At 42.2% G+C, this 72,089-nt stretch overlaps 1 protein-coding gene across 3 annotated transcripts; it reads right to left on the bottom strand.

The window, feature by feature from the left end:
- Window positions 1–31,896: 31,896 nt before the first annotated feature.
- On the bottom strand, window positions 31,897–71,847 carry LOC124241271 (solute carrier family 28 member 3-like). Of its 3 annotated transcripts, XM_046664917.1 has the most exons (18): window positions 71,517–71,847; window positions 69,834–69,936; window positions 66,529–66,710; window positions 65,433–65,524; window positions 63,835–64,024; window positions 62,595–62,739; window positions 53,732–53,845; window positions 53,043–53,120; window positions 50,888–50,968; window positions 49,443–49,523; window positions 47,386–47,511; window positions 45,621–45,751; window positions 42,747–42,915; window positions 41,874–42,071; window positions 36,865–36,946; window positions 36,041–36,139; window positions 35,693–35,813; window positions 31,897–34,812 (listed from the first exon to the last, which is right to left on the bottom strand). In XM_046664917.1, the coding sequence occupies exons 3-18, from the start codon at window positions 66,651–66,653 to the stop codon at window positions 34,686–34,688; spliced, it is 1,959 nt and encodes a 652-aa protein (XP_046520873.1). In that variant the 5' UTR covers window positions 66,654–66,710; window positions 69,834–69,936; window positions 71,517–71,847; the 3' UTR covers window positions 31,897–34,685. The 3 variants fall into 3 exon arrangements, with proteins under 3 accessions (XP_046520873.1, XP_046520872.1, XP_046520874.1); XM_046664916.1 differs by lacking the exon at window positions 69,834–69,936; XM_046664918.1 differs by lacking the exons at window positions 69,834–69,936; window positions 71,517–71,847 and adding an exon at window positions 68,773–69,538.
- Between the last annotated feature and the right edge of the window lie 242 nt (window positions 71,848–72,089).

Raw genomic sequence — 72,089 nt, 5'->3', positions numbered from 1 at the left:
ATATTTCTTTTGAGAAGAAATGGCCACCCTCATTAAATAGTTAAATTGAAAGTACTTTATGTTGAAGTCTTTCTGCCCAGATCAATATATGTGATGAAAAGCTGTGTGGGTCTGGAGCTCCACCTGTATCTTCAGACACCAAGACAGTGGCAGCCAGTACTTAAAGGAAGACTGGCTTTTCTTCTACGGGAGCCTCAAATCCATTAATATTTGGTGCATTTGAGCACACTTTGAGTGTGAATTGCATTCTTTCCCTTTGAAGTCCCTGACTCTCCCCACCCCTAACACTACTTGTCTCTTTAGTTGAGGATTTTATTTAAGGAGAAGGCTTCAGCGATTTTAGCCAGTTATGTGGTTTGCTGGGTTTCTCCCATGTATATGTGTTATTAAACTTTTGTTTATTTTTCTCCTGTTAATTAGTCTTATGTCAACTTAATACTTCGGCCAGCTAGAAGAACCTTGAAGGGTAGAGGAAAACTTCTTCCTCCCCTAAAGAATTTACATAAATTTAGATAGTGAAGCCTACTAGGTAACTGACTGTATCATATCTCAGTAAAACAAGAAGAAAAGAAATCTAACCTCATAATAATAAAAATACCCGTGTTTCATCCTAGAATATCAGATTCAATATTTTCCTCACAATACAACAGTCACTTTTTGGTCATGTGTTTCCTTTCTGTCCCCTTTCTGATAATCTTTCTTTGGAATAACAAATAGCTGGAGCCAGGAAATAGATGAGGTCAGAGTCAATCTGGAATTTGAGTTCTTCCTTGTGGGCTGTGAAAGATCTTAATCTTCGTCTATATTAAATTTCTGAAGAAGACTTAGAAAACTCACTATTTCCAACAACGACTTATTACATTGTGTAGAGATCCCGATCCATGCATCTCTGCTCTGCATTTGGGCAACTTTCAAATTCAATTCAGCAAACATTCTTAGATTTATTGTGCCTTTATTATGTCCTCAGCATGCTGCTAGTTCTTGTGGGAGCAGAGTGTAAAAGTCATAGAGCTTGTTCTCAAGTAGTTTAGTGTCCAGGCAGAAAGATGAGTAGGTGCCAAATATTACACAAATCAGCTGTAAAAAGTATTATTATTGGCCTACAAACAAGGGGAAAGAAGAAAAGAGAATTAATTCTACTGGAGAGATCAACAAAGGCTTCGGAAATAAGGTGATAATTGAGTTCAGCCAAGACAGTCCAAAACTACTGAAAGCCCACCATACAGAGAGTTTGTAAATTAAGAGAAATTTTAGAATTCAAAATTAGAAATGAGCAGCATTTGGAATGTTCTAGTCACCTCTCCTATGATCCAGCTGAACTTTGTACCTCTCTCTACCTCGGTCTCATCTTTAGCCGGGTCAGCTAAGGGAAGGGTGGGCCTAATGCAGATCCTGGTGAGCATGGTTATCACTGTTCCCACCTCCACGCCAGGATCCTCACTGATCCTGAATGAGTCCACACACATTCATACAGCCCATTAAACCTGAGAGCCAAAATTTCAGGTTTAAGATATTACAGACACACACGCATATTTCTATGATGCACAAAGATGGACACACAATTCCCAATAGCAAAGGTGCAAAAGGAGACCAGAAAAATTAGCTGAGTTGAGAAACCTAATGGGCAAATATGATCTAAATGTCCAAAAAGGGAAATCAAGAGAGTGAAAACATTGATCCTTGCTCCCTGCAAGACCAACCACCCTCTATCACTTAAAAAGAGACTGGAATTGCTTATCTTTTAAATTTTAGTTTTTTTATTACTTCTGTTTAGGTCTATTTTTGCTTCCCAGAAAATTAGCATTTTATCCTTAAGTCTCTGACACTAAATGTTGCTCTCTTAAGTACAACTTCATTATTTTATTTTCCAGTAATATCTGCCCCAATTCATAGTGGAAGGTACAAGGTAATGGTATTCAATTCCTAAAAACTCTATTTTGTCATTACAGATATCGTAGAAAATACTTCTTTTCTGTTTAAGGCAGAGAGACACAGTGACAACCCTCAGATAAATTATAATTCATGTATCATATTTAAGAATTAAGGAAATCCATGAGGTAAGGTCAATGAAAAGTATGCTTAATCCTGGCACGATCTAACCCCTTGCAACTTCATGAGTGCTTCATGAAGCATTGTCTTCACAGCAGCTGGTTAGAAATGAAAATTCTGGGGCCCTGCCCTGGACTCCTGAATCAGAATCTGCATTTTAACAAGTCCCCCACGTGATTTGTGTGCACTTTAAAGTTTTAGAAGCATGAGTTAACCAATCACAGGGCTTCAAGGAGACTCAATGAAGAGAAATCATTGCATCCATCTTTAATTTAGGTTAGCTTTCCTCCCAAAAATCCATAGAGCCAAATGCTAATTATTTTAATGTCTTACCTAAATTTACATTAAGATACATTCTTAGAACTTGGTGGCCTCTCTATTGTTTATTTTACATCCAATCCAATGGTGCTGTGTGGTACAGACTATCCCCACCACCCCCGCCACAGCCACAGGAGAGCCACATGTGCAAGGTGGGGAGAAAGGAGGAGCCAATGATTTGAGTTAGAGAATCACATGGAAGACTGACAAGAGCTTTTCCTTCTACAATGGGATTTCAAACTCTACTGTCACCACATTGCTTTATTCTCAAAGGATTGTCTTAGGCACAAAGCAATAGCGTCACTTTGAAAAGAAGATCCCCAAGCTCCGGACAAGCTTTCGTGTTTCACATATGGCGTGAGTTACAATCATTACGCGTTTCTTTCCTTCAATTCTTTCTATCCCACCATTGATCATCTTCAAATTTGTCACCTCAAAAACGAGAGGCTGAGTCCCAGGCACCCTGAAACATGGTTGCTGTAGGTTTCTGCTGCCAACTAGCTAACAGCCAGAGGAGAAGATGCCACTGTCCCTTCCTAAACTTGAGTTTCACAAAAACAAGTGACCTATCCATTGCCCAAACGGGAGCGTCTCTCACTGTGACCCTGTTTGCATGGGAGTGAGCCCACTTAATGGATGTTGATGGTGACACGGATGGTGACAGCAATAACAAGAGTCCCTGCTGAAGCCATGACAGCATGAGGACATGTGGAAAAGGACAAGCTATTTCTGTTCTAAGTGATAGAGGATGATGGCATACCCAAGCTGCATCCCAGACATCCTTCTTCACTAGGCACCTGATCTTCAGAGTCTGGGTCTTGTACTCTGCCTACACAGTGAGAGGAGTGAAAAACACAATCCACTTTAACTAAGTTGAGACACATTAACTGCTATGAAAATATGTGGGTGTGTCACTTATTTTCAAGCAAATCACAGAGCAATTATGAAATCCAAATCATGCTTGAAGACATATGTGTCACGCACATTTTTACCTCCTTCTATTAATTTAATAGATTGGGTCAGCTTGATTGGGTACAAATAGAACAAAGTGAACTATAAGCCATGCAACTAGTTTTGAAAACAACCTAGTGGATTTTATTCATTAAATAAATCAGTTCTGCTTCTGGGAATATAGACTTGAGTACAAATGATGAGGCTCTGTCTCTTTTCACCAGTATTCCTAAACACTTTTTGTTTTTAAAGTTTTAGATCCTATGCTACATTCGTAAACATTAAGAAGAAAAAGAATGACTGTCTTAATTATTCTAGAAACCTCTTGGTGCTCTCTTCAGCGTCAGACCAGGCATAATTCTTACACGGAGCAGAAAAGGTCTGCTGCATTGTTACAAGGAACAGAACAAAATCTGTAGGTCTTTCAATCTCCCTCTTCCCATATTAGATAAAGAATTGGAGAATAACAATAACATATACGATTCACAGAACATTTTAATATTTCCAAGTAGTTTAGATAGGCTGTTTCTCATTGACTTCTCACAACAACCGTCTTGGTGCTATGCTCTTCCTTTCAAAAATGAAGAAACCAAGGCATGGAGAAATTAGGTTAATTTTGCCCAGAGTCTCATAAGTAGTAATTGGGAAGGAGTAAATTGTTGACCAGGACTTTTGGATTCTAATCTAAAATTTCCTCCCACTATACCCTACCCACAAACCCTGCACTCAAGATCACTTCCTATGTGATTAGCTGCATTCCTGTGTCCCTGGATTGTGTCTGGGGAAATGCAGAGAAAAGTTGTGTAGGGGAAGGGAGTTGTATGTATTACTGTCCCCACTTGACATATAGAGTCACACAAAGTCATCCCAGATGCTGACATTAAAGCAACGAAGGCAATGCCTATCTCCGGGGCATCAGGGGTACAGCTCCTTGTGACAGTTCCTAGTACAAGGCAGTGGCCCCAGAGCAGCCTTACTTTGTCCACACTCTAACTTCTGGCAGGTGTGGTTCATGGGCACTATGTAGTGGCCACCTATGCATTGCCTGCAGATATGTGACAAGGCTCACAGTTGTCTGGGCAGGGCAGGCATGAGTGCCCCTCATAGGGTGCTGGCCCACTGGACAGCTCTCCCAACTCTTGCCCTGGTACAGGTAGTGCTCCCAGCCATACTTTTCGGAACAGATGGGGGCCAACCAAAAGATGGAAAATGTACCCAATTAACCATGAAGCTAGTATAACCCAGCTTATTTAATTTAAAAAACATGCAATTAAGTGCTTTGTGTCCTAGGGGACCAGGAATATAAGACTGGATTTAATGAAAAGTACAATATCTATATACTTGTAGTTGAATAGGGAATCATTTTCCAATATTTAATATATTGGAGTGAACAGTGACTACGCTCTGGGCTGTCACCGCAAAAGCATGAACCACACCCTGAGAATAACTTAAGTCAGAATGTGGGTGACTTTCCCAAGGGCTCCTTTCCATGTCTGTGGAAGGTCTCAGACTTGGGGGCTGCAGAGATCCCATTTGCATAAACAAATGCTCACTGATAGACATGTTTTGATGAGAGAGAGATCTTTTAGACTGATTCTGATTTCTGTTGTCAAAATCGCCCGCTTGTGTTAACTGTCTAAGGCCTGAATTTTGGCACAGCTGCCAATTCTGATGATGACAGCCTACTGAAGCACCAGACCAAGCACACCCCTCTGACTCCTTGACATGCATTCTGGAAAGTTCTTGAGTTTCTGTCAACATTGGACTCTACAAGGAAGGAATCAGCAGTACTCCCAGAGTGAGACTATGGGAATTTGCTCCTGGAGGGAATGGAAAATTCTAATCAATTACAAACTACCACAATTAGTGGAAAACGATTATAATCAGTTACATATATAGATCAATAAGATAAACATAGACACACCTAGAGGTCTCCTACCCCGCCCCCTCCTAGGGTGTTTTTTTAGTGCTGAGTGTGTTTTGGGTACACGTCTTCTCTGAATCTGGTCTCTCATGTGCCCCTGCCTCTGAAGAGCAGCCAATCTGTGTTACACCAAATAACTAGGGTCCAGTGTTCACTCATCACATGATCTACCACATGAACATCCATAGACACTGAATTTCAAGATGCAAGGCTGCTGAGTCTGTGGGTAATGATAGCACTAACCCCGTGTTGCAAGTGCAGAAACTGAAGTCAGTACACTATTAAACTGAACCGCAGAAATTGCCAACAGTCGACTGTCTCTTCCCCACAAACTCAGCACTCTCCAATGGTCTAACCTAATGTTTCCTATTGAATTAAAGCCCTAGTTCAGATGTGAGTTGAAGAGCACACCCTTGGATTAGGGCTCTGGAGCTCCCTCTTTTCTGTTGGTGATTTCACGCCAGAAGTCTGCTGGTTCCCGTGGGACAGAGAAAATAAAGAGGGCTTCCACAGAGGTGGGGGAACAGTGTCTGCCGTCTCCAAGTTTGACTTAGAACGTCATCGTCTAAGGGAAGGAGAGTGTTCGGGAGGATGTAATCACCACATTGTCTGGTGACTCTGCAGCTAAAGGTCAGTGCTGTGGAGCACAAACTCCCGATCTGGTGGAACCTGGAATCTAGGGGACCACAGAGGATCGACCTTCCAACTTGTACTCTCCTCAGGCACTTTATAAAACCCTAGACAGCCCCATTTTCACCAAGACTAATCAGAAAAGATCCTTCCTTCAGAGGGTAAACTTCTCAGACGTCAGTAGGAAGATCTGAGGGACAGCAGGGGGAGTCCTCCCCTCTCCTCCATCCAGCAGTTGCTGTGCCTCCCTCACCCCCTCACATGACCTCAACTCAGGCTCCAGAGGCCAGGGGCAGCCTGGCCTAGAGCGAGCTCTGAATACACATCTGATGAATGATTGAGTGAATGAGTGAGTGAGTGAATTACTATTTGGCAATATTCGTATTTTTCCACCATATGCAACTGGATCAACAATCTTAAAATAGAAATTAATGATGATGGGTTCAGATATCAGAGGAAATGTTCTGCAATCACGGTTTTATTGTGCAGCTGTGGCTTTATTATTTGACTCCTTCAGGCATTGTAATTTGAATTTGAAGGACTGAGATTGGAAGGGTCTTGGTATCTAAAATACAAGGACCCTGCCAAAGGAGGTCCCTTAGATGCCTTGACAATGCCAGCTCTTCCCATGGGTTTGGTCCAGGATTACACCAAGACTTGCTCATTTTTCCAACAGCCTGAGTAGTACGGCAGCTCACTTAGTTTTGGCTGATAATTTGGGTACTCCATCAGTTTAAATACCATGGATAAGTTTCTGGCTATTTGCCCAGAATCTCAGAATTTAAATGATTGTAACGACCTGCAGGAGAAGCTGGTTCTAGTTGTAGAAGGGCTGATATTTTTGTTAGGTGCCAACCCTTCCATGTGATAATATGAGATGAGAGTTAAAATGTAAGGAACTCCCAAAGAGGTTCAGATTGGCTTCATTTATCCTGAAGAGTAATTAACTGTTTCCAGAGCATTTCTTGGCAGCTGGTTTTGTTAGCAGAGAAGGTGGACTGATATGAAGGCATTGGATGTCTGCAGGAGGAAAGGAGGGATGAAAGTGGAAGGCAGGAGGGGAAAAGGATTGCTGGAAGGGATGAAAGAAAGAAAGGCCGAGGGACCCTGAACAGAAACTTGAAGAATTTACTTCACCATTCTGCTTACTGTAGCTGGTGTGCAATTGGTAGAATTTAGTTTTGGGTTCAGGTTGGTAGAGAATAAATCAGGAAGAGAATTTAGGGTGAATCTTCACCAGCATAGCTGGAGATCAGCATTTCTAAAAGGACTCAGACCTGAATCTTAACAAAATGACAATTAAGCAGGAGGGGAAATTCCTACTGATGGGAGAGGCGTATGTGTGTAGATGGGACTCCCTCGCCAGAGGATCCAGCCTTCGATTAAAGCCTGTTGATGTGGAACTGCATCAGTCAGTCATCTTCTTTAGCGCTGTCTGCTGTATGATAGCTGTGCTAACACCTGACCTAGGGACATCGTGCTCTTAGGAGGAGAGAACCCTGCTAATCGGAGCTTCTCAGCGACACCCTCTCCAGGAAGCCTCCTCTGCTCACTACAGCTGAAAGCCATGTTTCCTCTCTGACCTGCGGTAGGATTCCCACCATCCATTCGGTCTTTAATATTTTCTTGTTTTATAACATGAGGACACACCCCTCTGTGAGACTGTAAACTCCTTGAAGCAAGTTTCATGTTTTCATTTATTGCATTTTGCATGGCAACTGTTTATAAAACTTGTACATGGGAGCAGCACAATAAATTTTTTGAAGAGAGTGGATTAGACACATACTTGCAAACAGAAAGTACAGAAGTGTCAAAGCATTTATGTGTGGATTGTCCAAGTAGCTGTAGGAGGTCTAGAACATTTTAGACATTTGTTTACCATTCACCCCACCCCTTAATTTTGTCCCATGCATGAAGATTGAGTGTGTTTTGAGTGAGAAAGGGATTTCACATGGTGTCTTGTCTATGCTCCCCTTTCTAAGACAAGGAGAGACGTAACGAGGCAAAGTGACTGGTTTGACATAGATATACTTTGCTTACATGAGAAACACAAAAAAATTATTTTAATTTATACTAAGAAATGTGTTATCTCCCACTTTTCTGCAAATACCTGATACTCTCAATTTCTTCTTGGTTTTTCTGGGTTTTATTACAAGAAAAATAAAGACAAATAGTTCTCTTCCACCAGAAAAACCATGATGACGGTAGTACCTGAGAGCCTCAAGATCAGGGCTTGGGGTGGTGGGGACTGTGGAGAAATGGAGAGCAGCTGCCTCTTGTCTCCAGTCAAACATTTGAAGAATGTAGGCCCCGTGTTGCCAGATATTCCAAGTTTTCAACAGAAACAAAAAACCCAGGTTTTTACATGAAATTTCCCAATTTGTAAATTTGGTTTAAATTTTAGAATTATTGTGTAGTTCAAATAAGATATGAATCTGTCCCACATAAAGTCAAAGCGGGGGACACGCGTATGAAGGGACGCTGGAGAGTAGTCAAGGGTCAAACCACAGAGAACATTTGACATCATGGAATATAATCCAATGACAGCAGAAACATTTAGAGTTGTTAAAACTGGGACAGAAAAGGTCATATGTGTGTTTTGAGATGATTCCTTTGTTCCCACAGGGCTCTGATAATTTCTAAATGGCGTAGCTCAGGGCGGAGGAGACACTGACACAGCCTCTATTACGATATTACTCTTAAAGACTGAATGTGTCTGCCTCAATTCCCTAGCTTTTCACTTTCACCTCAACCAGTCTTAGCTTTACTGTCCACCTCATGTCTGCATCACGTTTGCCTGCCCTTTCTTTCTCCTTCTCTGGAAAGACAGCTCTTAGCTCCTCTCTCATCTCCTCAGGGGCCGCGAGTCTGTGTCCACAATAATGTGAACTTGTGTCCTGACAACAGGCAGAAACGTCAAGGTTGTACACACTCTCTAATGAACAGCTGTCTAATCTCAACCCCTTGTCCCCAGAGGTGAAGCTCTGAGTCAAACCAAATAAGCTTCAGCGGGAGAACAGGTTTGAACAAGGAAGGACGAGAAGCACCAGACTCCCTCACCTGCTCCATGGGAGGTGCGGTTGGAAGGCTCGTTTCCTTGGCATCCTTGGCAGGTGTAATGGCGTGGATGGCATGGGCTCTTAAATTCAAATTTTCCTGAGGGACAGTTCAAAATGCACTGGGCATCATCAAAACTGCTAGGGGACTTTTTGAGTTTATAAGGGTGACTTTCTGGAATGGCCTTAAGTATAAACACGTGGTGCTCATGTTTTGCTGCGCAGACTTGGTTTCATTATTCCAGGATCAAGGTGAGTGCCTGGGACTGACCATCCTAGAACACGTGGAATATTAGTCACCTACCCATCCTTGGCCCAAGGCTTGGACCCACCAGCAGGCCTGCCAGAAGCGGCTGGGGATGCAGTCCTGACTCTGGTTCCAGATGAGCTAACCGGTAACTGTGGGGACTGAGCCCATACTGTAGGCCGCAGCCACACCCAGCGACAGGCAGATGGAGGCCTTGACCTTCCAAGACACTGAGTGGGCTTTTGAATCCAGGGGCTTTGTAGAAAATATTCTCCCTTTAGTTATCAGCAAGCCTGCACTTTGGAAGGGCAATGTCAACTCCAAGTGCTCTCAAAGGATAGAATGCAGCAGTATCCTACAGCTTAGGCACTACTTATAAACCTGGCCTGTGCATTGCCAAGTAATCAATGAACTTGGGTTTTGAGGGTCATTTTTGCAAGTATTTCCTGATGTGTGGGATACCATGGTCTCTATTTTATGGCCATGTTTGCAATCACCTACAAGGGCACCACAGATGCGTCAGCATGTGGGCTCCTAAAACCTTTGGTTTTATACACATACAATACATATCCTAAGGTCATTGTCAATATTGTCATACTTTGGCTTCTCTTTTTCCCTTTCAAAGTAATCCCAAGAGCAATGTGATTAAATAAATTGTATCCAAGATTTTTGCTCAGAAAAATACCAACTGTTTACCAAGTGCAAGAGTCAGATAGGCAGTGTGAATAGATGGATGAGCTGGGGGGCTGCACCCCCAGAATTCCTAATTCAGTAGGTCCTTGGGGTGAGAGAGCTGGGAATTTGTAGTTTTGACAAGTTCCTGGGTGATGCTCATGCTGCTGGTCCAGGGAACTCACGTTGAGAACCGCTGCTCCATCTTCTGTGCACTGAGAGTCTGGATTACTGTGGAATTGCCGAAATGATTCCTGAGTGATGCAGCTGGTGCCAAATTGGTGTATTCCTTGGAGTAGTAGTTACTCTATCATTAGCAAGGTTAACTGAGCACTTCGCACCCATGTGCCCCTGAGGGCATATGCTGCTGTCCAGGCCAGGGAGAGCTGAGGCCTGCAGACAAAGGCAGGGCTTCCTTCTCTCTCTCTCTCCTCTCTCCACTCAGGCTGGACATCACATGGAAGGCCGGGTGTGGGCTTTGAGCAGCTTGGTCCTGGGGTGCCTCTGGCCTGTCCTAACCTTACTGTTTCCATAGCTAGAGCCAGCCCGAACCTGGGGAGAGGCATCTCAGTCCCAGGTCTGGAGGATTTGGGGTGGGAGCAAGGCATCCTGAAGTGTATTTCTTGCAGTCTTCCATCTCCTTCCCACCTGAAAGTCTGTGTCATTTACATCTGCTGGAGACAGAACGGGGTTAAAGCCAACAACATAAAATAGAAGGGCATCTTGTTCTTGGAATCTCAGGCCCTCAGGTTCTGGTCACCACACACAGCACCACTGGAGGGCACAATCCTTTTGGACCCTGCAAAGCGTGGAGTCCCTGCCCTGACAGACACGCCCGCCCATCTGGCTGTCCTTCAAAAGAGATCCCTGCCCCACAGCGGATAATGAGGATACTGTGCGTCCAGCCAGCACTTTTAGCTGATGGCGCTAATGCCAACTGGGAAAGTCCTGGCTCCACCCTGGCTCTGGCTCCTTAGCTAGAAGATTTTTCAGGGGATAACTTGGATGTGGCTAATTAAAAAAATAAAAATAAAGCTTCCCTTTAAGAAAAACTGCATGAGAGCTTTCTGAGGTTTTTAAACAAGGAAGCTACCCCGGGCCCCTGAAGCAGAACATGTGAACTTAACCATTGTGCCACCAGGCCGGTGCCCTGGGGAAGGTATTTTGTTCTCCTGCCTGAGTCTTATTGAGTCTCCTGTCACAGTTGAGTGGCTGTGACCTGCCAGGTTCTTTTCCAGGTTCTAGAGAGACTTCCCCTGGATCACCTGTTAGGGTTTTTACTTTTGGGGCTTTACTATGGTGGTAATCACAGTGCTTCTCAGACAGTTTTGTCCTAATCACTGTTGAATCTCTCACGCACAGCCCGCTGAGCTGCTGGAGTCACACAGCACAGTACTGGACTGGTATTTCTCTCCCAGTTAGTAGTTTTTCTATTTTATAGGGTAAAGGAAATCATGACTTCCCTGACACAGTTAAATAAAAGATCAACATTAGTCCAAACTATCCTGAAAGTCAGATAACAAAAGTTAGGGTCTCAGTTCTGAACTGATTCTCTGTGTTACCTTGGGAGAGTTCATTAACTCCTGGAAATACTAGTTCCTTCCTTGGGAAAATGAAGGCATGAAAGTAGCTGATCTCCCATTCCCATTGACCCTAAAATAACGCACGTCTGTGTAGAAACTTCTATATCATTAGGCTATTATTTAAATTATTCTATAATCCTTAAACATTCACTTTTGTAGAGAGTGAAAGAGAGAAGACAGCTCAGAAACACGTAGTTTAGTAGGAAAATCCTGGTTTTAAAATGTTGATCGTAATTGATTTATATAGAAATAATTTAGATTTAAATATTTCTTTTTTACATATTGTTATTTTTATAAGAAAAAATTATAACAAGAGAATTCTGGGGATCCTGGAGGGCTGCTCCTGACACCTAAAGCTTCTCAATTCCTTTATACATGTGAAAATTGGGATTCTTGCAAACTGAAGTAGTCATTTGTGTTGGAATAAGTTCGTGAGCACCTTCAGGTTCCCTTTTGTGTGTGAAGATTAAGGAGGTGCCCATTTCGCTGTCTTGAATAAGAGACAGAGAGCGTTAGGCAGAGGAATGGCATCTGCAGAACTTTGGGCACTAACTTAGGTTTAGGGTTGGTTGGTGTGTCTCAGTTTGTGGTCTCAGCGTCAGACATCATCAGCGCCCAGGCCTGATTTGCTCCAGGGTGAAGTTTGGGCTTGAGCATCCTTGCTGGTGACCTCCTGCCCCCTTGTGGCCAGTTGTGGACTTCAGCACTGTGCGTTCTCCCTAGGTGCACAGGCCACCCTAGGCTGAGTCTTGGCGGAGAAGCAACATGTGGCAGGCTTTTCCAGGCTTCTGGAGTCCGAGCACAGTTCTGTGGGTTCTGTTCATTATTTATAGAGTCTTCTATTGATCATCAAATGTTTGCATTGCATCCCAGCCCCAAAGGAGAGTCAGTAATCCTCTCATTCTTTCAGAGTGCTCTCCTGCTGAGGGGCTGGCAGAAATGGGAAAGGTTAAGTGCTGGGAATGTGTGATCTTGGTTCTGCTCCTAAATCAATTCTCGCCTCCGGTAAGCCCCAGGTTCTTCCTGGGTCTGCAGATTAAACTGTTCGTCCTTGGGAAGATCGACTCGCCCCTCTGTCCTCCACTAACAGATACAGCATTTTACCGGGTTACCACATGTCTGTTACTGATTATCACAGCGTCCATCTGTGGTAGGTTCTATTTTTATCCTCATTTTATAGATTTACTGGGGTTCAGAGACATTAAGTAGCTAGTCCAAGGACACTCAGGTGATACATGCTAGAACCCAGACCCAAACTACGTAACTTGACTCCCTCACCAACCCCTCTGCCCTGTGTCTGTGAAATGAAGTAAAAACACCCCCTCTACCGCACACAAAGCAGATGCAAGATCAAAGGAGATGAGGATGCAACTGAAATCATTTTGTACTGAAAACGATCTACCCAGGTGTGGGTTAACATTTTTAAAAATTACCATTGTTACTATCATTATGCATGCTGTGGAGATTATTGCCAATGGCAGGCCAAAATTTTCTATTTCCTAAATGGAAGAGAAGAATGGCTTCTTGGAGAGAAATATCCAGATTGATTTAAGGGTTATTTGCAGTTGGTATTAATGATGCTCTCTAATCTTCTCATTTTCCCATTTGCTGCACAGTTTCAAACGCAGCTGATCCTAATTAGAGATCCCATTTTTGGGAAATGAATTTGTTTGTGAATTAAATATATAAATGAAAAGGTGGCTTTGAGCCATTGGGGGACAACAACTAGACCAGAGTGATAAAGTTTTGAGACTTTGGTGTGTAGTTAGGTAAATGGGAAGGTTGATTTAAATTAAAAGGAGAAGAAAAGGTGTTCAGTGACCCTCTCCAAGGGATAAAGAGGACTTCATGTTGTGTCCTGTGTTGGTGAGACTTGAGTTACTCAGAATGACTGGGTCTCCCACAGGCATGTCCTCATCTGCATTTTACAATGTAAGTACGGTGTTTGCATCCTGAAAAGTAGTAACGCTTGGGGTAGAAACCAACCAAAGAAAAACCAATGTATCCTGCTTTTCTCAAAGCCAATATTGGGTTTTAGGGAAGCGTACTTTAACAAAACCCAGCTATACATTATAAGGGACCATGTTGGATGCAAATATGTAATCCTCCGGTTTACGTAGTGCACATTCACCACTCATTTCCCATGCACTGCTCTCACAAATCGTCCTTTCAACAGGGTAAATCCAGAAAGAGACCCGCGGTTGACCAACAAGTCTGTGGAGGACGAGAGCCTGCTTGAAATGCTGTAGAATCAACGGTGCAGGCGTGAGGACCCATCAGGAAGCATCTCACTAGGGATTCTGAATACTTGTCCCTGTGGCTTCAGGAGTGCCTGCCTTGCTGCCCCAGCAAAGGAATGCTGTGCTGGAAACCACTGTGGTTTCCTCTGTGAGATATAAATTGCTGACATTCACCACTTGGTGTTCACAGTTGGGACACATGACTCATAAGTTCAATATTTACATTTTTGGTCCCTGTGTTTATTGGTAAATGAGGGCCTTACATAGTTGAATTTTATTCGTTGTCTACCTGTATTGTGTATTTGGAGACATGTGGTGACTAGAAGTTGAAAAATCACGCAATGAGTTTCTCCCCAAGTACACACAACACACACACACACACACAATTTTTAATAGGTTTGAAATAACCTATAAAATTTAAATTCAGATTAGTTCAACGATGTGTTGAAGGATAAATTAAGTCATAAGAAGAAAGGTTGAATGTCATAGTGAAAGGGAGAACGGGTGAATTCGGCTCATTTCTCGTGGATAGTGTTGGTGCTGGTGGTAGACAACTTGGATATGGGTTGAGTGTATAACAATTTAGCTTTTTAAACTACCTTCTTATTCTTGAACCAGTTACCTGTCTAAGTCCTGCCTAGCTAGTGTGCCTGAGGATGGGAAAAGAAGCGTTCAATCTAATGGACCACAGCCATTGGTTACTTAACGACGGGGATATGTTCTGAGATGCATCGTTAGGTAATTTTTCCGTCATGCAAACATCATAGTGTGTGCTTGCACAAACCTAGATCATATAGCCTACTACACACCTCAGCCATATGGTACTAATATTATGGAGCTAACATTGTACATGTGGCCCATTGTTGACTGAAACGTTGTGCGGGTCATGACTATAATTGTATGTGTTGTATTTTTATATGACTGGCAGTGTGGTAATTTGTTTACACCAGCATCACCACAAACACGTGAGTAATGTGTTGCACTATGATGTTATGACAGCTATGATGTCACTAGGTGATAGGAAGTTTTCAGCTGCACTAAAATCTTATGGGACCACCATTGTATATGAGGTTTGTTGTCGACCTAAATGTGGTTATGCGGCTCACGACTGTACATTAAACTGGGAGACAGGGAAATTTCAAATTATCGACACTCCAAGTCTCCTGGTCTATGTTGAAGAACATCGTGAAACACACTGTTCCTACTGTAAGAAGTTATTGCAGTTGTTGTTAACTACATTATATCATGGATGTCCTCTTTATGAAGACTCTTAGGATAAACCAATTTGTTCTTAGCATCAGGAATAGTAGTGTTTCTCCTGGGCAACTAAAAAAATAAACCTTATGACACTGAGAATTGTGTCCTTAAAATTTTTACTATAGCATTAACTACTAGAAAGCCTGACGCTAAATTTGCAACTTATATAGCAAATATATGACTTGATGGTATATATTTTTGTGTTAAGTTTATTTCTGACTCTGTATGTTTCTATCTTTTTTTCCTCACTTGTGTTAGTAGTAGGGATTAGGTTTGGCTATGAGGAGTGGAGAATCCAAAATACCAGTGGCTTAAACAAGATAGAGGCTTCATTTTCTCTCAGGTAAAATTCTAGGTAGGCGGTCCCAGTTTGGAATGGCAGCTCCATGGCTATCCGGAACCCAGACTTCTAATGTGTTGCTCTGCCATCCTCAACACACAGCTTCCAGCTCATGGTACACGATGGGTGCTCGAGCTCTCACCATCATGTCTGTATCCAGTCAGCAGGAAGGCGAATGGGAGAGAAGAGGGACACAACCAAGCCTCCCTTGGAAAATTGCTTGCTAGAAGTTGCACACACGACTTCCATTTGCAGCCCATTGACCAGGCCTTAGTCACATGACTACACCTATCTATAAGGATGGCTCAGAAATGTGCATAGCTATTTTAGCTAAAAATGAGGAGTCTTAATACTGTAGAGGAAGGGGAGATGGGCCATTCAGAAACAAGTAGCAGGCTGTGGTACCTCTATAATTTAGATTATTTTATGGATCTTTTGTGAACTATTTTAAATTCTGTCCATACTGGGGGAGGGGTGATTATAAGTAAATGAAGGAATAAATAAGTTTATATTCTTCGAAGGAGGATGGCTCTTGTTATTATTTCTGTCTAACAGAGTCTGAATCTCAGAACGGGCTCTGATGCCACAGAGGTCTCAACCGGTCCCAGCTTGGGATGCTCAGAGGTGGTCCTGCTGAGCTCGAGCTCTGCATCTCTGAAGCCTGAGGAGCAACATACACTCACCAGGGCAGAGGCTGGGAGGGCAGATCCGCTTTCCTTGATTGGAAGTGAATTTTCTATCAACGCAACATCTTAACACTGCTTCTCTCTGCTAATCAGGTTGGGGATTACATACATTTTTTATAAAAAGGGAAAAATCATTATTGTTCAATGAAGGCAATTTGCTTGGTAGACAAATCTCTCTCAAAGAATGCAGCTCTTGAGATGCCACGGGGATGGAAGGATGTGACAAAAAGACCCGGAATAGAGAGAAGGCTGGGAGGTACTGGCTAGGATTGTTTGTCAGGAGACTTTATAGTTCTATAGCTCCACTAGAGCTGTATTTGCAAACTTCAGTTTTCCCAGGACCTTAGGGACGTGGTTAAAACTGCAGTGACCTGGGCGCCACCCCTGAGATTCTGATTTGATAGCTCAGGGAACAGCATTTTGACAAGTACTGGACTAGAGGATGCTGATTTCCCAAAGATAAACATTTCAAAATGGAGTTAAACTTTCTTTTGAAAAAGAACATGAACAAATCATTTCAAAAAACCTACAGAGTTTGCTTTAAATACTTAATTTTCTAGGTTTCTGAGGGTCTAACACTCTCTTTTGTGGAGCAGGACCTCCGACCAATAGCGCACAGCTGACTTCCTGCCTAAATGTTAAGGATTTGAGGAGGCCTTTTAGCTCTCTGGCAGCTCAGGGCACCTGACCCGCCAGGCACCAGGGGCCTGGAGGAACCACCCTTAGGTTCCCGCTCACCATGGCAACCAGCGCACACTGTCCCTATCCGTCAGTGTCCAGGCTGGCCCCTCTACAGGGTTGCCTGTGTCACGGCAACAGGAGAAGCTGCGGTTGTCTTCTATGTTACAAGTGCCTGGAAACAGGGCTTCAGTCCCAGGCCCCGACTTGTCTCTCTCTGCGGTTTTCTGGGTGGGAAGCTGTGTGGACTCGGGGAGTTGGGACCTGAGAGAAAGAGGATGAGCGGGGGGTCCTGGGACCTGAGTGATATTGGTGGCACGTGTGTCAGTTGGAGCTGTCAGCTGGACCAGCAGGAAATAAGAAGCACGGATCTGAGGGGAGGGGAGTGACTCCCAGTCACAGAGACAGCTTGATGTTTCGGCCTGGAGGGGAGTTACGAGGTCTTCACTCTACAGAAATATGAAGACAGGAAAATCCATCCTCCTTCATCTGTGAGTGTTTATGGGGGTTACGGTAAAATGAGGATTAGGAGAGCGGGCTGGTAGCCTTCAATTTTTCCCAACATTTTACTATAAAAAATTTTCAAACATACACAACAAACTCGAAAGAAACACACTGCTTAGATTCTACTGTTAGCATTTCATTTTATCTGCTTTATCACATGCTGTCCATCTGTGTGTCCCTCTGTCCCTCCATGAATACATCTCATTTTTCTGGATACCTTTGCTTTTAATATTCTGATTGTTATTTCCCTCTTTCTTTCCTTACAGTTCTGGTGTTTATTACCCTCCTTTTATTTGTCCTCAGCCACCCGAAGCCATCGTCTTTAATGATTACAGCAAAGAATGCAGTGATGATAACAATGAGAATAGCTAACATTTAGAACACACATTATATCACAGGCGCAGTGCTGGCCACTGTTGTGATGTTACCATCTCGTTACCTGACAGAAGGAGGAGGAGGCATGATTATTCCTCTTCTGATGAGAAGAAAACAGAGGCTCAGAGACGAGCGGCTAAACTGGAGTTCAAGTCTGGTCTCATCTGACATTTCGCCTCCTCAGGCCAGTTTCAGGGGAACAACAGCCCAGGGATTCCCTTTCAAACTGGGTTAGTGAAAAATTCACTAAGATCCTCTCAAACCCATTATGAAAATCATTGATAACATCACTTTCTGCATGTAGAGAAGTCATTAGTTCAGAGGGTAATGGAAAGGCTAATCCTTGAACCATCATTTTCTGTTAGCCTTCTGGGTACCTGCATTTCTTTGCACAAGAGTGGAGTAGGTAGTATTCTCCTTCTCTTCATCATAATTGCTGGAATTTGTGGGCAAAACATTCCATGTTCATTTAATTCTTAAGGCTCATTCTCTGGGGTAGATATTATAATCTCCTTTTTAGAGACTGAGGGAGAGGGAAGGGATCTTTTTCTTACCCTTTTAGGTTTGTGACTGGGACCCACGAATTAAACTGATAAGACACAGATTAGCAGAAGAAAAGGTTTATTTCACATGTATATGGGAGCTTCCCAAGAAAGAAATGAAAACTCAAAGAAATGACTAGACCGGGGGACTTATATACCATTTTAACAAGCATTGATAAATTGTGACATAACTGGACAAAGTAATGGGGTAAATGGTAGGAAGTAGATTGTGCTTCCAGGCTCCTAGGGACAGTAAATTGTGGGAAGGTAAATGTATGAGGGAACGATAGGAAGAGAATTATGCAGTAAGGTGTGTCATACAGACTCCAGTTGGTGCCTTCTCCTTTGATGAGTCATCTCCAGTGAGTAAGGGGGAGAGTAAAGAGCTAAGTGCTTTCAGCTCAAAATAATCCTTACACCAAAGCAACATCTTTTAGGGCAGCACACTTTGATCCCCTCAAGATCAACAAACTGATCCTCACTGGAGCAGATAGACAGATAACAGAACAGAACAGAAAGTCCACATGCACCCAAATAAATGAAGCTTTAGGATGGGATAAAAGTGGCATCTCAAGTAAATGGGGAAAATAGAAATTATCAGTATTTGAGAAGTGATGTTGGGACAACATCTGTATGGAAAAAAGCACCCAATAAGTAAAAATACAAATGACAATATGGGAAAAATATTTTCAATTCATATCACAGACATAGGGTTATGCTTCCTAATAGACAAATGGCACCTACAAATCTCTGAGGAAAAGACAACTTACCCAACAGAGAAATGGATGAAGGATAGGAAGAGACTATTCCTAGAAGAAGAATGCACATGACTCTTAAATACACAGACAGATCCTCAGCCTCGTTAAACAAGAGAAATGTGAATTACAGCAACACCGAGAGACCGTTTCCTTTGCATTTGAAAAAATCTAAAAGTTTAACAGGATAGTGCACTGTGTTTGGCTAGTGACAATATCAGTCAAACAAAGCTCTGTGGAGGGCAATTTGTCAACATCTTCCAAAATCATAAATGTACATGGCCTACATTTCAGCAATTCCATTTCTAGAAATTTCTCCTGTAAGTGTCCTCACACATGTCTGCAGTGACATAGGTAGAGGCTGTTTACTGCAGCACTTTTTTTGTTTGTCTAAAAAACATGGGGTATAACATAAATAGAAGAGTACAAAATAAGTTATATGATGTAAATCCACATGATATGTACAAAAGAATGAAGTCTTTATGTAGTGATTTAGAAAGAGCCCTAGGACATATTATTAAGTGAAAAGCCCAGATACAGAACAGTGTACAGTAGGTTGCCCTTTGTGAACCATGAGTACAGGCAGTCGAGCCCCTCTCTCCACAGAGGGGAATCCACAGCTGCTCTCCTGGGCAACCTGAGGAGATGGGACACACAATTGTGGATCTTGCCTTTGCTGGTGAAATTGCTGGCCCTCCCTTGATGGGGTGAACAGACCCAGTTCCTCAGGGACCCATGCTGTGCTCACCCCTTCCCCGCCATCAGCACGCCCTGTATCCAACAGTGCTGGTGGAGACCATACTTCTTTTTTTTTTTTTTTGCTGATGAAAGTTCACCCTGAGCTAACATCTGTGTCAGTCTTCTACAATTTTGTATGTGTGTTGCCACCATAGCATGACTGTTGAGTGGTGTAGGTCCACACGTGGGATCCAAAGCTGCAAACCTGGGCCACCAAGATGGAGTGTGCCAAAATTAATCACTAGGCTTTGAGGCCAGGCCTGGGACCATACTTTATTATTCTCTGTGAACTAACGCTTCTTTCCTCCTGCACTGGGTCTAAGAATGGTCGGGAGTTAGCATTCAGACTTACTTTTGCTTTATTCATATCAATGAATCTGTGTGGGCAGGATAAAAGCCCACTGAAGAAACAGAGAAATCAATCTTAGTTCCAACTCTGGAACTACAAAATGCATCTTTCATTAGATGAAGATAACCTGGTACGTCCTTTACCAAGGATTTTTACAAAGTGGTTTTCACTGATTTATATGAAATCCCACAAAAGCCAAGGCTTGCTGTCGTGTTTCAACCACCTTCTTGATGGCTAGCAGAGTCTAGGAGTTTGATCATAGGTAGAGTGGCTTTGTGATGGAGAAATGTCCATGCAAAGATGGATCATTTGGCTTCACCCTGAGTCTTAGCATAAGATAGGAAACATTCTGTTGAGAGATAAATCTCTACATGTCTCTAGCATTTTGGTATATTTTATAGGAAGTAATCATGAATTTGTGTAAATATATGGATGCAAGAATGTTTATTGCAGATGTGTTAGTAATCATGAAAAATGGGAAATGTCCATAATAGGCAACCATAGGAGATGGGATAAATTATGGTACAGTCACACAATGAGATGCTCTGGAGCCACTTAAACATGATGATGTAGAAGAACATTTAACAACCTGAAAATATGTTAATGATATATTAAAGGGGGAAAAGCTGGCCACAAAATAAATCACAATAGTTATCTCATTTTAAAAGTATTATACACATACACGCGCCCACACACACACATTGAATGGCTGCACAACACATGATGGATATGGAGATGGGTCTAGTTTTTGTTTTCTTAAGATTATGCATATTTTTCTACAACAAATATGACTGATACCTTTGCAGTAAAGCATCTTACAAAAGCTGTTATGAGAAGGGTAGAGACAAGAATGCCTCTGAGCTCCTGTTCTGGTACAGTCACAGCGGCCAACGCAGGGAGCCCCCTCTAGAACCTGGACCCCTGTCTTGTTGCCCAAGGCCCATGCGGACTCTGGTCAGTTTCTGGGGAAGCTCTCTGGGTCTGCCCTGTTCCTCGCTATTGATGTCTGTGCCATCCACCTGAGCAGAGGCACTTGTAGAAACCTATAACCGCAATAAAATTCCCCTCAAGCATGTTATTGGTAAGAGAGAGGAGAAAGCATTTAAGAAATTCACTTTATCTTCAGGTCACGTAGATGATCACCTTCTGCCAATTTTAGACGTAATGTTGATTGAATTCTTTATGAATACTCCAGTAGCTTTTAGGAAAGAACTATCTGATGGGTTCAGCTGCAGCCTCCGTGACCACGTTGTGCTTGTTTGAGGATTCTGGATTCTATTGGGATGAAAACAAGACAAGACAGGAGGACTTTCCTGAATCCTCCAAAATATATTGTTTCCTTCTGTTGGTTCCGTCTGGTTTGAGTAGATGCAGAAACCCTCACTTTCTGGATCAGCTGTTTTTCGTGGCCAGACACTGAGGAATGGATGGTCAAGAGAGCAAATAACTCTCAACTGTTTGGGATGTCCCTCTCAGAAAGGGCAGATTGAATTTTGATGGGTGAACTCTGATGAAAATTAGGGTCTTTGCTACTACACACAAGTGCTTTTAAGAACTGGCCAATCTTTCCTGTAAATGGGATTAAATTTATTACAGCTCCTAAGTGACAAAGTTCCCAGCTGACGGATGCTTCTATACCTTTCAAGTCTGTTATGATCGGAGCTCACCTTGCATGAGCATCAGGCTTTCCTATGCTGCTTTCAAACTACAAAGTGGTGGTCTTTTTTACATTTCTTATATTTTTTAAATTCACATTCCTGCTCTATAGCCCTGTGGGGTCAAATGCTAATGTAACTCTTACTTTTATTGGAGACTTAAAAAAGCAAAGTGATTTTCTCAGAACACAGCACAGTGAAGGGGCCATTATGCAGCGTGGGGGAGCAGGCTCATCAATGTGCTGTTCAGCTGAGAGTGGCCTCATGGTGCTCCAGCTTCCCTGCTCTTCGCTTTGAGGCTCCAGCATCACTGATCTTCCAGTTTGTGGCCTGAGGCCAATGATCTTGACAATCCCTGTGAAGAATAACATGTAAGTAAAGAGACTCGGCAAGATGACGAGGGAGAGAAAGGGCAGTAAGCAGCAGCCCCCGTGAGGGCACCACGCCTTCTTCACGCTCCAGTTTACATTTCCGAAGCTCAAAATATTCTGAAACACCCAAACAATGGCGGCAAATAGAAGCTTCTTTCAAAAACAACAATTCTGCAAAAACTGAACACACTCTAAAAGTCCTTCAAGAGTAGAATGGACTCATAAATGGTGTTTCTTCATACAATGGGATAATGCTCAGCAATATAAACAGAATGACCTACTGGATAAAACTTAAACACATTGGTCTAAGTGCAAAGAGCGCAAGACAAGAAAGCATGCGTGACTCCATTTCTATGAAGTTTTCTCTGAACCATTTATCTGAACTGATCTCTGGGGAAGAGAAAGTCAATCAGGCTTACGTGGGAGGACGGGGGTGAGATTGCCTGGGAAGCAAGCATGGTTGCCTCCCTTCCTCTGCTCCAACGCACTCGGGTAGTTTAACCCTTCCTGGCACACTGTCCTGCAGCACCTTCCTCATGAGCGTGCCTGATTCGGAATTGCTCTGTAATTGGAAGTCGGCCTCACTGGGCAAGTGCGCCTCTTCAGCTCTTCACAGTGGCCTACCAGCCTAGTTAGACTACAGAAATATAGAAGCAATTAGCTGCAGGCATTTGCAAAATGAATGCATGTTAGTGATCTGTGTAGTTACAGAGACCTTCTCACTCAGATCTAACTGTGTGGATGTGCTGATTTGACCAATGGAAAAAAAAATCAAAGAAAATTTTCCATGTCCCACGACTCCAGTCTATTCTTGGCTGAGACCCTAAGGCCTCTGCTGGGTCAGAGAATTTGTTTATAACCATGGTTTCTGGATTGGGGAGAGAAATGCCATTTCTGCCTCCATCTCCTTTTGCAAACCAATGGAAAACAACAAGGAGAAGAGAAGCAGTAAATCAAACTTCCATCTTCACTGAAATTAGGAAAAATTAATATCTGGACCCATAATACTGTGTTTTAAAAAGGGTTTCAGATTAGTGAAAACTGTACCAGTGTGAAGATAAACACAGAGAGAAGGCTAGGGGCTTCAAATGTCATGGGCAGACAAGACAAAGAACAGAACTCTGCAAAGTAGTGGTCACAGCCTTGGCTTGAAACACTGTCGGGGTACACAGACGGACAGCAACATGCTGTCAGCCCTGAGTGACCTCAGACAACACCCGAGGAAACACACAGGAAACACACACACCCTCCATCTTTGCCATCCTAGGAGACGAGGGGCAGGTGGGTGGAGGATGAACTGGGGGGAGCAAGCAGCCTTCCACCTTCTGTGTCTGCTAGAGAAGAGTGAAGACATCACCGCCACCAAAAACCTCCATCAAGTGGTTTCACTGGGAGGATGGAAACTTCCAGTCAGCCCAGAGCCAATCACAGCATTCACAGGGCATTGAGAAGGTTCTGGAGGCAACAAGCCCAAAGTGCTCACCAGCTCACTCATTGGGTCCTTACCCTCACTGTCTTCTCTCATATGACTCAGGAATAGTAACCCCATCCTCGGCTCAAGGATAGACAATATTAAAAAACGAAATAAGCATGGGACTTACATGAACATGTTTCATTAAAAATATCACACATACACACAGAAGTAGATGAATAAAACACATCAGAAAGATTATACCACGAAGCAGATGAAAAGCAAGACAATATGTTTTTCTAAGAAGCAATCTGGCAACATGTATTAATACCAAATATCTACACACATTTCAATTCACCTAGGAAATCATGCTATAGAATTTCACTGTCCAATATGCTAGCCACTAGTACTTGAAATATGGAGCTCTTTCATATATGGAACTGAGGACCTAAAATTTTAATTTAAAAATGATACTAATTTCAGTCAGAAATGGAAGTTTCCACAGGAAAACTTCTGTTTTTTCTCATTTTTTTTATTGTGGTCATAATAGATTATTCCATAGTGAGATTTCAGTTGTACATTATTATTTGTCATACACCATATAAGTATGCCCTTTCACCCCTTGTGCCCACTCTCCAGCCCCCTTCCCCCAGTAACCACTAATTTATTCTCTTTGTCCGTAAGTTTGTACATATTCCACATGTAAGTGAAATCATATGGTATTTGTCTTTCTTGGTCTGGCTTATTTTGCTTAACTTGATACCCTCAAGCTTTATCCATGTGGTTGTAAATGGGACAGTTTTGTCTTTTTTCTGGCTGAGTAGTACTCCGTTGTATATATATACCACATCTTCTTTATCCAATCATCCATCGATGGGCATGTGAGTTACTTCCATGTCTTGACTATTGTGAATAACACTGCACTGAACATAGGGCTGTGTAGAGCATGGGCCTTGCTTGCTCAGCAAAAGCCCCCAGGCCCTTTGCAACCATGTGTCCCTCTGGCTTCCTTGTGGGCAGGCTGCCCAGCTGCTGAGATTTGTAACAATCCATGCCTGGCCAGCCTGGACCCTCCCTTATCTCACATAAAGAACATCGTGTCTTACAGGGACACAGAGCCCCTCCATGTGAGCTACTGTTCCTGGGAAAGCTGGTTGTACCAAAGACAGCCCCTTGGCAAGCATGGAGCCTTTGCTCCTCCGCCTACTTAAGCAAGCTTCTCTCAGGGGGCGGTAGCACTGCGCAAATCTATGTCCAGCCAGCCTCCACTGGACACTCACCCTCTTAGTAAATCCCAATAAAATTATATATCTCGTTCGCAGTCTCTGGGTCATTTTTTTCAGTCTCCTGGCCCGATACCTAGCCATCCTAGCCCAGCTGGGCTTGTGGCCTAACAGGGTGCATAAGTCTCTTTCAATGGTTGATTTCTAGTTATTTCAGTAAATACCCAGTAGTGGCAAAGCTGGGTCATATGGTATTCCTATTTTTAATTTTTTGAGAAATCTCCATACTGTTTTCCACAGTGGCTGCACCAGTCTGCATTCCCTCTAGCAGTGTATGGGGGTCCCCTGTTCTGCACATCCTCTCCAACATTTGTTGTTTTTGTCTTGGTGGTTATAGCCATTCTTAAGATGGTATCTAAGTGTAGTTTTGATTTGCATCTCCCTGATGATTAGTGATGTTGAGCATCTTTTCATGTGCCTATTGGCCATCTGTATGTCTTTGGAAAAATGTCTGTTCATACCTTCTGCCCAATTTTTGATTGAGTTGTTTGGTTTTTTGTAGTTCATTTGTGCAAGCTCTTTATATTTTATGGAGATTAACCCCTTATCAGATATGTGATTTGCAAATATTTTCTCCCAGTTGGTGGGTTGCTTTTTAATTTTGATCTTGGTTTCCTTTGCCTTCCAGAAACTCTTTAGTCTGATGAAGTCCCACTTGTTTATTTTTTCTTGTGTTTCCCTTGTCTGAATAGACGTGTTATTCGAAAAGATCCTTTTAAGTCTGATGTCAAAGAGTGTACTGCCTATATTGTCTTCCAGAAGTTTTACGGTTTCAGGTCTTACCTTCAAGTCTTTGGTCCATTTTGAGTCTATTTTTGTGCATGGGGAAAGATAACGGTCTACTGTCATTCTTTAGCAGGTGGCTGTCCAGTTTTCCCAGCAGCATTTATTAAAGAGGCTTTCCTTACTCCAGTGTATATTCTTGGCTCCTTTGTCAAAGAATAGTTGTGCGTAGATGTGTGGTTTTATTTCTGGGCTTTCAATTCTGTTCCATTGATCTGTGTATCTGTTCTTGTACCACTACCATGCTGATTTGATTTCTATAGCTTCGCAACATATTTTCAAGTCAGGGATTGCAATGCCACCAGCTTTGTTCTTGTTTTTCAGTCTTGCTTTGGCTATTCAGGATCTTTTTTTGCCTCAGATGAATTTTAGGCTTCTTTTTTCTATTTCCGTGAAGAATGTCCTTGGGATTCTGATTGGGATTGCACTGAATCTGTAGGTTGCTTTAGGCAATATGGACATTTTAACTATCTTTATTCTTCCAATCCATGAATAAGGGATATATTTTTATTTCTTTATGTCATTATTGATTTCTTTCAGTAATGTCTTATAGTTTTCTTTGTATAAGTGTTTCACTTCATTGGTTAAATTATTCATAGATATTTTATTCTTTTTGTTGCAATTGTAAATGGAATTGTATTCTCGAGTTCTTGTTCTGTTAGTTAATTATTAGAGTATAGAAATGTTACTGACTTTTGTAAGTTGACATTGTACCCTGCAACTTTGCTGTAGTTGTTGATTATTTCTAATAGTTTTCTGATGAATTCTTTAAGGTTTTCCATATATAAAATCATGTCATCTGCAAACAGCGAGAGTTTCACTTCTTCACTCCCTACTTGGATTCCTTTTATTTCTTTTTAATTTTTATATTTTTGAGGAAGATTAGCCTTGAGCTAACTGCTGCCAATCCTCCTCTTTTTGCTGAGGAAGACTGGCCCTGAGCTAACATCTGTGCCCATCTTCCTCTGTTTTATATATGGGACTCCTACCACAGCATGGCTTATGCCAAGCAGTGTCATGTCCGCACCTGGGATCTGAACCGGTGAACCCCAGGCCGCCGAGAAGCAGAATATGTGACCTTAACCACTGAGCCACTGGGCCAGTCTCCCTTTTATTTCTTTTTCTTGCCTAATTGCTCTGGCCAAAACCTCTATTACTATGTTGAATAATTGAGTGTTGAGAGTGGGCACCCTTGTTTTGTTCATGTTCTCAGAGGGATGGCTTTCAGTTTATTCCCATTGAGTATGATGTTGGCTGTGGGTTTGTCATATGTGGACTTTATTATGTTGAAGTATTTTCCTTCTATACTCATTTTATTGAGAGTTTTTATCATGAATGGATGATGGATCTTGTCAAAGGCTTTCTCTGCATCTATGGAGATTATTATGTGGTTTTTCTTCCTCATTTTGTTAATGTGGTAAATCACACTGATGGATTTGTGGATGTTAAACCATCCTTGTGCCCCTGGTATGAATCCCACTTGGTCATGGTGTATGATCTTTTTAATACTGTATTCAGTTTGCCAATATTTTGTTCAGGATTTTTGCATCTATGTTCATCAGTGATATTGGCCTGTAATTTCCCTTCTTTGTGTTATCCTTATCTAGCTTTGGTATCAAGGTGATGTTGGCCTCACAGAATGTGCTAGGAATATTTCCATCCTTCTCAATTTTTTGGAATAGTTTGAGAAGAATGGGTAATAAATCTTCTTTGAATGTTTGGTAGAATTCTTCTGACAAGCCGTCTTGTCCTGGACTTGTATTTTGGGGGAGATTTTTGATAACTGTTTCAGTCTCCACTTCTGATTGGCCTATTCAGATTCTCTATTTCTTCTTCATTCTGTCTTGGGAGGTTATAAGAGCCTAAGAATTTATCCATTTCTTCTAGATTGTCCAGTTTGTTGGCATATAGTTTTTCATCATATTCTCTTATAATCTTTTGTATTTCAGTAGTATCTGTTGTAATTTCTCCTCTTTCATTTCTAATTTTGTTTATTTTAGCCTTCTCTCTCTTTTTGTTAGCATTCTGGCTAAGGTTTGTCTATTTTGTTTATCTTCTCAAAGAACCAGCTCCTTGTTTCATTGATCGTTTGTACAGTCTTTTTTGTTTTAATTTGACTTATTTCTTCTCTAATTTGTATTATTTCCCTCCTTCTACTGAGTCTGGGCTTTGTTCTTCTTTTTCTAATTCTGTTAGGTGTAGTTTAAGATTGTTTATTTGAGCTTTTCCTTGTTTGTTAACATGGGCCTATATTGCTATAAATTGCCCTCTTAGGACTGCTTTTGCTACATCCCATATGAGTTGGTATGGTGTGTTTTCATTCTCACTTGCCTTCAAATATTTTCTTGAGTTATCCTTTTATTTCTTTGACAACCCATTTGTTGTTCAGTAGCATGTTGTTTTGTCTCCACATTTTTGTTCCTTTCCTGCTTTTTTCTTGTAGTTCATTTCTAGTTTCATAGCATCATGGTCAGACAACATAGTAGATATGATTTCAATCTTCTTAAATGTATTGTGGTTTGCCTTGTTCCCCAATATATGGTCTATCCTTAAGAATGTTCCATGCACATGAGAAGAATGTATATTCTGCTGTTTTTGGATGCAGTACTCTATGTATATCTATTAAGTTCATCTGGTCTAGTTTTTCATTTAATTCCACTATCTCCTTGTTGACTTTTTGTCTAGAAGTTCTATCCATTGAAGTAAGTGGGGTGTTGAGGTCCACTACTCTTATTGTGTTGTTTATAGTATCTCATGTTAGGTTTGTTAATAGTTGCTTTATGCACTTTGGTGCTCCTGTGTTGGGTGCATATATATTTATAAGTTTTATGTCTTCTTGCTGGAGACTCCCTTTTATCACTAAATACTGCCCCTCTATGTCTCTTTACCTGTTTTATATTGAAGTCTACTTTGTTTGATATAAGTATGGCAACACCGGCTTTCTTTTACTTGCCATTAGCTTGGAGTATTGTCTTCCATCCCTTCACTCTGAGCCTATGTTTGTCTTTAGAGCTGGATGTGTTTCCTGGAGGCAGCATATTCTTGGGTCTTGTTCTTTAATCCAACCTGCCACTCTGTGTCTTTTCATTGGAGAATTCAGTCCATTTACATTTAGAGTGATTATTGATATATGAGGGCTTGATACTGCAATCTTATTGCATGTTTTCCGGTTCTTCTGCATATCCTTTATTTCTTGTCCCATGTATATTGGGCTATTGATTTCATTACATAGTTTTCTATGTTGGTTTTATTCATTTTCTCCCTTTTTATCATATATGTCCCTGTTCTAATTATTTGTTTAGTGATTACCATTAGGTTCGTATAAAAAGTCTCAAAAATGAGATAGTCCATTTTCTGATTCCCTCTTATTTCCTTAGACTATGCTGATTCCATCCTTTGCTCTTCCCCTTCTAATTTATTACTGTCATATCTTATTCCATCTTGTGTTGTGAGTTTGTGCTTAAGATGATGAAATAATTTTTATTTTCATGTTTTACTTTTCTTTATCCTTGAAGTAAGAATTAAGTGTTTACCAACCTGATCTGATGGAGAGCTGCCGATTTCTGATTGTTGCATGCCCATTCATCTCCTTGCTCAGGGCTTTGTAGTCCTTTTCCTATTTTCTTTTTTTTTTTTTCCTTTCAGGCATGAAAGCCTTCTTGAGGATTCCTTTTAGTGGAGGTCTTGTGGTGATGAACTCCCTTAGCTTTTGTTTATCTGGGAAAGTTTTTGTTTCTTCCTCATAACTGAAGGAGATTTTCGCTGGATAGAGAATTCTTGGCCAGAAGTTTTTATCTTTCAGGATTTTGAATATATCATTCCACTCTCTCCTAGCCTGTAAGGTTTCTTCTGAGAAATTTGCTGAAAGCCTCATAGGAGCTCCGTTGTAAGTTATTTTCTTCTGCCTGGCTGCCCTTAATATTTTTTCTTTGTCATTCACTTTTGCCGGCTTTACTACTATATGCCTTGCAGTAGATCTTTTTACATTAACACAGTTGGGAGTTCTGGGAGCTTCTTTTCCATGGATTTCCGTCTCCTTTCCCAAGTTTGGGAAATTCTCCACTATTATTTCTTTGAACAAGCTTTCTGCTCCATTCTCTTTTTCTTCCTCTTCTGAGTATCCATATTCATTAAGTTGCATTTCCTAATGGAGTCAGATATTTCTCTGAAAGCCTCTTCATTTCTTTAGTCTTAGTTCTCTCTTCTCCTCCCTCTGAATCATTTCTATAATATTGTCTTCTAAATTGATAATTCGGTCTTCCATATTGTCAGTTTTGCTGTTTAGGGAGTCCAGATTTTTTTAATGTCATCCATTGTGTTTTTCATCTCCAATGTTTCTGATTGGTTCTTCTTTAAAGGTTCAATCTCTTTTGTGAATAAGCTCCTGAACTTGTTAATTTGTCTTTCTGTGTTTTCTTGTAACTTGTTGAGTTTTTTTATGATAGCTATTTTGAATTCTTTGTCATTTAGGTTATGGATTTCTGTGTCTTTGTCATTGGCTTCTGGCTACTTGTCTTCTTCCTTCTGGGCTGGAGATTTAATGTAGTTTCTCACATTGATTAATAGTGTGGATTTTTGCCTCTGCAAGAATTTATTATCTGGTCACTGCTGCCACATACCTCCACTGGGTGAAGATCAGGTGCCATGTATTCTGGGTCCAGCATGATCTGGGGATCCCCAGCTCCAGCCACTGACTGCTCTTCTCACTGTGCTATGCTCTAGCCTATGGCAGATCTGGAACACTGGGCAGCGGTGGGGTGCTCTCTTTCTCGTGTGCTTCCCTCAGCTTCTGCCTCTCTCTCCATGTGGAGCTCTGGGTAATAGCAGGACTGGAGTGCAAGGCAGGGTAAGGAGCACTTTCTTACACCTTCATGCCTCCCCAACTGATGCCTCTCTCTCTGCGTGGTACTCTGGGTGCTCAGGGTCTCCACTTATCACTGCTTCTCTCTCTGTGCAGTGCTCCCTGCAATTGTGTGTCTGAAGAGTAAGGCTGGAGCACTGGGCAGGAAGAGAGAGATGCTCCCCAGCTGAACCATGTCTAACCAGCCCCTCTCTCACTGTGCCATGCTCCCAGTGAACATGGGCCTGGAGCACCAGTCAGGAACAAAGCACCTCTGCCCAACTGTGCCCTCCTCTACCTGTGGGTCTACTCTCTCCACAGAGCTCCTGCTAAGCAGTTTCACCTTCTTCCAGAGGATCCAGCCTCACCATCACCTTCAGGAGTATGGCTGAGTGGGTCTCCCAGATGTCTCCTGTGTTGTGTGTGTGACCTCTGTTGGTGTTTGAATGTCCCTCTAGTTGTATTTTAGAAGGGAGTGTCTGGGGGAAGAGATCACTCCACCATGATACTGACGTCACTCCTCTCCACAGGAAAACTTTTAAGTGTGTTTGGAACAATCAGGGTATTTAAATTTACTTTTTTTCTTGTTGTTTTTTAAAGATTGGCACCTGAGCTAACAACTGTTGCCAATCTTTGTTTTCTGCTTGTTCTCCTGAAATCCCCCAGTACATATCTGTATATTTTACTTGTGGGTCCTTCTAGCTGTGGCATATGAGACACTGCCTCAGTGTGGCCTTACAAACAGTGCCATTTCTGCACCCAGGAGCCAAACCAGTGAAAGCCTGGGCCACCGAAGCAGAGCATGCAAACTTAACCACTTGCCCATGGGGCCCACCCCATAAATTTACTTTTCAACTCTAAGTTTTATGAAATCTAAATACAGATCAAGTATTGCCAATGAAAATTTAGTGTCTCAAGATAAACTCTAAGTAGGAAATATATGTTAGATTTTAAAGACTTAATTCAATAGACAGAATGTAAAATATCTCATTGAAATAATATATTGGATATATTGGGTTAAATATATTATTAAAATTAACTCTCCCAGTTTCTTTGTACTTTTTTATGTGGCTACTAGAAAATTTTAAATAACATGAGACTTGCACTATATTTTGATCAGATAGCACAGCTAAAGAAAATAAAAGCAGTAATATGTACAGAAAATGGAAAAACACTGTTCAAAGTAGCCAAAAAAAAAAAAAACTGGAAACAAAGTGTATACTTATGCATAGAGGACTGGCTTATAAATATACATACACATCATGGGCTGTTATTAAGCATTTGAAAAGAAGAATTTTTTGCCAGTGCACTTGACTATCCACAAAGTATTGTTATGGAAGAAAAGCAAACTGCATAGAAATGTGGTTAATCCAGTACAGATGGTCCCCAACTTAACCACAGTTCAACTTATGATTTTTTTTTTTTACTTTATGATGGTGTGAAACTGATATGCATTCAGTAGAAACCATACTTTGAATTTTAATCTTTTCCAGGGCTAGTGATACTCTATGTGGTACAACACTCTCTCGTGATGCTGGGCAGTGGCAGCTCCCAGTCAGCCCCACGATCACAAGGGTAAACCACCGATACACTTACAACCATTCTGTACCCATAAACCACTCTGTGTCTCACTTTCAGTACAGTATTCAACAAATTACATGAGATATTCAACACTTTATTATAAAATAGGCTTTCTGTTAGGTGATTTTTCCTGACTTTAGGCTAATGTAAGTGTTCTGAGTATGTTTAAGGTAGGCTGGGCTGTTATAATGTTTAGTAGGTTAGGAGCATTAAATGCAATTTTGACATATTTTCAACTAACAATGCGTTTATCTGGACATAACTGCATTGTAAGTCAAGGAAGATGTGTAGTGTGAAACAATCATCCCTATCCTCAATAGGTGGATATGTTTGTAAAATATTATCTAAACATGAAAAAAAGGGCAGGAAAAAGTACAGTGATGTTAAAAAAAATCAAGTTATTTAACCTGGGTTACCTGTGTGTGGTGAGCTAGGGCAGGAGAGAGGAGGAGGGAAGCAAGTGGAAAGAAAATTAAAGGTCTAACTCCCTCCCATCCCAAGCATGTACATTATCTCATTTATGTAGAATTGCACACACACACACACACACACACACACACTAGGGGGAAAGGAGGGATAGAGCTAGAACAATATATAATGACATGTAGGAATTTCCAAAGTGTATTGCCAAGTGTAAAGAAGTTGAAGGTGGTATGTTAAGAAGCTCATTCTAGTTTTGTAGAAACAGCAACTTCCCCATTTTCTTATATAATTTTGGAGAAAGGTGCATATGCTAATTAACAATAATAATCTCAGGGGTGTGTGGTACTAGAAAGAGAGCTGGGGTGAACAGGGTAGGAAGAAGGATGTGTGTCTGTGTATAACATCATCACTTTTTATTAAGATTGGATACTTTTTGATGAAATAGTAAAAAAAAAAAAAAAAAGGCACTGAGTTTTTCTTGAAAAAAAGAAAAAAGGAACCCAGAGAAGAGCTACAAATAGCCAAGAAACAGTAATGACAACAGACAGAATTTGAAAATTAGTTGGCCAGAAAGACACTCTAGAAAGAGCAAAGAGATTCTCTCAGAAAGAGATTCTTAGGAATAAAACAGAATAGAAAAATGCAAAGAGTTAAAAGGAGAAAAAAAAAGAGTTAGAAAAATAATAGCGATAACATAAAAAGGAGATCCAACATGTGAATAACTGGCATCCCTGACACACTGTGCCACAGGCTTTTATGAAGGCTGACACCAGAGCACTGAGAACGGAGGGAAAGACAGGTAAGTATATAATGCTAAGTGAAGGTCTAAATACTGAAAGGACACATTGAGTTTCAAGAAAAATTTTTCCAAGAAAAATTCAAATGGTGAATAATTAGAAATATCCTAGCATACTGTACTTCAGAGATTAAGAGTCCTGTAGGCATTTAGCTCCCTCCTTCACCACCACCACCAACTACCATCACACACATAAAAAGCAACTAGTCACACATGCATTTAGAAAAATTACTCTTATGCATGAACAAAAGGGAAAACATATAAATAACCTAAGGTATTCCAAAACATTTTTCACATGCTTTCTTTTGCGTGAATCACCTTTTAATCCAGTCATTACTGTTTGCATTTTCTCACAAAATGTGATCCTTATGCTTTTAAGGGCATTGATGATGAGCATTTCCTTAAAGAGCAGCCCACCATCATTTCTGAATTTTCTTCTGAGACACATTATGTCTCAGAACCCGTTAAGGTTCTTCTTTGATACCCATTAAACAAGTTTGATGCTGATGCTCTTCTGGAAGTATCAGTAAAAGGTTTTCTTCTTCAAATAGTCCTTATGTGGATTTTGACTAAAGAGTAGCACCATTTTCCAGTCTTTTCACCAGGAACATAATCAAATTCGCACATGAATAGGCTTACAGTTATGCCCTAGAACAGGTTGACTTCTCAAAGGTAGACATGGATATTATGTACCCATGTGGTACATCATATTATTTCTTCAAAATATTCGCTATAGCTCCCAATGACAGGATAAATCATCTATGGCCATTGACTCATGCTTGCTACATGACTAGCTTTGGATAATAGAATGTAGTGGAAGTGAAGGGTGTCACTTCCTAGCAGAAGTTTTAAGAGTCATCATGTGGTCCCCACCTTTATTTTCCCTCTCCCATAAGACGAACATGCCCCACATAGGGGCTGCTCCTTTAGCCTGGGTCCTGGAAATGAAGACAACATGGAATATAGCCAAAATTGGCCCCCATTAAACACATAATATGATTGAAAAATAAACGTGTAAGCCACCAGGGTTTTGAAGTATTTGTTACTGCAGCATAGTTCAGCTTAAGCTGACTGGTATAACTCAAAGCACATGGCATTGAAAACCTAACTTTGGAATGGTCTAGGCGCTCTCCTGAAGGACTCCTGATTTCTGTGGGACTTCCTCAGGGCAGGTAATGAGTGGGTGATATGTGACTGGTCCTCTTCCACCTGAGATTCCCTGTTAGGCTATTTCAGCTCAGCCAGGATGAAAGCAGAGACCTCGCATGAGATGATTTTAAAGTGGGTCACTCTGGATTACTCAGAGACTCACACTAATGAGTACGGCCGAGTCACAGCCCAGTCGTTGTGTGCCATCATTTATACCTGCGTTCTGGTTAAATGTCCTAAAATTCTAAGACTGGAAGACATTTGGGGGACTGGAGACAACACCTCACTTTGGGACACTATAGTAGTTCTCAGCAGGAAGGGGCTGAGGAGGGGAGGAAGATGCTCTAGATCTGAAGGGTGCACTCCCGTTTTTCTTCATTCCAGTTAAAGCTGACTCCATGATGGAAGTACAAATCTGTGGAGAATAGTGTTTTCTTTTCTCCCCGAAGTAGAAAGTTCAGCATCTGTACTTAGAGTTCTGTTGGAGAAGTAGCTGAACTCAGAGTTCATCAAGGATCCAAGTGCAGTTCAGTGTTGATGGCTTCAACAATTCACAGCAGTTCTTCAAAGAAGACAGGCTGTGGTACCCTCCTGGGATGACCTCCCCAGGACCCACGGCAACAGTGCTGGTAGAAAGTGGAATGAAACAGTTATCTGAGACTTAGAAGACAGAAAGTGTAGATGAGCAGAAGATGACACATTAAAAATAGCATAGGACAGCAAGCTGACTTCCCCCCCTCACATTCAGGTTAGGGTGGGTTAGGGACACAGGCCCCAGTGAAAGAGTTTTGACTCTCAAATCCTGTTTGGCTTCAGGACTCACCCTAGTTCCTCCAGAATAAACAAAGAAAGATAGAACTAATCCTTATAAAACCCTTGCATGCTAAGAAGGGCAGATGGGGTTGGGGTATTGATTTTGCAAATAGAAACTGTACAGGGAGGGGGTGGCCAGCATGGGGCACTGGCAGCGCCTCATGCACCATGGCCCATCACCATCACCATGTTGTCAGGACAGCTTGCGTTGCTTGACCCCCTTGAAAGGAAGGCAGCACCTAGTAACTAGTACTAGAGTACTACAGTACTAGTTAAGTGCATGGGCTCTGTGAGCAGAAAGACCTAGATTTTCTGGGGTCTTTCTATCTTGACTGTGCTTGCACTCATTTTGCTTGGGTCAGCGACATAGCCTCCCCAAGCCCTGATTTTATATAATGCTTAAAAAAGCAACAGTGCCTAACTTACACTGTGTCTGCAAGATATGAGAGAGTTAATTCACACCAAGTGCCTAACACAGCAGGGGCGTGTGAAATGCTTGAGTGACACTAGATGGCTACGGGTCCTAGTCTTAGCCGAGAAACGTCAAAATGAAAGGCGGTTAGAATTGTCACAGAGGTTCTCATATTTAAATAAAGTAAGTTATGAAGTTATAAAAATAAGTGGAAGAGGTCTTTAGGTCTAATTTTTAAATTAATAATGGATATAAAGAGGTTATGATCCAGAATACAATACCTGCTCAGTAGGCTCTGGCAACAGGACACCACATCGGTTGTGTTTTGAGGTAAGCCAGAGGCAAAGGTGTTCTCGAAAATGTGATGGCAGTTGATGTCTACAGGAGTGCTGGAAAGGATGCCTAGAAGTGGAACAGAGTGCCATGGATTTTATTAATTCACGAGGTCACTGAAGTCTCCTTCCATTCTTAGCTTCTCCACCACACTCCACACATTTCACTTCATGACATGCTTAACACAGCTCTGCCTCTGAGCTCTCTGCACAGCATATGCTGCACATAAGTTGCAAGAACCGCCCCCTGAGAGCTGTGGGCACAGCAGGACAGGACACAACAAATGGAAGCAGTACCTGCAATGCAGCCCATGATGAAGGAGGAGATGGTCCCTGCAATCAGAGCTCTCCCTGCCACTGCAGCGATGTCATCCCTTCTGAAATCTGCTATATTTGCTGGGAAACATGGAAGCAGATATGAGGTTAATGTTGAAGCTTATTGATTAGAATTCCAAATTCCCAACCTCTGAGAATTGTTCTGGGGCTGGAGTCTCAGATCAGCTGACTTTTCTTTTTTTAGCTTAGCTGGGAAATTCAAGATTCACGAACTTAGTGATGAGTTCCACGTCCAGAGAAGTCCTCTGATGTGGGAGGAAAAGAAGATTGTCCACACCGAAAGGCCCAGAGGCTTCCATTCTTTACAGAAGAAACAAGTCCTAATTTTCATCCAAAGGGCGCACACAGCATGTTGAGGGCACAGCAAGGAAAACGCATCACAATGGAGGATCCCAAACATCAGCAACTCATCTGTCACCATCCTCGTCTGTGCCCATGGCAGACATCACTCACTAATCACAGCATTTTCCCACTTGACTTCCATTGGACCTCAGAATCCTTCTGCAGGTGGCCATTATAAGTCTATTGGAATTGGCACGTGAATTGAAAGCCATGTGTCACCCCTGGCTGGAGAAGCACCTGTGCATTTGGGCAGACTCTTCCTGATGTTAGCTTGGGTCTACACAGGGAACTACATTGCGAGCAGGGATAACAAATAGACACCAAAGGATTTACTGCTCTTGCAGGGCCTTCTTTTCCTGACATGAATAATGTTACAGAGCAACGTGGAGATCTGAAGCAGGTTCACATCACATCTGTTGTTGAAGAATATTCTTTTTACTTACTGAGAGTCTTGATCGCTAATCCTAGGGAACTGATACTGCCAAAGCCGCAAAGAGCGTAAGTGGCGATTGTCTCAGAACGAATCTGTAAAGAAGCATAAAGACACAGATGCATACACGGTGTGACCAGCTTAGTAAATCTGACACCCTAACTGGGCTTCCTATTCTGACGACAGAATCAATACTGGCAAATAAGTGCATGGTGTCAAACACCTGTTGCTTCCTAGACTCTTTCTTTCCATTTCCCCTTGAATTTGGATGGAGAGAAAGGGGCTGTGTGGATTCAGAGACTCCACAAAGGGCTTGGAATGGGTGGTCTTGGCCTCTACAAATGCTACTTTCTGCTCAATGACAACTTTTAATATTCAGTGTGACCTGGCCACCTGCTACAATGTGCCAGGCACACGACCAGCTGCTGAAGACACAAAATTGGTCCCAGAAAATATTCACATTTATTTGACAAACGTCTTATTCAGAATGTATAAAGAACTGTTGTAACTCAATAATAAGAAGACAAGCGTCTAATAAACGAATACAGAGTGTCGACGAAAATAATCCATAACCAATCTATAAATGAAAATTTGGGTGAGTTTATTCTGAGCTAAAATGTGAGGACCATGGCCCAGGGCCTTTCTTCCCAAAGGAAGAAAGAGCACCAAAGAAGTGGGGTCTACAGAGTGGTTATACACCCCCAAAGAGGATGTTTCACATATGATTGAAATGTCCCTTTTACAATAGTTGTGAAACTGCTCTGTGGGCACAGCCATTGATGGACAAAGCAGGTAGGTCTGCTGTCTAGGTGGACACAGAAGGGTGGCAGGTCTGTTGTCTGGAGCTGGGTGGTCACAGGTGAGCACAGCAGTCAGTTCCTAGCCTCCCGAAAGATGCTTATCCCTAAGGAAATGCAAATGTGGGGGGAAGTTGCACCTTTATCTTAAGGCCATTTGTTTTTGTCATAGGAAATGTTTAAAGCAGATATACAATGCGAGCTCAACAGCCACAGTCAGGCCCTTTTGGAAAAAACGAAGTCAGGCCGAATTAGGTTTACACCAAATGGCTTCCTCGTATGCTCCAATATGTCCTATTGCTTGCCATTTCTATTTGTCAAGAGATTTCACAAAGGACATGCAAACGTCCACTAAGCATGTGAGAAGATGTTCAATAGTGTTTATCACCAGGGAAATGCAGGTTAAAACGATGAGATCCCAACACACATCCACTAAAGTGGCTGAAAACATGGACAATACTAAGTGTTGGGGAGGATGTGGAGGAATTGGAACTCTTGTACATTGTTGGTGAGAATGTAAACTGACACAGCCTGTTTGTAAGATACAAACATACGGGGCTGGCCCGGTGGCGCAGTGCTTAAGTATACACGGGTGAAGACAAAGTACCACTTGGCACACTGTGCTGTGGTAGGCGTCCTACATATAAAGTAGAGAAAGATGGGCACAAATGTGAGCCCAGGGCCAGTCTTCCTCAGCAAAAAGAGGAGGATTGGCAGCAGGTGTTAGCTCAGGGCTAATCTTCTTCTTCAAAAAAGAAAAGATACAAACATACTTGACAGCTTCTTCTCAAGTTAACACCCACTGCCTGCACGACCCAGCAGTCCCTCTCCCAGGAATTTTCCCAGGAGAAATAAAGACCTACGCCCACAAAGGCTGTACATGAATATTTACAGCAGCTTTACTCCTAAGAGTCCCACGTTGGAAACGACCCAAATGTTCTTCAACATGCGAATAGATAAAAAAATTGTGGATACCCATAAAGGAGAATACTACTCTGCAATAAAAAGGAAAAGAACTAATACATGCAACAACATGAACGCTAAGTGAGTCCACTCATGTGACATCCTAGAAGAAGCAAAAGTAATCTATTGTGAAAGAAAGATCAGTGGACACCCGGGACTGGGTGGGGGTGGGGGTGGGGGCTGTTGACGACAACCGGCCGTGAGGAAGATTTTCTAGGTGAGAAGGAAATGTTCTACATCTTGATTGTGGTTGTGGTTACACAGGTGACACATTTGTCAAAACTCACATGTCCACCAAAAATTGGGCTTTTTTCTATGTAAATTATACTTTAGTAAAAATGATATAATGTAAATGGAATGCTATTAGTAGAAAGGATTCTACAGATTTCACAGGAGTCCTTTCCATCTGGCCGTGGGGTGTGCTTGCCTTTCTTTGCTCCTCAGCTCTGAGCAGCCCATAGGAACATGAGGTGCCCCTTGGAGGTGGGAGAATGGACTGTCCTCTCACAGGGCCGTGAGAGGATGGAAGGTGAATTCGTCCAAGTGTGAACACGGCCCTCCATCTCTATTCTGAAGGCAAGAGGTGCTGCTCAGGCCAGATGGTTCTTTCTCAGGGTGAGGGACTGACTGCAGAGGCTGGGAAGAGCCAGAACACTTCACTGTTCACCGGAGGCACAGCCAATCTGGCAAAGGCACCCTCACAATTGAGGCAATAATTATTTCCCCCAAGTTCTGAAAAATCTATGATTTGGTTCAAAGAACAAACCAGGCCAATGCTTCATTCAAAATTGGTGGTGCCTTTTTTTTTAATCTTTCAGTAACTGGATTTTTAAAAAGCCCACATTCAAGAGTCAAGTGGTCAAGGTAAGTTTTTGTTGATAAGGCCCTTCTTCTTTTCATGGTTTCTGAGAACTCCTTTGTTGATGTTTTCAATCAGTGTGCATATAGCAGGCAGGAAAATAAAATATATCAAGTATTTGAGCAGTCCACTGTTTTTGGAAAAGCTCATCCTTGTCCCACTCTCTGTGTAGGGCTTTTTCTTCTATTGGCTTCAAAAAGAGGCCAGCTTATTAGGAGACCATGGGGAGGGAGAGGGTGTGAAGTGCTCGAGAGTCCTCTTTCTCCTTTCTGGGGATCTGCGGAGGGGGGCACACAGATGGGGCCACGTAGGGTTTTATAAGAAGAGGAAAAGCAGGCTGGGGTGATTCCACTTTGTCTCTGTCCATAAATGTGCAAGACTATGTGATGGAAAGAACTGCACTAGGAGATTAATAATACATCCTACAGCTCTCCTTCACATGAGCAAAGATGCCATATGTACAGGGACCGTCACTGTAGTACCACTTCAATAGAAAAAATTGATAAGAGTGATAAGAGTGTTGATCAGCAAGGGACCCGTTAAAAATAAATTATGGTGTGCTTGTACCTAGAATACTGTGTCACACGCATCGGTATAGAAAGGCATTTGAGATACGTTATTAAGTGCAAGAAGCAAGGCTAAGGACAGGGAACACAATATGGCACAGGGAGAGGAGCTAGTGCCAGAGAAATAGGGAGGGCGACTCACTTTTCCCTCTACACCTTTTTGTACCTTTTGACTCCTGTGCCATGAAATGTGTTACGTGTTTTTGTTTACAAAATCAAACAAATTGCAAAACATGCAAAGTATTATCTTTAAGAAAGAGAAAATGGAGTAATAAAGTGCAACATACACATTCTAACCTCTTACTTTAGATGGAGGTCAGCATTGGGCACAATTCAATGATAACATGGGATTTTTGTCTCATGGACCCAGATCTTACACTTCGGTCACATGGTGCCTTTTCCAGGAGACTAGGGGGACACCCCCACCAATTGTTGGTTGGTAAACACAAACTTCACGGACTCATCCCCATTTTGTTGATCTTGCCCCTGGTCGGGCCCACCCCCAACCTGAATCAGCTCTACTGGCCTGTCTCTATTCTCCTACTAACCTGCTCACAAACCTGCTCAGCACTGCCAGGCCTGTGAGCTTGCTTTGCTCATTAACAAAACTACTTTCTCCTGGCAACTGGCAGTTGGGGAATGAAAAGCATTTCACTTAATTGAGCCTACTGTATACTTTTGGCAGGGAAGCAAGTTGCTTTGTGGTGGCATCCAGACAATAGGGACATTTAGCCAAGTGCCGAGGCGTGGTGAGCTGTAGAATGAACAATTGAGAAACAGGATACCTACAGAGCCACTGTGCACATCAGATGTGCGGGGCAAATGCCCTGATTAGAACACACAAGTCAACACTCTCCTGGGGTGTGCTGTTATTTAGTGTAACACATGGGAGTAAATGTGCATGTTTGGTCTTTGGGAGGCTGGAGAGTGGGGGCTGTTCAGAGGTGGGCCATCTCAGAAGCTTGGGCAGCATGCTTTCCCTCCCCTTTCCTTTTAAAGCCCAATATGTGCCTAGGACATTAAGTCCACATGGATTGTTTCCAGGAGTAATGGTGGTGGTCAGAAATGTTCACCATTTCCCTGGGAGTTTCCATGTGTGACAATTCTGTTTGTTAGGAAAATAGAAGTTGGAGACTCAGCTGCAAATATGGCCCAAGAAAGAGCCTCGCCTGAGTTCCCTTATCCCATCCAAGGCCAAGGGGACATGGGCATCTCCTTGCAGGCTATTGACCTGAAGTCCTGACATAGTTTTAGGGCGCTTGTCTCAAAGTTTCAGACCACAGACCCTGTGCTGCTTCTCTTCCCTCATCCACGTGGAGAGCAGCGATTGTGTCTCACGACTTCCTTAGGATGTCCAGGCTCTAGGTTCCATTTAGGCAGTTTCTCAGAGTCCATAGAATTCCTTAAGCTGAAAGGAAGAGAGCTTCCTGATCATTGGACTCTGAGCCCCACGAGGGCAGAGGCCTCATCACTTTCAACGCTGTGGCCTCAGTTCCTAGGTGCATTGCACACAGAAGGCATTCGATAATTGTTGATGGATTGATTCCAGTCTCAGCTCATATGACTCTGGGTTTGATCCATGGTGCTCAACAGTAAGTGATCTCAATGGTAGTGACTAGTTGTGTTTCTACACACACACAGACACACAATGATTAATTCAACATAACTGAAAATTATCAGCTGCCATTTTCATTATGAGCTCCATGTGCTCTGGAATTTGTTCTCTTTTTCAATATACCCCAGGTCCCTGGCCTGACACACAGAGGCACCAGTAACTATTTGTTGAGTGTATATATGTGATAAAGACGTGCACTGAAAAATGAAAATATTTACTCACTGACATATATTGCTGCACACCATCCACAAATTTGGGTCCAGCCTCTTTCCTTAAATCCACCAATTTTGAGAGGCGTTCATAGGCCACAAATTCAGTGAAGAATGTCTTATAACCTATGAGTTTGGCAACCATAAAGCTGTCTTGCCAGTCCACTCCCATCATGAAGGAAAACGGCATGAAGATGTAGGAACATATTAGCTACAAAAACAAAAAATAGATACTTTATTAGAGTTGTGATTTTCTCCCATTCTTCTGCCTCACCCTCGTGACGAGATTGTTCCCTCCTCGTCTGTGTGTCCTGCAGGCATAGAAATCCTTTCACATGCCCTTGTCCATCTTCGTCCAACAGGAGTCAAGGTTGGGATTCGTCACATGAAGTGACCTGGATCCTTGGGATGGAGAGAACGACTGTATGTTGGGGGAAGGAGTCTGACAGGAGTCAGAGAAGCAGTGGTGGGAAGATAGGGGATACATGAAAGGTTTGTGCTGGTATAAGAAAGAGTGCACTAGAGGCAGTTAGGGAAGGTGATTCACAAACCTATGTTATTTTATGTCTTTTTAAATTTATTTTTGGTGAGGAAGATTGGCCCTGAACTCACATCTGTTGCTAATCTTCCTTTCTTTGCTTGAGGAAGATTGTCATTGCACTAACATCTGTGTCAGTTGTCCTCTATTTTATATGTGGGATGCTGCCACAGCAGGGCCCCTTGAGCAGTGAGTAGTCCATGACTGGGATCCAAACCACGAAACCCCGAGCCACAGAAGTGGATTGTGCAAACTTAACCACTAAGCCACTGGGCCCACCCCAACCTATTTTATTTTTAAACCAAGATAGGCAGAAACAAAATGGAGGAGAAACATGATAGAATATACCTCGAAACTCAGCTGTGGGTAGTCAAGCATGTTTCCAAACCAGGACAGGGCTGCGTTCACAAAAGACAACAGGGCCAGGAAGGCTATCATATTCACAGCGATGTGTGCCACCAGGGAGATGGATGCAGATGCTCCCTGTGATATGGCTTCTAGGAGATTCCTCGAATCACTTTATCAAAAGATAGCAATGGCAGAATTACCAAGGAGTTGTCAGCAGATGGACATCACAGGTGTAGATACGGGGAAATCAGAGCTCATTCGGATGAAAAGACAAACTCTCAGGACCATGCCTTGGCCAAAATCCTCACCTGGATTCCATGAAATCATGAAATCATGACAGGATTTATAATTACTGAGTGTAGGTGATGGGCATATGGGTGTCTAACTGTTATACTACTCTTTTAATTTGGGGACATTTATAACTAAAAAGTTGGGAAAAGATAAAAGATTATAGGCTTTAAAAATTATATCTATTTAAAAGTAACTACCAGAGAATATTTATAAAATATTCATGGAATAAGCACTAATAATTCAAGGAAGGTCTGAACATCCATCACCTAAGAAATGGAAGGTCACCCTCACCCTTGAGTCCCCTCCCCACTAGTTCCCTTCCTTAATCTCATCCTCTTCAATCTCATAGGTACCTGGCTCCCTAGAAGTTTCTTATCATTCCCTTTCTTGTCAATTTCCCTATATGTCTGCATCCCTAAATAATACATTGTGTAGGTTCACACATTTGCTAACTTTATAAGTGGAATCATACAGATTCCATATATATATTCTTTGACAACTTGCTTTTTCATTCATGATTATGACTTTACCCACATACAAACAAGAGGTGAATCTCAGAAACATGTTGGTTGATGGCTTCTGTTATTAAGTGAAATGCTTTTGAACATCCTAAATCCCTGGTTTTTTCCACCCCTTTTTCTTTCTTTTGCACATGGCAAAAGAAAACGAACCAAAGAGGGGTTAAGGATACCTATATCACAGCTTCTTTCCCTATCATGTAAGAAACTTCCTGAAATGGTCTCTCTGTGGCTTTGCAAGAGTCCTAAATCAAGTCTAAATGAACACTACATTATATTTAAAATAAAATATCTACACTGAAGTCAAGGAAATGCAATGACATTCAGTTACTTAGGTTTTCAGCCAAAGCAATCTTGAGAAAGAAGAAGAAAGCTGGAGGTATCACACTCCCTGATTTCAAACTATAATACAAATCTATAGTAATCAAAACAGTATGGTACTGGCACAAAAACAGACATAGAGAGCAATAGAATAGAAGAGAGAGCCCAGAAATGAACTCATGCTTACATGGTCAATTAATCTATGACAAAGGAGGCAAGAATATACGATGGGGAAAAGACAATCTCTTCAACAAACGGTGTTGAGAAAACTACATAGCTCCATGCAAAAGAGTGAAACGAGGCAACTTTCTTGCACCACATACAAAAGTAAATTCAAAATGGATTAAAGACTTCAATGTAACACCTGAAACTATAAAACTCCTCAAGTAAAACACCGTCAGTCAGCTCTTAGACATTGGTCTTGGCAATATTTTTATGGATCTGTCTCCTCAGGCAAAGGCAACAAAAACGAAAGTAAACAAATGGCCTTACAGCACACTAAAAAGCTTTTGCATAACCAAGGAAGCCATCAACAAAACCAAAAGGCAACCTACTGAATGGGAGAAGATATTTGCAAAGGACATATCTGATTTGGGATCAATCTCTGAAATATATAAAGAACTCATACAACTCAATAGGATACAAACAAAAAATCCAATTAAAAATTGGACAGAGGACCTCAAGAGACATTTTTCCAAAGAAGACAGACAGATGGCCAACAGGCAGGTGAAAATACGCTCAATGTCAAAAATCAACAGGGAAATGCAAATCAAAACTACAATGAGTTATCACCTCACACCTGTCAGAATGGCGATTATCAAATAGATAAGAAATAAGTGTAGGTGAAGATGAAACTCTCCTACACTGTTGTTAGAATGCAAATTGGCGCAGCCACTATGGAAAACAGTATGGAGATTTCTGAAAAAATTAAAAATAGAACTACCATACAATCTAGCAATTCTACTTCTGGGCATATATTCAAAGAAAATGAAAACACTAATTCAAAAAGGTATATGCACCCCAATGTTCACTGTAGCATCATTTACAATAGCCAAGATATGGAAGCAACCTAAGTGCCCATAGATAGATGAGTAGATAAAGATGTGGTATATAGACACAATAGAATATTATTCTGCTATAAAAAAATGAAATCTTGCCAATTGTGACAACATGGATGGACCTAGAGGGTATTATGATAAGTGAAATGAGTCAGACAGAGAAAGACAAACACTATATTTTCATTTATATGTGGAATCTAAAAAACAAATGAATAAACATAAAATTCGTGGAGAACAAAATGATATTCACCAGAAGGCAGAAGGGCTGAGTGAAACAGGTGAAGGGGATTAAGAGGTATAACCTTCTAATTATAAAATAAATAAGCCATGGGGATGTAATATACAGCATAAGGAATATACTCAATAACACGGTCCTGACTTTGTATGGTGACAGATGGTTACCAGACTTGCCATGGTTATCATTTCTTTATATATATAAATATGGAATCACTATATTTGTACACCTGAAACTTATATTGTATACCAACTATACTTCAATGAACAAACAAAGGGGTTCAAAGGTTGAACAAAATTCTTTGGAGTGAAGTCTAATAGTCACTGGGAAATTAAATTCACTTTAATACCATAATTCAGTCTGCTCTGTCAATTTTTTGCTGTAATTTGAATTCAGACCCTCTCTCTGCCCCAGCTTGTATAGTCATTAACGAAGTGAAGGTGTCACTTACCCTATTTCCATTTTCATGGCATCCTTGACAGTTGTTTTAGGTGTTTCTGTCTCAGGCCAAAAGAGTTTAGCCACAGCCAATGACACGGGTGCTGACATAACTGAAGCAGTTAACAAGTGAGTGGGTGAAATCTGTGATTTTAGGAGAAAGAAGGCAACTTAGGTTTAGCTTTTCTGTTGTGTTCAGGAAGAATGGCCCAAAAGCCTCACTAGGGAAGAGAAGGGCAGGAACTGTGTCTATGCCAGAAAACAGTGTTTCTTTGGAGGCTTGGAGGAGCTCAGGGAGCCAAGGTGGCATCACCGTGACAGTCAGAGGGAAGAATTTGTGTGAATTGACCACGTCCTTGGGGAGAAGCACAAAACCAAAATACAATCATTTCCAAAGAGAATTAGTCCCGTGCTATAGGAGCTTTCACAGATCCCTGCACCTCTGTTGTCCCTTGGAATGTTCAAACAGTCCCTAGAGCCCATATTTCATTACATCTCGATTTAGATGGGGATGTCTGGGGCTGGGGGCATGGATACAACCCTCTCTGTCTTCCCTGTGGTCTTCTGAAAGTTTGTGCCTTTACGTAACACTCATTTACGCAGAATTCCTGTGATCGGTAAGCCATCTCTGCTCTGCTCACTGCAGGTCTACTTAAACTCTTTCCCTTCCCCTCCTCACACCCTTCTTGTTCCTGGATTCTCTTCCCTATCTTTTCAGAATTCCAGAATCAGCACTCCCCCCCCCCCCCCGACTCCCATTCCACCCAGCACATTTCTGCAGGCGGTGTTCCCACAGTGGTGGCAGAGTGGATCCTCCGGGCATCCAGTGACAGTGCTATTCCTCAGGTCTCCTTCATCCTTTTCCTTCTTCCCTCTTCCTGCTCATCAGCCTCCGAGGCCCAGATGAAGTCCTGGAGTGAAACTCGTGTATCTTGTAAGAATGCCCAGTCGCCTGGGTCACAGGGCTGCTGTTGATCCCATTTGTCTCATGGGGGTTGCATCTATGTGTGGCTTCTCGGCTCTGTGCTTGGGGCACATGCACCAGTTATCATAAGGCTCTCCATCCCTATGCTATTGACCACCAGCTCTCAACGATCTGTACATTGGAATCTGAGGAGCTTTAAAAAAATACTGATGCCTGGGTCTCACCCCAAGAGATTCTGGTTTAATTACTCTGGGGGATGGGCCTGGGTAGTCAGGCTTTTAAAGGCTCCCAGGTGATTCTAATGTGCAGTAAGGTTTGAGAACCACTGCTCTAGGTCAGGGTCAGAAAACTTTCTCTGTAAAGGGCCAGAGAGTAAATATTTTTGGCTTTTTGGGGCCACAACTTCTCAACTCTCTAGCATGAAAGCTGCCATAGAGAAACAAATAGGAGTAGCTGGTTTCAAGTATAAATTCAGTTACAAGAGAAGAGGAGTGATCTAGAATTGGCCCATGGGTCATTCTTTGCTGACCTCTGGTTTAGATTGCCTTTACTAGTGTAATGGGGTTTTTTTCTTTGCATATTTATATTTTCAGCCAAAGTAGCCTCATAATATGATGTATTCTGCTGTGATTGGATAGGATTCACATTTAGGTGGCAGGGATATAAAAGTGAAGCCCCAAAGCTCCTTTGGGGACTCCATTCAAATGCCAAAGGAACTGTGAGCAGCCATCCAGCAAAAACGACTATCTTTTGGCCTCCTTATCCAGCAGCAATGGTAAAGAAAAAAAGAAATAACAATAGCAAAGAAAGAAGAGGTTGTATTTTCCATAAATTAATCCTCAAATATTCTTACCCCAAAAGAAATGTATGGGCCTAAGACATTCCCAGCGATGGTAGCAAACCCAGTGGTCATGATTGCATGGAGTTCAGACCTGGTGGCATCTTTTATATACCCTTCGACCAGCAGTGGAGCCTCTGTCTGGAAACAAAGAGCAAGCAGATTAAGTGCTACCTTTTAAGTCTTAGGAGGGTATGCCAATCTACTCAAAATTCCATCCTCTAAAACAGTATTGCTAAGAGAAGACCTCAGACCAGCTCCATCAGCATTACCTGGGAACTCCTTAGACATGCAAATTCTCAGACTTATTGGATCAGAAACTCTGGGAGTGGGGCCAGCAATCCTGTCTTAACAGCCTTGCAGGTGGTTCTGATGCATGCTTGAATTTGAAAGCCTAAACCCTAGCTGTCTGTGTCATTTGAACTCTAGGTCAGTGTGCATACTGAATGGTTCATAAAGTTTGCAGAGTGTGCAAGGCCCATTCACACAAGGCCCCCGCTTAGCCTGGGACTGGACTCTGCTGGCTGGGGACACTTTTCTAAGGTTGGAAGACCATTGGTCAAGTAACTCTGCCCAGTGGCCTGGCCTTGAGAACTAGCAATTCTGAAGCCTCTGTGACTTCCCATCTTCCAGCTTCATCTCGACAGACCTTAAACCTCTTTGTTGGCATCACAGGGAAATAGAGACACAAGCAGAAAAAACAAACAAGGACAGGTGCCCAGAGGCTTTTCCCTAATTGAGAATCAGAGACCCCCTTCTTGCCCTTGGCTGGAAAGGAATCAGGTAGCGTGTAGTTGTAAAGGCTTGAGTCCCCTCAAGGAGGGCAGGCGGCCTGCAGCCTGGGGCTCTTCATAAATAATAGGTGAACTTTAGCATATTAGGTATCAAATTGAGCATGTGTGCAATTTTACAATTTTCCCCTATTATTTCTAATTGTTCTACAAGAGTGAATGTGTTGAGCGTCTATTTATGGACTGAATAGAAATTTAGTACTTGAGCCCTCTTACTCCACAGGTAGGAGGAATCAACTCAAGATGGTGCCCTAATTAGTCCAGAGAGATCTCATGACTGCAATTATAATAATTTGAACTCCTAGGGAAGGAAGCATGGGTCCTGCTCTGAAGCCCTTGCTCCAGGTTAGCAAGCTGGGCTGGCCAAGAAGTCTCAGCTGCCTGGAGCAGTCGTAGGCCTGGGATCCAGGGCCATGTGTTTTTCTGGGGGACTATTTTTGCTTCAAATCCAACTTCCTTGGGCAGGCATGCTAGCGACCACTCACACCTGGTTTCCTTGGTATGTGACTACATTCTGCCTGAAGCTCCAAGTGAGGAGTGATGAGGATGATTATTACTATTTCTCACTCATCCACCCCTTAAGAATGCCGCTGTTTTGAGAGACATCCCTTTTGCATCATATTTCTTTGCTTAAATGGACTTCAGGCAAAAGAGCATTTAACCATGGGATGGATCAGGGAGTGAAATGCTTTTGCTCGTCAGCATTGTTCCGCATGCTCAGCAAAGACAGACTGTTGGCCAGTTCAGACAAGTTGAGAATGAACTGAGATATCTATACAGCTGCACGGTTGTAGGTGGGAGCCTTTCCTGGTCTCTTTCATCGCCCCAGCCTTACACTACAGCATGTGAGGCTGCCTGCTACGGGTTTGCAGGCTCAAGATAGTGGTGAGCTCCACGTGAGTGAATGAGCTGCTCACCTCGGAAGGGTGGGCCAGAGGCCTCAACAATTCTATAAACTCAGAAAAGATTGGTTGAGAATCTCTGCATGAGAAGTCCGATGCTTTCACAAAATGCCTCAATCTTTTGTCCTCTCCATCAAATTTCCAGAACCCCAATGCTGTGTTCATGCACTGAGAACTTTGGAAGGGATCTCTCTCTCTTCCTCTTTTTCTCTCTCTCTGGAATCTGGCCTTTCTCAATACTGAGAGGTCCTTATTTTGAGACTTTTCCCTCTACACTAACGGAAATAAAACCATCATATTTTTTTATTCCAGTTTCTGGAAAGAATGTCCATTTCAGTAAGTGTTTTGTGTTTTTTTGTTTTTCAATATTACAACTTACATATCCGATGAATATATTGCCAGCAGCAACTACAGATTCAATAGGAGATGATCCCACAGTAACCAGCATAAGCCATCCAATCTAAAAGGGGACAAGGGACAAAGTCAGTGAAGAGCTATTTATATATACAAAACTTCAGAGTAGGGATAAAATCTTTGGAGGAAAATGCTGAGGCCTTCAACAACTGTGGGCAGGACAGCAATGGTGCTAACTGTGAGGACATCTTACCTAGTCCTTAGAGCAGGCCAATCACACCCTCCTATTGGAGGGGTAAGTCTGAGTCATTGCACATACTTTCAACATTATATGAATGAATTTCTCCTGAAACGTTGTGAACTAGTTGTAAGTTATAATAATTGCTGACATTAATGGCAGGTTTACTGCATTCCAGGCAGTTTTGAGCCTTTGATCTGAGCAATGCTTTAATCCACACAATAACCCATTGAGGGAGGTCCTATAATTATGCCCATTTGATAGAAGTGGAAACTGAGGCACAGAACAGTTTAGCTTTTTTGTCCAAAACCACCCAGCTAATAAGTAGTGGGGTGTAGTTGACATTTGGTTTTTTTCTACTTAACGCTCAATCGAATGTGGTTTATGATCCCACTTTTGTAGTGGCCCTTCCAACCAGAGACTGTCGTGCGCACTTCAGGATGGGGACTTCCTGTGGCATTCCCTCTCCTTAGACATGAGCACCGTAGTTCTGAATGTTTAAATAGACAATTGGAAAATTGCGGACCCTGGTGCTCTTGCTATAATTCTGAATTCTGCTGGTATTCTGGTTCTCTTTCTCTCTCCATTTTATTCATTGACAGGGATCAAAGGAGGGCTGGGCTGTGCCCAAACCCTGTGTGCACGGCCTTGCTCTCGTGTGTGTTCAAACAAGCTTACACGTTTAATAGATTTCTGGTCTAACGTGTGACTGTAGGACTGACAGTTATTGGGCCAGCAGGAAGGAGATTAACTTTTTAGACTTTAAAAAAAAAAATTGTGTGCCTCTAAAACTCCCTGAGGAGCAAAAAGCAACTTCTCCTTCCTGCTCTGATTCCCAGCAGCTTGCAGACCAGATTGCCCCCTTTAGGAACCTCCTGTGGACAAGCAGTGACTGCATAAGGCACAGGGTGGTCCAAAGATGGAGGACAGTGCTGTTTTCCCCAGCAGGTGTGGGACTTGTGGGAGTCAATTCTGTGGCTAAAGAAGTAATTGCTAAGGTGTCATGAAGATACCAGTGGGTTGCAAGTCAGCCCAGTCAGAAGTCCCTGAGATAGACTTCCCTCTAGGGACGCATCTAGGATGTTTGGGTTTGAATCCAATAACTTGGGGGAGCAGGGTGAGTCTTGGTATTAAGATAAGGCACTTTGGAAAACCCTGAACAAAATGTATTTAGGACTTTGTCCCTGAAATAATCGGCTCTACATCTATCACCCATCCCTCTGGTCCCGTACCTTTCTAATGATCCACTGCATCAGTCCTAGGTAGTAGAGCATGTACATGACGGCCGTGAAGAAAACGAGCATTGGCAGGTACTGGAGGGGGAGATGGAAGCAATCATGGGCTAACGTTGGCCTCAGGAGAATTAGTAGGTTTCAGATCAGTCTCCTTTTTTCTACCTCCTTTTTCCTCTCTGAAACATCATAAAAATACTGGAAACACCTCTCGAACTAAACAACACTTTTATCAGGCAGCTGCCCCACCTACAGTCTCTTATTCTAACTTGCTTGGATAAGCTCGAGTATATTTAATCGGAAACTTCACATTATTTTTCCCCTCTGCTATAATGATCTTTTATTCCTTTAGTGTCTCAGAGAAGGAATGAAGGTTTGGGAGAATTTGTAATAATTAGGTTCAACACACTGAAGGCCACTGGCAGATGTTCTTGTTCTGATATTAAACAGTCATGAGCTTCGCCACTTATTAGCAGAGTAACCTGGGTCAAGATTAAGTGTGAGCAACCTCAGATCCTTATTCAAAGTGGCTGCACAGATCAGACAGAGCATAGTAGGTCCTCACACACAGTGCCTCCTATAGAGGAAGCATCCACTCTTTGAGCTTTTAGAATCACAATTATTTTACTTATAAACATTTGATCACTAAGAAACGGTTAAACTTTGGAAACCAGCTTACTTCTGTGTTCACAAAGGTTGTCCTTTCCTAGATCCTATTTTCCTGATGTTCTTTGGGTGCCTTCAGTACAGCCTGTGTGTCTACAGGGAGCCGTGTCTCCCCTGCAGAGACCACACAGAGCTGCAGTCTCAGTCCCTCCCCACCCCTACCCCTCCACACCCCTTCCCCTCTGCTCCCCAGCTAAATGGCCAGGGACAAGCTGCCACCAGAGGCTCGGAATGACTGAGGATGATTTGTACAGGATCCAATTTAGGAAACTCTATTAATACTATATGTTAAAAGACACTCTGCGCCGTCATTCAGAGCTCATGCACTTATGTGCTTTTGTTGGCTTTAATGGGTGGGCAGAGCCTTGCTGAAAGCATCAGGGAATTGAAAGGGCTCATCTCTCAAATGTGCTCACAGGGATTCTGTGCTGGTAGAGAGGATGGAGGCTACAGCCCTGGGGGGAGTGGGCGGAAGTCTGAGACACTGGAGCAGTCTGGGCAGCAAGTCACACCTTCTTTGTGACTTTAGTTTTTCCAATTCTGGATTCAGATCATGATATCAGCATATTTCCATCTCAATTTGTAAACACTTGACCTTTCAGAGATGGCTTAGTTATCTCAGCACCAAGGCATCAAATCAGCAGTTTAAGAAAATATCCAGTCTAACAGTTGGCCTAACTGAAACTGGGGTAATTTCGAGGTAAATTTGGAGTCTCTAAGTGAGGAAACAGTTTAGAAGTGTAGGAACAATCATATATCACAAAAAGGAAAGCTGAAGAAAAAGCCAAAGTCATCTTTCTGACTCACGGACAGGCATTTGTAGGGACTTCCCAGAGGACAGTGACTTCCCGGGGCTTGTGGGAGCCCCAGGGGAGAATTGATGAGGCCCAGGCATGGGGCCAGCTTGCCTTTCCCCTGTAAAACAACACCCTTCTTTGGCTGGGAGAAGGCCCAGCCCCCAGGCCTCCCTAGGCAAAGGCTGTGCTGAAGGAAAATGGGAACCGTTTAGCACGAGGATGGCTCTGGAAGGACAGAGGCTGATGTGGGTGACCGGTTGTCCTGATTGGCCTGGGACTGAAGGTTTCCTGAGCACAGATCTGTCACTGATCCTGGACCTAGAAAACATTAGTGGCCATATGCCTGTTCATGGCCAGGTATCTCATGATATTTTCCCTGAAATCTCAGATACTGTTGCCCCACATGGTTTTTCATAAGTATCTCACACCATGCTACAAGCCCTCCAAAAGTATTCCAATATTTCTGACTCCTCTAGATGTTTGCCTTAATGCTATGGTGACAAAGTAAACATTTATATACCACTGACTTCAGATAAAATTGTCATGAGAAAGGACAGTGGTGTGCTGTGCACGTATGACGTGCCCAGCAGCTATACTCCTGGTTTCTGGTAGTTGGGTCCTATCTGAATATCTACAAATACTGAGAAGTTACTGAAACGGAAGCGACTCCATAGAAAAGGGTTTGGCTTTACCTTAAATGCCAAGTAGTGGTCTGTGTAGTTCTCACCAAAGACAAAGGAAGCACCAGCGTCAGTGTACTCCAAGAAGGTCTGAGATAAAGAAAGGGCAAGAGGAGACCATTACAACCCCTGAAGTGGTGGTTACAGTTCCCAGGACCCACCAGGCTCTGAAGAGGGTGAGGACCCAGCAAACTTGTTGGATAGACTTGGAGAGTTAATTTTCTCAGCTTTTCTCCCTCCAGTAGGTGGCATGGAAGTGTATTTTGAACTATAACTTTACACAGATTTCCCAGCATTTCTAACATTCAATCTGACTCTAGGGTGCTGAAGAGTAAGCTGGGTGTGGTAATTTGCTCCAGAAGCAATAGGTGGCACATGTGTGGCACTGCTGACAACTAGATGCAAAGAGAGCCTGTCTCTCTGTTTCTGGAACTCTTAAGTGTGACACCCCTTGGGCAGGAGGAAGGAGGCAACCGGGATAGGGGAGAGATGTAGTGGATGGTATGGGTGAGGGGCAACAATAATATCAATAAACTGGACAGATTAACATTTTCCACATAAAATTATTTGTCTAACTCATGCTATGACATTGAAATTTCAGTCAACTCATGCAAATAAACCTATTTCTGACATGTCTTGAGGATTATACTCAAATGTTAAAAGCACTATAAAAGTAAGATGTTCTTTTGAACCCAACTTACCTGAACTTGCTTGCCCAACCACTGAAAAGCCATAAGTCCAGGGCCAGTCCTTAGTATTATGAGCCCAAGAAGAAACTGTAACCCAATTCCCCCAAGGACAGGCCTCCAGCGAACCTATGGAGAAAGATGGAAAGAGACGCATCTTGTTAGAGGATGAATGCTGACCTCAGCATAAATGCCCAGAGCCTCACTGTTTCCTCAGAACCTTCTTACACGTGGCCTGTGACCCACCTTCTCTGGGAGGCCCAAGCAGTCATGAGCAAAGAGTCCCTTGATAGAATCATTCCCAGAAATCTCAGGGTGGTATTCCCTCTTTCTAAACCTGAGTTTCAAGCCTTCAGTCTCGGGGGAGTATGGAACCATTATGTCATGATAAAACAACTCAAACCCAAAGAGTAGTCTTAGCAGTGCCATAAGGAGGAAGGATCTAGCCTTGATGGTCATGCAGTAAATATTCAATATATATAATTATTTGCCCTGTCTAGAAGAAGGAGAGGCAGAACATGACTTTTCTGTGTGTCCTAGGTTTGTTGACCTGACAAACTGTAAGTGAATTAAGTGAAAGAAATTCCACCCTGTTGAGGGGCTCTCATTTCGCTGTAAAAGTAACCTATTATCTCTAACACGGACTCGGGGAGAGCAGAGTCATGTACAATCAGCTGCTTTCATTTTGGTGCAGAGATGAGCAGCCTGCAAATACCTATGGGATTGGAGGCATAGAACACAGAGAGATGTTTACAGGGCAAAGAATTTGGATCCCATTAGGTGACTTTGGTCTCTGACTAGTGCTTTCTTTTGAGGGGTCAACCTTTCAGCCAGTAAAATCTTCCAGGATTTGCCATTATGAGTCATTTGTGAACAACTGATGTCTCAGAAATTTTGCCCACGTATTGAGTTACTGACTGACAGAACAAGGATAAGATTGAAATTCAATGTGAACAAAACTGTTTAAGGACGAAGTTTTGGAATAAAATAGCCAAAATCACAAATAGAAATTTGATACACTGCAGAATCCAATGGTAGAATATTAGCTTATTTACTGGTCTGGGGAAATCTGGATCAAAAGAGATGAGTTTTCTTTGAATGTGTGTTTGTTGGGGAGAGTTCGGGTACAGGAGTAGAAGTTGGACTTGACAACACAGAACATCTCACTGAAAGTATAACTGGAAAATTACCAAGAATGAGAGATCTCATCAAGATGGCAGCATAAGCAGACTCTGAACTCATCTCTTCCCACAAACACAAACAGTTTACAACTATTTTTGGAAAAATTACCCTGGATAGAAAATTGAAAACTGGATAAAAAGAACCCACACAACAAGGGACAGTCCTGACTAAGGCAGAAGAGGCAGAAATTCCTGCTGGAGAGAAAATAAGCCATCTTCAGGAGCAGAGGACTTTCGCAGCCAGCCAGGTGGGAGACACCCTAAGGTAGGCAGCCCTCTCTGGAGGCCTGAGGTCCAGAGTCGGGGACCATACTGCTATAAGCATCCTTCACATTCAGCACAACTGAGACAAGGGTCTTACTATCTGGCTTCGCTGGGTATTAACTGCAGCGGGGAATACCCCCAGAAAAGCTGTCAGATGACAGCTGAAAAGACCAGGATCTTAAAAGGCCCATGCACAAACTCACCCATCTCAGCAAGCTAAAATCACCAGAGAGAAGGCTGACAGTCCTTTGGCGAAGACTCATCTGTTGGGCTCTGGGTGCATCTCAGTGAGAGGAGAGACTTTTACAGAGACTGAGACATTGGTGGTGACCATGGTTGTGACCTGGTCCAGGCATATTGACACCAACCCTGGGAGATGCCTTTGGAGTTCTTCCTCTGGCCTGTTTGCCAAGGGGTCACTCACACCCACTAGAGTGCAGATTTAATCCAGTTGAGCCAGGGCAGGCAGCCCAGCCTAGGGACTGGCCCTGCCCAACAGCAGGCCCTCAGGCTACTTGTTGGCCTGCATTGACTGGGTGCCTTGATCCTCTACAGGCAGTTAAGTGAGTCTGCCTCTGTGGGGTAGGGCCTATGTGAGGACCAGGTGAACTGTGGGGGGAATTGTTGGAGAGTAGGGGGTCCTCTGCAGTGGTGCATCAGCCTACACTCCAGGGGGTTGGGAAGTGTGCATGGACAAGGACTGTGTTGATGCTGTGTGTGGTCCTGTAGGGGGTGAGGTTTATCAGTGGCAGAAGACCTGTGCTTTAGAAATAGCCATAAAAAGGATCAGCCCCACCTTCATAATTTGAAACAACTGAGTGCTCCTGTGCCTAGGTCCAGCTCCTCTCAGCTGCATTCCTAAGATAACTGACAACAGCCTTGTAGGCCTGAGGCCTATTGCAACTGTAAGCCCCTGAGCCTAGCAACCAGCTACTCTGGGTACCTACACAATTAAGAGGAAAACTGTAACAGGAGTGTGCTGTTAGACCTTGCAGCCAACAGTGCTGAGGCTCCCCAAACCAGATTTACAAACAGCTGGCCCGGGAAGGAAAGACTAGACTACCCAGGTACCTGCATCAAGAACAATCTTGCCACAGCAGAAGGACACAAAGGGGTCACTCCTGGATCATTTGGACTGGTGAGGAGAGGGAAGCACACTGCTTGGCCTCAAAAGGCATCTCTTAAACAAGGCCACTTCTCCAAGATCAGGAGACATAGCCAACTCACCTAATACATAGATATAAGCACAGAGAAAAAAGCATAATGAGGAGACAAAGGAATACATTCCAAGTAAGGGAACAGGACAAAGCCCCAGAAAAAGGAATAAATGAAACAGAAATAAGCGACCAACCCAACAAAGAGTTCAAACAAAAACTCATAAGGATGCTCACAGATACTGGGAGAAGACTAGCTGAGCACAATGAGTTCATCAACAAAGAACTGGAAAATATAAAAAAGAATCAATCAGAAATGAAGACTACAATACTGGAACTGAAAAATTCACTAGAGGGACTCAATAGCAGAGTAGAGGATATAGAAGAACAGATCAGTGAGGTAGATGAAAGACTAGAGGAAATCACCCAAGCTGAATAGAAAAAAGATAATTAGACAGATTGAGAACAGTCTAAGGGAACTCTGGGACAATATCAAGCACACTAACATTCATATTATATGTGTCCCAGAAGGAGAAGAGAGAGACAAAAGGGCAGAAAATTTATTTGAAGAAATAATAGCTGAAAATTAACCTAACCTAAGGAAGGAAACAGATATCCAAGTACAGGAAGCACAGAGAGCTCCAAAATGATAAGCCCAAAGAGACCCACACCAAGACACATTATAATTAAAATGTCCAAAATAAAAGACAGAGAATCCAAAAAGTGGCAAGAGAAAGGCAACAAGTGACAAACAAAGGAAAGCCCATAAGGCTATCAGCGGACTTCTCAGCCAAAACCCTACAGGCAAGAAGAGAATGGCATGATATACTTAAAATACTAAAAGGTAAAAACCTACAGCCAAGAATACTCTATCCATCAAGGTTGTCATTCAGATTGGCAGGAAAGATAAAGAGCTTCATAGACAAGCAAAAATTAAAGGAGTTTATCACCAAGAAACCCGTTCTACAAGAAATGCTGAAGTGACCTATTTAAGTGGGAAAGCGATGACCACAAATAGGGATAAAAAATTATCAAAAAAAAAAAACCCCAGAAAACCAAGCAATAAAATCACTGGTAAAGATAAAAATATAGTAAAGGTAGCAGATCAACCACTTGTGAAGATAATATGAAGGTTAAAAGACAAAACTACTAAAATTACCTATTTCAATGATAAGTGGGTAATGGATAGACACACACAAAACAAGAGATTAGATATGATTTCAAAGACATAAAACGTGGGAGGAGGGGAGTGAAAAAGTAGAGCTTTTAGAAAGAGGTCAAGCTAAAGAGTCTATCAACTCAATACAGACTGTAATATACATAGAATATTGCATAGGATCCTCATGGTAACCACAAGTCAGAAACCTATAGTAAGTAAGTAAATAAGTAAGACAAAAGAAATCAAATAGATTACTAAAGAAAGCCATCAAACCACAAGGAAAGAGAGCAAGAGAAAAAGAAAGGAACAGAGAAGAACTCTTAAAACACCCAGAAGAGAAAAAGTAACCGAATGGCAATAAATATATATTTATCAATAGCTACTTTAAATGTCAATGGATTAAATGCTCCAATCAAAAGGCATAGGGTGGCTAATTCGATACAAAAACAAGACCCATATATATGCTGCATACAAGAGACACACTTCAGACCTAAAGACACTCTCAAACTGAAAGCAAGAGGATGGAGAAAGACATTCCATGCAAATGGCAATGAAAAGAAAGCAGGAGTAGCAATACTTACATCAGACAAAATAGCCTTTAAAACAAAAACTGTAACAAGAGATGAAGAAGCGCACTACATAATGATAAAAGGAACAATCCAGCAAGAAGATATAACACTTGTAAATATCTATGCACCCAACATAGGAGCACGTACATATATAAAGCAATTATTAACAGACATAAGAAGAGAAAGAGACAGTAACACAATAATAGTAGGGGACTTTAACACTCCTCTTACACCAATGGATAGATCATCCAAACAGAAGATCAATAAAGAAACGCTGGCCTTAAGTGACACTTTTGACCAGATGGACTTAGTCGTGGATATATACAGAACATTCCATCCAAAAACCACAGAATACACATTCTTCTCAAATGCACATGGAACATTCTCCAGGATTGATCCCATGTTAGGCCACAAAACAAGTCTCAATAATTTAAGATTGAAATAAAAGCATGCATCTTTTCTGACCACAGAGGTATGAAACTAGAAATCAACTATAGGAAGAAAATCAGAAAAGCCACAAAAATGTGGAGATTAAACAAAATGCTACTGAACAATGATTGGGACAATGAAGAAATCAAAAGAGAAATCAAAATATTCCTGGAGACAAATGAAAATGAAAATATGACATGCCAAAGGATACATCAAAAGCAGTTCTAATAGGGAAGTTTATAGCAATTCAGGCCTAGCTCAACAAAGAAGACAACTCCCAAATAAACAATCTGAAAATGCATCTAAAGGTACTGGAAAAAGAAGAAAAAACAAAGCCCAAAATCAGCAGAAGGAAGAAAATAATAAAAATCAGAGCAGAAATAGATGAAATAGAGACTAAAAAAAACAGAAAAAATTAGTGAAACCAAGAGCTGTTTCTTTGAAAAGATAAACAAAATTGACAAACCCTTAGCTAGACTTACCAAGAAAAAAAGAGAGAAGGCTCAAACAAATAAAATCAGAAATGAAAGAGAAGAAATTACAATGGACACCTCAGGATACAAAAGATAATAAGAGAATACTATGAAAAGCTATATGCCAACAAATTGGATAATGTAGAAGAAATGGATAAATTTTTAGAAACATGCAACCTTCCAAAAGTGGACCAAGAAGAAGTAAAGAATTTGAATAGACTAATCACCAGTAAGGAGATCAAAACAGCAATCAAATACTTCCCCAAGGGGGCCGGCTCCGTGGCCGAGTGGTTAAGTTTGGATCCTGGGAGCGGACATGGCACCGCTTCTCAGGCCACGTTGAGGCGGCATCCCACATCCCAACCTAGAAGGACCTGCAACTAAGATATACAACTATGTACTGGAGGGGGTTTGGGGAATAAAGCAAAAAAAAAAAAAAAAAGATTGGCAATAGTTGTTAGCCCAGGTGCTGATCCTTAAAAAAATACAAAAAAAAGCACAAATACTTCCCCAAAAATAAAAGTCCAAGACCAGTTGACATCCCTGGGGAATTCTACCGAACAGTCAAAGAAGACAATATCTATCCTTCTCGAACTCTTCCAAGAAATTGAAGAGGAGGGGAGGGTTCCTAACTCATTCTAGGTAGCCAACACAATCCTGATAGCAAAACCAGACAAGGACAACACAAAAAAAGAAAATTACAGGCCAATATCACTGATGAACATTGATGCAAAAATCCTCAACAAAATACTAGCAAATCGAATACAACACTACATTAAAAAGATCATACATCATGATCAAGTGGGTTTCATTCAAGGGATTCAGGGATGGTTCAACATCCACAAATCTATCAACATGATACACCACATTAACAAAATGAAGAATAAAAATCACATGATCATCTCAATAGGTGCAGAGAAAGCATCTGAGAAGATACATCAGCAATTTATGATAAAAACTCTAAATAAAATGGGTATAGAAGGAAAATACCTCAACATAATAAAAGCTGTATATGACAAACCCACAGCATATATCATTCTCAACAGAGAAAAACTGAAAGCTATCCCTCTAAGAACGGGAACCAGACAAGGATGCCCACTGTCACCACTCATTTAAAACAGTATTGGAAGTCCTAGCCAGAGCAATCAGGCAAGAAAAAGAAATAAAAGGGATCCACATTGGAAAAGAAGTGAAACTGTCACTCTTTGAAGATGACATGATTTTATATATAGAAAACCCCAAAGAATCCACTAAAAAACTTTTAGAATTAATAAATGAGGGGCCGGCTCCGTGGCAGAGTGGTTAAGTTCGCGCACTCCGCTGCGGTGGCCCAGGGTTCGGATCGCGGACATGGCGCCGCTCGTCAGGCTACGTTGAGGCGGCGTCCCACATCCCACAACTAGAAGGACCTGCAAATAAGATATACAACTATGTACAGGGGGGGTTTGGGGAGATAAAGCAGAAAAAAAAAAAAGATTGGCAACAGTTGTTAGCTCAGGTGCCAATCTTTAAAAGAAAAAAAATAAATGAATAGAGTCAATTCACAGGATACAAAATCAACATACAACAATCGGCGACATTTCTACACACTAACAATGAAGTAGCAGAAAGAGAAATTAAGAATACAATCCCATTTACAACAAAAAGAGTAAAATATCTAGGAATAAACTTAACCAAAGAGGTGAAAGAGCTCTACACCAAAAACTATATAACATTGTTGAAAGTAATTGAAGAGGACACAAAGAAATGGGAAGATATCCGAGTGCTTTTGGATTGGAAGAATTAACATAGTTAAAATGTCCATACTTCCTAAAGCAATCTATAGAGTCAATGCAATCCCTATCAAAGTTCCAACAACATTTTTCACAGAAATAGAACAAAGAATCCTGAAATTTATATGGAACAACAAGAGACCCCGAATAGACAAAGGATTCCTGAGTAAAAAGAACAAAGCTGGAGGTATCACACTCCTTGATTTCAAAATATACTACAAAGCCATAGTAACCAAAACAGCATGGAACTGGCACAAAAACAGACACACAGATCAATGGAACAGAATTGAGAGCCCAGAAAGAAACCCACACATTTATGGACAGCTAATATTCAACAAGGGAGCCAAGAGCATACAGTGGAGAAAGGAGAGTCTCTTCAATAAATCTTGCTGGGAAAACTGGACAGCCACATGCAAAAGAATGAAAGTGGATCATTACCTTACACCATGCACAAAAATCAACACAAAATGGATTAAACACTTGATTGTAAGACCCAAAACCATTAAACTTCTAGAAGAAAACATAGGGAGTATGCTCTTTGACATCGGTCTTAGCAGCATATCTTCAAGTACCATGTCTGATTGGGCAAGGGAAACAAAAGAAAAAATGAACAAATGGGACTACATCAAACTAAAAAGCTTCTGCACAGCAAAGGAAACCATCAACAAAATGAAAAGACAACCGAAAAATTGGGAGAAGATATTTTCAAATCATATATCAGTTAAGGTGTTAATATCCAAAATATACAAAGAACTCATACATCTCAACAACAACAAAAACACCAACAACCCAATTAATAAATGGGCAAAAGATCTGAACAGAGATTTCTCCAAAGAAGATATATGGATGGCCAACAGGCATATGAAAAGATGCTCAACATCATTAGCTATCAGGGAAATGCAAATCAAAACTACAATGAGATATCACCTCACTCCGGTCAGAATGGCTATAATTAACAAGACAGGAAACAACAATGTTGGAGAGGATGTGGAGAGAAGGGAACCCTTGTACACTGCTGGCGGGAGTGCCAACTGGTGCAGCCACTATGCAAAGCAGTATGGAGTATCTTCAGAAAATTAAGAATAGACCTACCATATGATCCAGCTATTCCACTGCTGGGTATTTATCCAAAGAACTTGAAAACACAAATGCATAAAGATACTTTCACCACTATGTTCATGGCAGCATTATTCACAATAGCCAAGACTGGGAGGCAACATAGGTGCCCATTAAGGGACGAATGGATAAAGAAGATGAGGTATATATACATAATGGTATACTACTCAGCCGTAAGAAATGATGAAATATGGCCATTTGTGATAACATGGGTGGACCTTGAGGGTATTATGCTAAGTGAAATAAGTGAGAGGGAGAAAGTCAAATACGGTTTGATCTCACTCATAAGTAGAAGATAAAAACAACGACAAACAAACACATAGCAACAGATATTGGATTGGTGGTTACTATAAGGGAAGGAGGGAAGGGGGAGAGCGAAAGGGGTGATTAGACTCACATGTGAGGGGATGGCCTATAATTAGTTTTTGGGTGGTGAACATGATGTAATCTACACAGAATTCGAAATATATTACGATGAACATCTGAAAGCTATATGATGTTATAATCCAATGTTACTGCAATAAAAATAAATAAATGAATTGAAACTAAGAAAACAAAAAAAATGAAAATTACTGAGAATGAAAATGAGAAAGTGACAGTTTTATGAAAGTTCAGGAACAAGGGCCACCTAGCCACTCAAAATATCATAGCAAGTTACAGAAAATACTTAACAGTTAAATTCTCTCACACTGACTGTTTTGAGCAATTTACACATGAGAAAACAGAGGGAAAAAAATAAAAGAGATCAATTTGATACTTACTTTGGTTGGGTGCTTGGAAAATAGAAATAGCAGGATAACGTACACTAGGAGCCCACCAAAGGACACCAGCTGCCGTTGGCCCAATTTGGCAGTGTCAAAGATCAGCCAGAAAACAACTCCCAGGATCAGAGAGCTCCAAATCACCCTGAGGAACCAGAAAGGGGGCATCTTTTGTTGTATTTGTGGCATTGTTTGTAGCATCCAAGTGCTAACTTGAAACTCTTAATCAGGCTTAAACTAACAAACAAAATATTTTAAGAGTAACACACTCTGGCACCAGAAGTTATACTTCCAGAAATTGCAACAGACCCTCTTTTGTTGTGTCTATAAAGGCAGATAGCCAAAACATCAAGCAATGTGTCCCCCTCATTCACAACCCTTGGGCCCTTCAAGGATATATAAAGGGGTCAGAGAGAAGAAAGGATGTTTGGAGAGAAGTCTGGTGGTTTTTTTGAGAGATCTACACGGAGTCTCACCTCCAGTTTGGAAGACAGGTGAGGCATTACCTTCTTCCCTTGAAGGGAGAATTTGAAATGCATTCTCTGCAGTTGGGGGACCTCACCTGAGACCCAGAGAGCCAAGTCAGACCTCAGAGTGGATTCAGCTCCCCAGGGAATCTAGTGGGCATGACAAGGCTGACTCATGGCTTGGATAGCAGAACCAGAAAGGGTGCTGTGTTGGGATTGCACAATCCTGGTTTATTAGGCCAAGGATGTGTGAAGGTTCCTGGTAGATCCCAGGTGGGCCATGCTGGGGAGAATGGGCCCTGGGTCCTACCCAGCAGGGCCACCTGGAGGGAGAGGAGGTCCGTCCCACAGAGAGAGGCTGTGACAAATGCCCTGAGTGGTCACCTGCAGGTCACAGGTTCCTGTAGGAGAGGGTTGGCTTTAGTAATTCACAGACCCTTCCTCTCAAGGGGGCCAGCTTCATGCCTAGAGGAGAGGGTCACCTCCCCAAGTGAGAACCACCCCATCCTTTGGACAATATCTTATCATTTAGTGGCAGTTGAAATTAAGGCAGTTTGTAGAGACATTTGAACTAATCTCGAATGAGTCATTATCTTATTGAGGTCTTGATTTCCTGTTTGTAAAATGAAGGCATTTTAGCAGATTATTCCCTAGGTTGTCTCTAGCTTCAATATCCCATAAATGAGGAAGCAATTTCAGAACACAGTTTTGGAAGAGTGTTCAAAAGGACAAAGATCGCTCTCAACAGCAGTAAGAGAACCAACTGCATTTACCACTTCAGACAGAACCAATGGCTGTCCAGAAACCTTCTGCCAGGAGACAGGAGCTCTTTGATTCGATGCTCATATTTGGCCATACAGTGATCCCAGACCACAAAGAAGATGGCAGCCACGGTGATCACGAAGAGAGGAAGGGCTCGGTGAAAGTTGAGGGCACACGCAGCGATCACCACAGCCAGGTAACCTGCCGGGAATCAGACACAGATGGGGCCCATCAGCACCAGCTGGAGACCAGCCACAGCACCAATCGGCTCCACCAAGGGGGGTTCAGTCAAGGGAGCATTGAAGGCGGGGGTGCTTGTGATAGGGCTGTGGGCTCCTCTGACTATAATTACGGATTTTGGTGGCTTGTGTTGTTTTTCCAGGCAAGTCCTAACAGTGTCACCATGAACCCTAGGAGGACAGTGTGCTAGGTCTTTTTCTCTCACAGAACCTTGTGAGTTCTCGAATCCTGATGCTTCATCACTGGGCCTCTCACTCAGTACTAACCACTTTTTTCTGGCATTCAGACTTGGCAGGCGAGCTTCCATCAGAGAAAGGCCAGGAGTTGAAGCCACCACTGACTAAAGGTATTGATTCTCCTGGTTTGCAGCTCAGATTTGGCCTAAGCTGGAGTAGGAAAACAGGCCCACCAACAATCTCTAAGTGTCCCGGGATCTCTACAGGAAAGGGAATGGGGTGGGGCAATTACCAAGGGGGCTGCTTTTGAAGAAGAGGTTGTAGGATAAGAACAACAAGGTTTCCTGTTAAAGGTCAGCAAACATGGTCTGATGTTACATCTGGGCTGCCACGTGCTTTGTAAGTGGCCAGTACATCTGTATTTGTATGTTTGTATCTGTATTCTACAAATAAAGTCTCATGGGAACACAGCCACACTGTCTGTGTGCTTTTGTCCCATAACGTAGAGTTATGTGGGTTTTGCCGTATGCAAAGCCTGAGACACCATCTGGCCTGGAACACAGAAAGTTTATAGCTGTTCCCTATTCCTGCGGTGTGAGCACCAGCAGACCCACTGACCTCGGGGAGCAGTGGTCTTGGGTTAAAGTCTCTGGACTTGGGTGGGAGTATCACATCTTATAGACAGGAGTACCCTTTAAAATGGGCTTCAGAGCCCTTTGTTTGGGAGGGAGCAAAACTGGAGACCTGCTCATCTGTGAGGACAGTACGGTCTTGCCTTCGGGCAAGAAGAGTAAGCTACCTGACTCCAGGCTCCTCCTCGTGTTGTGTTTGTGTAGAGTATTAATTGCTTATATTTCCCCTGCCCTTAGGTTTCTACCTTGTGATTATCACCATGTTTTCCACTTACCTGGATTTGATGAACCAACCCTCAAATCCACACCACAGCCACAAAAGCCACAGGAGTAGGGGACCTAAAATGTTAGCTGCTGCTACAAAAACTGGACAGGGGACAGCTCTGCATAGGTGTCACCCACTGAGAGCCCCCACCAGTGGCTTCCTGGTTGATTCTCTCCCTCTCTGGATGATTCCGTGAGGTCCAGGGCAGGGGGCAGACTTATTTTCTTTCCACAGAAAGCTCATATTTGAGGTATCGGCAAAAAGAGACACTCGATTCCATCCCCTTTGTTACTTACCAGCTAATAAGATGCCCCAGAAGATGTACCGAAAGCTGGTTTTGTGTTTCTGAGAAAAGTCCTGAAATCTGCCATGCTTCCTTTCCAGATACCTGTAAGAAGACAAAAACCAAAAGGCAGGCAGAAGTCAACACCAAAATCATGAACTAAACTGGCAGCTAAGGCTGGATGGGGCTTTGTAACTAAGGCAAGCAAACAACCAAACACATAAGTGCATGTCCTACAATATAGAAGCGGGAAACTCTTTTCATTTTAGACTAAAACCAGTCATCGCTTCTATCTGTCTTTGCCAAATGGATGTGATTTGGTGAATTGCATGTGCCAGCCCTTGAGGGGTTACAGAGCTGAGAAAATGTGCTCCTGGAAATGGAGCAGGGGAGATGGAGAACTAACCAAAAGCTGGAAATAAATCATAGGACGAGGGCGTTTCTCACTGGACTATGAGGGCCTCCATTAGCTTTCAAGCTGCTGTTATTAAAGGTTGATTTGGAAAAAAAAAAAAAAATCCAATGAACTGTCATCCCTTCTAGTTCCATAAAGTCTGAGTAAGCTGGTGGTTCCCTGTCCTCGCCCGCCATACTTTTCAGTGGGAGGCTGACAGACTTCACTGGGTGCTTGAAAAGTAAAGTAGGGTTTTGTGGATCTGAGAGCTATTAACCAGCAGGTTGTAATACGGCTTTCTCCGAAAGTTCTAGAATTGTAAGCATGTCTTTGTTTCTCTTCAGAGTTTTGTTATGGGGTGGTGGGTATGTTACTGGATGAAACATGAGTGTCCTTCTTGGCAAGTTAATCAACCTACATGTGAAGTAGTTGTCACACAAAGCAGAAATTTTGTTTGTGGCATGCAGGAAAGAAAATGGAAACCATAGGAAATAACTCACAAAATCTATGGTTCCTTGACCACAGGGAGGTGGGTACATTTATTTGGAGTAGGGAATTAATATTCAAAGGGGAAGTTTTATCATCATAAGTAGAGGTGGCAGAAGCTTGCACATGCATGGTTTGAAATCCTGCATTTACATGCAACGCATGATCTCAAAACAGCTGCTTTGCCCCTCCCAGAGGAGAATTTACAATGTTAATGAGGGCAGGTTACTTTAGTACAACTCTTCGCCTCTTGGCATAGGTGGCATTCCTGTGCTTGCGGTCTTGGCGGGTCTGGTCCAGTTCAAAGCGGTCAGGTCCAGGGTGGTTGTCATTTAGAGCTTCTTCCTCGTGCATAGCTGAAACCACATAAGCTCAAGACCCCAAAGTTGCTGGAGAGAAGAATGTCTGCAACTTTCAAGAAGACAAAAGAATTAGGTCAAACACAAAAGTTTAGAGTTTAGGCAGGACAAGAGAAGAGGGTTGGAGTCCGTGGCTGGTGACAGAATCCCTCCTCTACTTTTATCCTGCTCCTCATTCTTGAGGGCGTGGGTCAAAGGTCCATATTCTGTAACTACTTTCTCCTGAGTGTAGGCGTTGTCATAGGGGCCAGTAAAGGAGTAGAATTTTTCCTACTGGTCTAAGGTAAGTTTGTGGGTCACCAGGCATGGCTCTAAGTTGTTCATATCCTTGATTAACAGGCAGGGGGCAGTCACAGCTCTCAGGCATGAGGGCCGTCTTGTTGCCAACAGGTGTCTAGCAGCTTTGAGAAACAGGCTATCAATCTCTTTAAAGGTCCCAACATTTGGGCTAATCCTCCCAGAGTTATTCCTTCTCTTTCATGAAGGTACAAGTCAGATGGTTTGCTCAGGTCTGGAAAGACCAGTGTAGGTGCTTCTATTAGTAAGTTTCCAAGCTTATTGTAAGCTTAGTCACATAGCTCATCCCTTTCAAATGGCTCTGTTTCTGGCCCCTGTAATTTGTCACAGAGAGGCTTAGCAATCACTCCAAATTAGGGATCCACATGTGCCAGAACCCAGTCATCTCAAGCATCCTCATAGCTGCCTACATGTTCTTGGTGGAGAAGTTGACATATTACCATTTTCCTCTCTTGAGAAAGGTGGTGCTGCCCTTTTGATATAATAAACCTCAAATACTTTACAGTCTCTTTAGATACCAGTGTTTTTCCCTTAGACACTCAATATCCCTTACTGGCTAAGAAGTTTAACATGGTCACCGTGTTCTCATCAGAGATTTTCTTAGAAGGACTGGCTACTGGGATGTCATCCACATACCATAACACAGTGCTTAGTTTTAATTTTAATTCCCTTAAATCTCAGCCCAGGATTTCCCCAAAAATTGTAGGGGAGGTTTTAAATCCATGGGGTAAGACAGCCCAGTAGCACTGTTGTTTCTGGAGGGAGTCTGGTTCCTCCCATTCAAACACAAACTACTCTTGGGACTCGGGGTCCAATGGCATGTAAAATAAATCAACTTTTAAATCTAGTGCTGTACGAAACACGCTGTCCCAGGGGGTGTAAGGATGAGGTCCTACAGGATGTGGGTCTTGGACTGTTTTGTTGACAGCCCTAAGGTCTTGAACAAATCTGTACTCCCCTTTTCCTGGCTTTTGAATGGGTAAAATGGGAGTGTTACATGGGGATCTGCATGGCCAGATTATTCCTTGTTTTAACAGTTGGCCAGTTACAGGAAGGATTTTTCTTATGGCTTCTGACTTTAGGGGATATTGTTTTCCCAGAGGCCAGTGACCATTCTGCTTTAAGTCCACCTTTGCAGGTATGGCACCAGCTGCCTGTCCCATTTGTCCTTGTGTCCGTAACTCTGAGCTGATTCAGCTTAGAATGTTTGAGGGAATTTCTTCCTTTTCAGGTACTGGTTGTCTTGTAACAAGGCCATGAGCTCAACTTCCCAATTTTTGGGAACTTGGATTTCTATTTTGTCTTGTTCCCAGTTTATTGAGGTCCTTAGTTTTCATAATATGTCCCTCCCAAGGAGAGGGTATTCTGGCAGATATAGAAAAGCACATCTTAATGTTTTGGATCCTATTTCACAGGTCAAGGGCTCCAGAAACCTTCTGGTCTCTCCTCTACCTGATACTCCTTGTCTATCACATTTTCTTTTTTGAAAGGGTTCCTTTCCGGGTATTTCACACCAGGAATGTGGCGCCATTATCAAGCAAAATTCAACATGCTCTCCTCCCACTGCTAAGGTTACCCATGGCCCTTCTGGGGAGATGAGGACTGGTTGCCTGGAGCCAACTGGGGAGCCCCATGCCCCATCACATCTCATCTGTAGTCATGGGAAGTTGTCATGGCTTGGTCTTGTCCAATCCCTTTGAACTCTCTGGGGTTGGTTTGGACAATCCCCATGCCCTTCCCGTCTGTAGTTGCACACTGATTAGGCCCTAACTTCATTGGTGGCCTCTGGTCTCATGGTAGGGGCCAGGGTCACTCACCCATGGCATCTTCTCCTTCTCCCTTGGCTGACCTTGAGCAGACTGGAGGATCACCATGAGCAGGGTATCTTGCATCTGCATCTCTGGGTCATCTTTCATTTCTTTTGTCATATCTCAGGTGTTGAGCACCCTGAAGGCTACCTACACTAACTACGTATGAAACTCTTTTCTTGTGGTTTTTACTTTCACAAACTTTCTGTCACTTGCTTCTTACATTTAGAATTTGTTCCACGTCTTCCTTCCCTTTTTTTTTCTAGTACTGTTAGACAAATTTATATTTTTTAACAAAACAAATAAAAATATCTGTAGTCCTTATGTATCCTTTACTGAAAACATACATTTTACTTTCTTTGAATACAAAGATCTTTCCCTCATTAACTTTTAGTAGCTTTAATCACATATATTAATTAGAATTTTTAGCCCTCATGGACTTTGATTTTGTCTGTGAAAACGAAGAAGTAATTATATACTGTGTTTTACACTAGTATTCTGTAGCTTGGCATATTTATAAATACTTTTTATAATTTTTAGGAACATGTTTCTTCATATTATAATCTTTTAACAAAATATAGGATGTGTTTACTAATAGACCTGAACATCTTTTAGTTTTTTTGTAATAAGAAGCCAAAAGTAGATTAACGTTTATCTGATATTTTATCTTACTTAGAAATTATCTAGCTATTTGATGAATTTTTATCACAATTTAATCGAGTAAAACTTCAAAGTTTTAACTTACCCAAAGAGAGTTTAGAAGTTATTCTAAATGCGTGTGTTACAAAATATAATTATTGTTAAAAGTTTATCCATAAACTCTTATCTCACTTATATTTAAGCCATTTGTTTTTAACAATCATATCTAGATTACTAGAAAAATTTTATGTGAGACCAAAGCAGTTAGCCACCATTTTAAGCTGTTGTATGTATATATATATTGGAACACATGATTATTATTAAAAAGTTCTCCCAAAACCTTTTACCTTTTTACATCTATTTAGTTTAGTTGTTTACAACAATTATTTACACTGCCTATAAGATCTCTATGGAATAGCAGACAAAATTACCTAGGAGTTTAAGTTATCTTTGTTGACAAATTCTGTAACGGAGACAACATGAGTCTGCCTGACTCATAAAGGCTGATGTTTCCATTCCATCCCATGTTGATAACTGTGTGGAAAAGTCTTTAATTAAACCAAAAAATAAGCATTAGCCAGGACTACTCCCTTCTGCTTTTGTTACCGAAGCACAGCTCGCATTTCACTAATGAACCTCAAATACCCTCCAGCTGATGGAAACAAGAGCCAAATGGGGGATGAGGTGAGGGACGCTGAGGAAAAATACTTTGGAATTGAAGTCACCTGGAATATTCAGAACTATGACTCTTTCCTTGGGACTTAGTCCCTGTTGTATGTTCCTGAGCACTGTAAAAGTTAAACAAAGATCATTTGTCTTAGGTTTTGGTCAGTTCATTGACTTTGATGGAAATGCATGGTTGGGAAAGAAATATACTGTGAGTATCCCAGTTGAAGAATAATAGCCCAGTGCTGTGAATGTTTGTGGGAGAGAGTGGGGCAGACAGCCCACGATCATCTCCAGTGGTTCTCTGTATAGAGATTAATTTTATGTGTAGTTTTTCAAGGCCTTGAGAATGTAAAGTTCTTTATGCTCTTACTCCTTTGAGCTGATAGTCAATTTAAATTCTTGGTTGAAAGAGGAGTTAAAGTGTTGGACTTGGTAAGACAGATTTGTTGGATGAAATAAACTAATGCCAACGGGTATCTTTAAAATAAACTCAAATAAAAGTGTTCCTGAGATTCTCTTCAGCCTGTTTAGAACGTGGCCTTGCATAGAGCACTGAGCTAAGCCAGCCAGAGTTCTGCCTTTGTGCTTCCTCTATGTGTTCCTAGGTAGACAGCAGCGTGTGAGGAAATGTGGCCCTGGCCTCCATGGGGACCCAGAGGAGGGAGAATGTGAGCCCTGCCACCGAGCCTGGGAAACCTGCACAGGTCTTGGCTATGACAAGTGCAGCAGCTGCCGAGAAGGACAGAAGCTGCTGCATGGGATCTGTGGGGGTCCAGCCCAGATCCAGGTGGAAGGAAAATTCTGGAATGGTATGTGCCTCCCAAGGAGAGATCCAGGTGACTAGCTGCCTTCCCTGCCTCCTTCCTCCTTTAAGCCTTGCCTTTGGGATCTCCAAGAAATGAAGCCTGGGCAGTGAAACAAAAGTTTGGAGTGAGAATCAAGTTTGGGCCACTGCTGGGGCCTCTTTGAGGCTCACAGTGGGAGAGGGCAGGAGGCTGTGTTTGGTTGGCATTTGGCCAGGAGAGAAAATCCATAGGGCAACGTACAATTGGTCTGGCCACTTGAGTTTCTACCTGGGTGGAGTAGAACTTGGAGCATGTAGAGAAAGTCATATAGGGAAATGGCCCAACTATTATTTTCTCTAAGATTTCAGAATAGCTTCTATCACATTCATCGTCCTCTTCATTATGATAAAGGACAACATTATTGGGAGGATTGGCTTTTCCAGTTAGACAAGAAAGAGCTGCTCTGAAGGATTGGAACTGAAGTGAAAACAGCTGCCCTTTCTGGCTGGATGATTAGAACTTGTCATCATGCAAGCTTGCCTTTTAAAAGTTGCCCTCTCCAGTTGCAGATGAGGAAGGGGAGGGCTTGAGGGGGGACAGGAAGGAGGAAAGTGCCAGAGCCTGGAATCTAACAGTAAGACTGCGCGTATTCACTCCTACCTGAGTCTGCACGATTGGTCCCCTCTCTCTGGAGCTTGGGTCACAGGCTTCCTTGCAAGGTAATTACAAACTTTCGGGGTCCTCTCCTTGTCTGAGGTGAGTAAAGACAAAATCCTCTTCCTGCTGGAAAAATCTGACTCACATTCTGTGCAGAGATGGTCAGGAAAACAAAAAATGCTCTCTGTTTAATTTTGAGGCAAGGATTGGTGAAAAACGTCATTTCAGAGCAGAAGCCACAGCAGCTGAAAGGTCTGTTCAGGAGGAATCCTCTAAGGGCTGGAGGGAGAGAGATCTGGGGCTGGAGAAAAGGCTCCTGCTGCCTCTCAGAGGAAGGATGTCATGGCTGCTGCCTGTTGTGATAGTGTAGCACATGTGACTGAAAGGAAATTTGGCAACGGATGTTAGCTCAGGGCCAAACTTCCTCATCAAAAACGGAACCAAAAAAAGCAATTTATATCTGACAGAGGAAAACAAAGTGGTTTCCAGCACACCATTCCTGTACTGGGGCAGCAAGGCAGGCACCCGTGAAGCCACAAGGATACATGTTCAGACTCTCTAGTGAGGTGCTTACGG

Source organism: Equus quagga, chromosome 6 (genome assembly GCF_021613505.1).
Source record: "Equus quagga isolate Etosha38 chromosome 6, UCLA_HA_Equagga_1.0, whole genome shotgun sequence".
NCBI lineage: Eukaryota > Metazoa > Chordata > Mammalia > Perissodactyla > Equidae > Equus > Equus quagga.
Note: the sequence above shows the minus strand (reverse complement) of the source record. Positions and strands in the feature narration are given on the sequence as shown.

Bases quoted from the DNA above. Each gene is read 5' to 3' on its own strand.
- LOC124241271 (XM_046664917.1), bottom strand. From the start codon at position 66,653: ATGCACGAGGAAGAAGCTCTAAATGACAACCACCCTGGACCTGACCGC. The intron at 62,740-63,834 runs GTAAATGCAGTT...CTGGTTCCTCAG, and splicing joins CATTGGTTCTGTCTGAAGTG to GGTGATTTGGAGCTCTCTGA. The intron at 36,947-41,873 runs GTGAGTAAATAT...GCTTCTTTACAG, and splicing joins GTGTGCAGCAATATATGTCA to ATTCGTTCTGAGACAATCGC.